Here is a 53,504-nt window from a genome sequence, read left to right on the forward strand (position 1 = left end):
TGACAGTAATGGTGATACAAAAATACAAGAGATAACACATTTCAGTGCATATTCAACCCACCTTTATCCTCTTCAATCAATCCTGTGATGGTTCACTCAATTCATCCCAGAGTATAAGATCAGAGAAAAATTACTGTATAAGTCTCTCTTATCACTGGTCACTTCTTTGTAACTATACCTTTAGTCGAAGTTTCATTTCTCTCCTGAGTTGCATAAAGCTGCTTCTGTTTTTACCATACCTCCTGATTTGGGCATTCAAAATGAAAGCACTCAAGCAAATGAACAACTAAGGAAATTTATGGACTTAAGACGATTGAGTCATGAGTTAAAACACAATTAAACAGTTGTTTAAGCCATCTGATGAATCACAGCAGTGCTGGGCTAAAGGCAAAGCTGGTCAGTTTTGTGCAGTACATATTAAGCCTTGGGCAGGCCAACAGAGACGCTTTGCAAAGTGAGAACACTCACTACATTGCAGTTATAACAGACTTTAAACTTGGAAAGAACTCCCATTTTACCTGTACAACAGCACAAGTGGTTGATTTTTGATTAGCTACCTTGAAGTTCGTATTGCTAGAATGAAAAATACTGATGACAGGACTCAGGCTGAGCTGTTATTTTTTCAGTGTTGTTGCCATTCATGGTGAAAGGAAGGGGTTAAATATGTGCCCTGGTGGATCCTCCTCAAAGAGGAATCTAATCAAGCCAGTCTCTAACCTGAAGTGGTGCTCTGCTGCCAAACAGAGAACAGCTAAAGCCTTGTAGAGAGATGTTGACCTTAGATCTGATGCATCATGAGTCACTAGAGCAGCAGAGAGGAGACCGAAATCTGTTTTCCTTTTTCTGTGCAACACATCTTTTTTACTGATTTACTTAGAAATGTTACAGTGCATCCACATCTACAAAAGAACAGCTTTACCAGAAGGAGACAAAGTTTTGGACTTTTCCAGGCCTGAATCCTACTGAAAATCTGTCAGGTGATGAATGCCTTCATTATCTGACAGATTTTGGGCACTTTTGAGAGAAAAAGTGGGCAAATTTGAGAGGGGTCTGGTGGCAGAATATACAGTAGATCTCAGGTGGCCACTTTGCAGACTGAGACGCTGCATCTGTCAGAACGGATATACACACTTAAACTTTCAGAATAAATCAGATTATACTTTCAGTTAGGTGAGGGTAAGGGTTATAGGGGACATATTTTATTCTTTTAGGACAAGTTTATATTGGTCTCAGAGGTCCCCAAAACCTGCCTGTGAAGTTTGTTGCTGAAAAAAAAAACACTCTAGTATTGGATTTTTGCATGTCAAAAACCCTCCCAGTTTCAGCCCTGCTCAGAATGAGCTGTTTCTGTGTCTGTGGCTTTTAATGGTAATTAGCTATCTGTCTCCACCCCTGACCACACCCATCTTGAGAAATGGATGTGGCACTCCTGATGTAACAATGTTACAGACACTTTTATCCAAAGTTAAGGACCTAAGTGGGATTCAAACCATCAATCTTCCAGACCAAAGTCAGCAGGGCAACCCACTGAGCTATCCAGCATGTCAGCTGGCAGCTGAGAGGATGATCAGGAGAGAAGGGCGGAACGTTCATCCAAGCAGGGAAGGCCAACCGAACCTGGGGGCGGTGCCAACTCCCTATGTGACATCATGAGGGTAAAATCTGAGAACGGCTTGTTTCAGCACACATTTTCTGAAAGGTGGAGAAAGGGGTGGTGGAAGGGAATGGATTTTTCTGGTATTTGAGGGAATTGTGGACAAGCCAGGGGCACATAATTTTGGTAGAAAAGCCTGAAAAAGTGATTTTGCATAATATGTCCCCTTAAAAATAACGGATAGGAAACTTAAAGTTAAAAACCTGACCGGCAAAACCTGAATATGCAACATTTTATAAACTCGAGTAAACAGTCTGTTTACGGAAAGAAGGCTTATCCTCCATGAAACATCTTAGTGTAGCAAATATAGCTTATGCAGTTCTGTTAGCTACGTAGATATGGAGCTATATAAGTTACGCAGCTGAAATGGCTAAAGCTTACAAAGCTCATGGATATATATATATTAGCAAAGATAGAAAGCTAACACCAGCTACATTGCTATATTATGTACATAGCTCATGTAGCTATGTTTAATGTAGCTACATTTGCTAAAGATCACGTTGATGAAGTTCACATTGCCAAAGCACAGGTTGATAAAGCTTACTTGGGTACATTTTCTTACCTAGCATATTAACTGTAGCTAGTGTAGCTATGTTAACTTTAACTAAAGCTAGCTAAAGCTAACAAAGCTAAAGCAAGCCACTCTTAAGGTATCTATCTCAAAAAAACAGGTCTATTAATTTGTATGATTTTTAATGTTTGCAGTGTAGTTATTTCATGAATGGAACTACCTGACTTTCTTTGTTTATGAGTAAAGTTGAATTTAAAAAAAAAAAAAAAAAGGAAATACAAAGTATGTCAAGTTGTACCAGCAAATTATGGCACTTCCTTTCTGACAGAGGCAGGATCTTAGACTAACTGAAATCCCAGCCATTTTTCTCCCATTGCAAAAATGTGGAACTATACCAGGTGTACATTGTAGAGCCACTGTGCGTACAGAAAAGGGATGTAAAACTTGTAGAGCCTGATAAGATTGATGATGCATGATTGTTTTTTTCTAGTTCATGACAGCATAAATAAATGTAATGTCTTTGTCTTTAAGAGGCCAGAGACCCAGAGCTCAAGATTGTTCTGATTGGGAAGACTAAAGTTGGAAAGAGTGCAACAGGTAACACCATCCTGGGTAAGAAGGCTTTCAGATCTCTCATCTGTGACTCCTCTGTGACTCAGGAATGTCAGATGGAAAAAGGAGAGCTGGATGGGCAGAACCTGGCTGTTGTTGATACTCCTGGTCTGTTTGGAAGCACAGATACCTTTGATGAAGAAATCTCAGATGAGGTTTTAGAGGAGATCAAGTTGCTGCTTGCTTCACCCGGCCCTGTTGTGTTCCTGGTTGTGCTCCAGCTCGGAACATTCACAGAGATTGAGCAGAAAATTGTGAAAATAATCCAGAGGAGCTTCGGCAAAGAAGCAGAACATTACACTATGGCTTTGTTCACAAGAGGAGATGATCTGGAGAAAGAAGGAAGATCCATTGAGGAACTCATCGGAGCAAATCCAGCCCTGCGGGATTTCATCAGGGAGTGTCGTGGGGGCTATCATGTTTTTGACAACGGAGACGCAGATGTACATCAAGTTACTGAGCTGCTGCAGAAGATTGACAGGGTTGTGCAGAGAAATGGCAAAGGTGATGATAAAGTGCCTCAAGGAGATGAAGGAGTAACTCTTGAAAGAAAAGCAAGAAAAGTAGCTGGAAGAGGAAACTCGTTTGTTAGGGACTGCCTTGAAGGTGCTTTTGGGGGAGCATGCAGCGGAGCTGTAATTTTTATAATCTCAGGATACTGGACTAAAAAACCAGAGCCAATTTTTGACCTTGTAGTGGGAGGTATATCTGGAAGTGTGATCGGTGCAGCTGCAGGTGCAACACGTCATGCAATCTGTAGACTGATCTGGAGAAATTAAAAGATGTGAACAAGATACTCTCAATCAAAGTGAGAGACAAGGCATGATTGAGATTGAGTTTCTGGGACCCTACCCTTAGCTATGCAGCTTTTATCGTTTCCAATGATGCATGAAAAGTGATCTGGATTTTAGACTGTGCTTGGAGTGTGTAGAAACCACATTTAGACACTGAATCTTTTAGTTTAACTCAACAACTTATGATCCAAAGAACACTTTTTTTTTTGGGTGGATGGTGGTAGTGGGTGGGGGGTAAATATGCCAGAAAATATTTAACCTGTAATCCACAGAGTGGGTTACACTTTTCGGAGTAAAATTTACACATTTGATAATGAAAATGCTAAGAGATCTCATTACTAGAAAGTATAAAAAATCCCATGTTATATTAGTATTAAAAGGTATTTTTTTTCCTTCTCCTTAATAAACTTAATCTGTTTCATATAATGTGTAAGGAAGAGTAGTTGTTACTTCGGTAGTGACTCATGGGGATCCAAATAAGTAGATAAAAAATAAAATGTTTCAAGTGTATTTGTACTCTCTCTTCAGTAAAGAAAAACACTTGCAGTGTCCAACAGAGGGTTGTAAGGGTTGCAAGTAAGAGTTAAATAAATACTGTAGACATTTCCATTTTGGGCAAATGTTTTATCTGTTCTTTTTAATTGTATTTGTTTTATCTTTAGGTTTATTTCATAAAGTTTCACTGAAATGTTCAGGGATTTTCATGGAGTTTAAAAAAAAAACTTCTCATAGAAATTTTTGGTCATGTTTTGGAAATGTTACAGAATCTTGTGATTTGGAAATCTGTAACCATTTAAAAGGAAAATTTCCAAGACCTCAGGAAGAAAAAAACTTTTCTTTCAAACTAACCTCCTTAAATTAAAGAGATAGTTGTTTTGTAATGTGCAGTAAGATAGGCCTATTGTCCTCATATGAAGACATGATATTTTGGTGAAAACTACTTTCTGTTAGAAAAACAAAACCTAGGCTTTACACTTATTGAGATCCCATTTTTCACAAATACGTAGGGAGACCTAAAAGGCATCCCAAACAAAAGCTCAGGCCTCAGGAGGATCAGTATGGCTTAAACTTATGCAATAGATGGTAATTTTAATAAAATAGAGTTGATCTCAGTTTCTAATTGCAATTCAATCAGCCCGTATCTCCCAAATTGGGGTTTAAAGTTCTGTGTAATTTGCAGACATGTAATTTAAAGCTTGATTTATCACCAAAAAAATTAAAATTATCAAAAGTACACCTTTTAGTACCATCAGTACTTTTCATGTTGACACCTGCCTTATAGATCTGAATGTGATTTAAAGAATGTTTTCTGCGTGGTCAACTGGGCTAAAAAAGCACAGTACTTCCAAGCATGTCCTGAATTTATCATTATCATAAATAAATGGGACACACCAAAAAAAAAAAAACAGTCAATTTTAGACAAAAACACCAAAATCTTTAATGAAAGTCACATTTATCATCCATGACAGCGTGGTGGAAACACTCATGGTACAGAGGGTTGAGAGTGGAGCGAGCAGACAGCTGGTAGTCACAGGAGCAATCTGGTGAATACCGGAAACACCCGAGCACTCAGCAGAGCAACACGTAACCTTAACAGCTAAACCAGCAATACCCGTCTGCTACACAACTGCGCCTAGTGCACAAAGAAATACAATACAAGCAGGATTAGGATAAAAAAATATAGAGAAGGAAAAATAAAAACAATACCCAAAGTTGAATTATCTTGTAACATTAAATGACATGAGACGATTCTGTAAAATCTGTCATGATCAATAATTTCTTTAAAGCCTTCTGCAGTCAGTTCCCACTGTAAAGCATTTAGAGTTAACACTCATCACAAAAACAAAATAATCTACAGTCCTGGCAAACAAAAGACACCCTGAGCAACAGAAACTGAAGAAAGTAGACAGAGCAGGTGAGTTTTTAAAGGGATTTATTCAGCCTGGTGATCTGAATATACCAGTTTGGACTCTTTTTAAATCTTGTGTTAAAAAAAAAATACAAGTAACTGAAGTCAAAAACTCATTTATCACACCCGTTTCACTAAGAAAGATTACTGTCACATCTGGTGAACCTTTGGCTAATTCAAGTTGAACAAAGTTGGACTCAATCACCCTACACTGAGCTTATATTGAACCATTTTCACTCATTATGTTTGCATGCACAATCATGTCGAGCTATGTTTATAACTGGATCAGGCCATTTAACCAGACCCTGTTTGTATACAAGCTCAAAGGTGATATGTCCCCTTTAAGATCATTACTACTGAGCTTTTTCAAGTTGAGCTTTCTATAAATTAGCAAGAGTAATTTGATCCACCACAACAAAATCTAAGTGTGTGAACTCTACAAATTTGACTTGGTACAATTCCTGTTGAAATAACATGTTTACCAGCCTTTAAAACACCAGTTTTAGTCTGACAACATTTATTGAACTGCATGTAAACATACCGAGTAAAATGTTTCGCCTAAATGCATGTGAAAAACAACAGAGAAGCAAAGATTTTACATCGGGAAATAAATGTGCATCCTAGTTTTACAGGATGGAAAAGCATGTAAATTTAGCATGGTTTTTGAGGGCTACATTTCTAACCCAAAGAATCAAAATTATGTACCACTGAGTTGTAAAAGCCTTACATTAGCCCCTTTCACACATGCACTTCACTCCTGAAAATTTCCCCAACACTGTCTGATTTGGGTGCATAAGATTACAAACAGCTGAATCAATTCCCCCTGACTTTAGGAGGACTTTACCCTGTGAGACCTAGAGTCACATGTCAGTGGTGAATTCCCTGCTTTATGATCTTTACTGCTGTTTATTATAAACCTGTTTGTATGGTGGTACATTTAAACTTGTAAGAGAAACTTCCCTCTTTAGGAAAGATGATGACACCTTCTGCTGCTCTCCTGCCCTTACTTGCCTGAATGCTGAGCAGTTTTTTGAGACAGAAAATCTCCCCCTGTGAGGAGCATGTGTGAAAGAAAGGTCCAGATAATTTCAGGGCCTGAATGTCTCTAAATGATCAAAAACTTCTTGTGTAAAGGACTTCTGATTGGATTCTCCTGACATCCCTAGGTTGTATCAGAAATGGTCCATATGAAAGAAGGAAGTACAGGACAAATATAGGACACACAAAGCGTTGTTAAAGTCAGAGACAAATATTCTGACATTGGAGCGAGCCCACCTCTTTACGCAAACATTACTACAAGAGCCAGTGACTACATATATGCTGCTGTTATTACATGATCAATGTGATGTTTAACAGAAGCCCTGAAGCTCGACTACACTCTCGCTTCATGGTACAGGCCATAAAGAGAACTTAACAGTAAAGCTGAGACTTCTATCCCTGGTACAAACTTAAAAACATGCACGTTTTCCTCTTAGTATGAAAAGCAGGTCACAACCGAAACTCCCCTCCACATTGTGCAAGACTTGTAAAATCATAAGCATGTTCTGACAAAGCATTACATTGATGAATACAAAAAAAACTTTCTGTGGTTACATGAAAAAGCAAACCAAAGCATGGAAGACTAAATAAAAACCTTTTACAGCAGGTCACTGATGCTTGTGCTGGATTCTGGTCTGGGACTTCTGTAGTTTTCACCTGAAATATGGCAAAACAGAAAAAGGTAAGAACTATATTGTTTTAGATCAACACTTATCAGCTAGTTTCAGATGCTTTTAGGGCCTTTTTTGCCTCGCTTCAGTGGGCAGTAGAAAAAGACAGGATACATGGGGGTGTATGCAGCCAAAGTCAGGAGCAGGAGAGGACAATCGCCTCTGCATTCGGGACACGTGATTTAGCTGCTAACTTAACTGGTGCTATATCAGCGGTTTACATGAAATAATGTGTCAGAAGTAGTCAACCTAGATATACAGTAACTCTAAAAAGCCAACACAACCCTGTTAAAATGCAACATTTTTATGGTGTGAAAAATGAGGCAGGGATATACCAATTCAGAATTATTTCCATATTTAATGTAACTTTTAACAAATGCAGAATTGTTTCCATATTTAATGTAACCTTTAAAAAATGCTATCCAACTGAAAAAGAATCCCCCCTGGACTAATACATTGTTGTTTTGGTTTTATTACAATATCAAGGGTTAATCCCCATTCCCTTGGTTTTGCATGTTCACATCAGGTGAAGGGGTGTCCCAATTCTCTTTTGAACTGAGGGCTAAGAGCCAAGAGCCACACCAAGATTTTTCAGGACCATACTTGAAACCAAGGAATATGATGAACCTCCCACCATGCACAGCATTCACGTGCAAAACTTGGCACACTGCACAATGAAGGAGGCATGTAAACGCAAATATATCCGCATTTATAAATGATTATAGAAAATACAACAATTGTGACAAAGGGTTGGACAATGGGGAAGAGTTAAGGGGTAGAAATGGGATTGGCCCTAAATCTGACTGGGTAGGACTCCATCAGTGCAACTGATCTCAACTTGGCAAAATTTGCCCATTCTTGCTTTCAAAAGTGCTTAAACTCTTATCTCCCGTGCTCAGCCCTCCTTAGGTCAGATTTTCAGCAGGATCCAGGTCTGTATTCTCTGCCTGTGCCAATCTAGGGCTGGGTGTTACGCCGTCAGCGGGCAATTGTCTCTGGAGTTTCACTTCTCCCACAGTCTCCTAAATACCTCTCTCACAGCAGACAGCACGCTACCTCAACCATCCCAAAAACTCTCCTCAGCTCATTTCTGTATCAGATGGAGAGGGAGGGAAAGCATGAGAGAGTAGTAAGTGTAAACACAACGCCATGGTGAGTTAGGGGTGTTAAAATACAGAAATTTGTGATGGAGACTGACCATTTTGTCCTGTGGGAAACAGCACTGAACCTGTCATCTGGCTGTGGTTCCAATTTTAAAAGGAAGACATCGAACAAAAAGCAGTGATCTGTAAAATATGCCACGAGATTACAGCAGCAGTAATGCAACACATCACCAGAAATGTGACTCCAGTAAGTGTTGTTCAAAAGCCAGGATTTCAAAATCTCAGTAAGACACTCGACCCAAAGTATGATTTGCAATGACGCATTTTATCTTTAACTGAAAACTCCCTGCCAAAGCTGTACATGTTAGTAAGAGAAACTGTGGCCTATGGACCTATGATCCAGCAGGCCCTGTGAGCCTTATCTCAGCCTAACAGTTCATAACATCAACAACTAAAAGTTAAAAAATTTGTGCCTCCAAAATAGCTTTTTTCTTAATGATGATCACTCAGGAAAGCTCCTTGATCATCGTCTGAATGATGCTCTCATGTCATGAAACCGGTCAGTAATCAAAGCTGTGAGCATGAATGGGTGGACTAGACTGCAGTGTTTTGGCCATCAGCTGCATCTTGTGAGTGCTGAGGTTTTGTCTAGGTTTGCCTCAACCCAAAAGAGGAAAATGATCATCTTTTTTTAAATCAACAATGGCAAACATACGACAAAAGGCCTTTAATAAATTCCTGTACACCTTAAAAGACTGGGAATACATTATGATTTGTTTTATAGCGTAAGGCCAGTAATGGCATTCTTTATTTTTCTTTGTAAAATTGTGTGAATCAACTCTTCTTTAAAATATACAAGTGTGCTAAATTTAACTTGATGTTGATTTTACCCTTTCTGTATACAAATGTGTGAAAATCCACACATCCACACAAATCCAGATGGATGTGTTTCACACATCCATCTGTGTTTCACACATCCATCTGGGAAAGCTTCAATAGGAAACGTTTGAGAAAAGGCAGAGGCTCTGAAAAATCCTCGGAGTATGATTGGGTGAATGTTCTGTGTGTCACATCTCTACGGGCCAACTTTTAACAAAGAAATGTCGTCAAGTTCTGATAAAACTGGGGCTTTTAGCAGCATCCACGCTAATCTCTTCCTCTATAACTGCACCAGCTCTTGTTGCTGCTTGTTTACGTCGTGACTCTGCTGCGCCTGAAAGTACTGCCCCTCGTAGCTGATTGGTCCTGTCACTTTCTAACCGGGCCCAAACGGTTCAGATGGGAGCTTTGCAAGATCGATTTACCAGTGAAAAACAAGGAAACGGGCGTATCCATCTGCTTTGCAAGGTTAATAGTTTAGAGGAGATTTCAAAATATCGGCCAAACCGCCTAGCCCTAGGCCAGTCGAAAAGGTATATCTCTTTCTTCTGACGCCAGTCTTTTGTGGATTTGGATGGATCCTTTGGGAAAGTGTTGCACTGAAAGGTGAAAATTGGCCCTCAACTTCTGATTTCTAGCAGATGCATGAAGGCTTTTTGCCAAAATTGACTGGTATCAAAACCGTTTATAATTTCTTCCACAACTAAAGCTCCAGTTCCGTGGCTGCTAAAAAAAATAAAGAAATAAATAAAGCCTGATGCTGCACCCACTTTGCTTCTTATAATTGTGTGTTGTGAGAACAGATGTTGACAAACAGTGGAACTGTGCTAACATGCGACTAACACGGGAGGAAAGTTGGGCCAACCTCTGAGCCTCTCCAGCATTAGTTTATTTGTCCGGTGGTGGACAGAAAGACGTACCTCAACACCAAACCCCAACACTGACAGGCTCCCCCTGCTGAACAGAGACCCTCACCATCAGCAGCAGGCAGCCACTGAGCAGCTCACCACACACCTGCTAACTGCTCATACTGCCTCAGCTCAGCTCAAACTCCTCTTTTGCAAACAGGACGCTGCAGCTTTGGAAGGAGAAAATTCCAGAGTGGAATTACTGTTAGAATTCTTCTGAAATTATTAAGTCTGCATATGTAACCTTTATTTTTGAGAGTTTACTAATCTAGATATAAATATTCTTCCACTGCTGTTGGAGGAACTTTTTAAAATGGCTACTAAAGGGATTTTTATACAGTTTTTAAAGAGGGAACTTGAATAAGATTCAAAACATAAAATCTCTTTTCCGTACAACACCAATCATCAGACCCTCACCTGTCGCTGGCATATCGAGATCTACGGGGATTCTCCTCCATTCTCTGCAGCAGACTTGGGCTGGCTTTGAGACCTTGACCTGGATCCTCTTTTGGAGGGCGGGGTGCGGCTTCTGGACCTGGATGGGGATCTGGACTTAGATCTGGATCGAGAATTGGACTTGGCCTTGGTCTTCTTGGTCTTGGGAGAGTGGGACTTGGATCGGGAGTAGGACCGGGACCTGGATTTGCTGTAGCGGGATCGGCTCCTGCTGCGAGAGCGGCTCCTGCTGCGGGATCTGCTGCGTCTTCTACGTCTCGGGCTGTAGGAAGAACAGAACACTGTCAGTATCACAGAGAGAAAGACAACAGTTGCTATTGCACGTTTTCATAATAGACTGTATAAAAATGAGTGAAGCCAAAAGATCTAGAGCAAAGCCTCCTGACTGTCTGCAGTTGAATTCATCACCCTCATGTCCTCCATATTAACAGACGGTACAAACCAAAAAGATAGTGAACAAATTTTCCTCAAACCTGGAGTTTGCCCTGATAATTAGTTATTGTTAAGCTTAATTGTGCCCAGGTGTACATTCTTATCAAGTTATTTGATGAAAAAAGATCAGATATGAAGTCAAAATCAACAACTCTGATGACAAATGCAGCTCCATGCAGCCTTTTTATTCCGATTAGTACAGTAGAGGAGGAGAGGTATGAATTCTGTTACTGTGTACCTCTGCTCTAAACTATAATAAAATATTAAATCTAAATGCATATGCTGATGTTACAACTTATTTTGATTTAGAGCCTCCTGTTGGCAGAATTTTAAATATTGTGTTTAGTATGTGTTCATTGTGATTCTGTAGAAGTGGAGAGGCTAACCCTACCAAACTGGACCTGAAGTACGGGTGTGGTTTACTAAGTTCTTCTGGTTTAACCAGAATTAAAACAGTTAAAAATAAAATTATAATTATTAGCAGGGAAATTGTAGTTAATGCAGTTGCATTACAATAATTGCTCAAAGCTCCTGTGAGGGTTTTATAGTTGGCCATGAAAAGACTGAAAATAACACTGGTGGCTCTGTGTGACCTGTAAATGCAAACGGCACCATCAGCAAGGCAGACTGATCATTACTGTGAGGCTATTTTTAATAGTTGTAACCACTGCCACTACGCATGTCCCACAGTTGAAGCAGGTTGTCAAAACAGCCTTTGTTTACACTTGGCAGGGCAATAATTTATGATGAATGATTTGACTGTTAAAAGAAGAAGACACAGCACTTTGATCATGAAACACTCCTAAGTGTGTAGGAGTAATCAGCAAAAAGAACGTGGGTTTCCCTTTGTACAAAGGAGGCACCAAAAACATCGATCTAAAAGCTCCTCAAAGGAACTTTAATCCTTTAGCAAAACAAGGCCACCCATAAGGGGCTCTGTCACATTTAGGGGCCAATGAAGGTTGGCAAAAACAGGGTCCATAAATAATACTCAACAATACTGAACTAAAATACTCAAAATTTCTTATTATAGCAACAAAAATGCATTTTTTCTTTATTTCTTAAAAAAAATATGTTTCTAAATATAATCCTCCTTAAATCATACTTTGTACAGTCATGCCAGGACCTGAATAAAAGCGGGACTCTGGGACAGAAAGGGAAGTGCATTTGACCCTAAATATGACCTGTTAGCAAACCTTTTCCAGTCGGTGTCAAAATTGTTATAAGCCCATCTCTGGAGGCAAATTCAAGCCAGGAGGCTTGCGTCAGCATTTCATATTTCTAGCTACTTTAATATATTTTCACCACTTGTACCCATTTTAGTTTATGTTTTTTTTGGGGGGGGTATCAGGGACAGTGTAAAAACAGAATTAGTCTCAAAAAAAGAAGATACTTTGTACCAGATTTAACCTGCTAGCTAATTTCCATCTGATGCCATTATACTTCAATGTTTGATTTCACCCTTTTGTATCCACTTTAACCCCTTTCATCATCTTTTACTACTCGTGACCCATTTTAAACACTTTTAAACCAATTTTAACACATTTTTGCCCTTTTTTGATACTATACCCCATTTTGCCACTTCTAAACCCTTTCTGAAAATTATTTTAACATCTTTTTTACCACTTTTCACATATTTGAGACTCAACATATTTTTGCCAATTTTGTTCATTTTTAAACCCATTTTTAACCACTTTGCACTGCCAATTTTTGGCCCATTTTCACCACTTTTAACTATTTTTTGCCGCTTTCAACAAATTCTTGCTTCTTTTAACCTGTTTCACACGTTGACTCTAAACATATTTTTGCCACTTTAAACCTCCTTTAGCAACTTTTGAGACTTCTAATCCATTTCCAATATATTTGTCACCACTGTTGACACATTTTCACCACTTGTTGCCCATCCATATTGTTATCATTATCTACAAAAAGGTAATTAATTTTTAGGAAAGTGGTTTATATGTTGTAAAAGTACATTGTACTACAGCATCTATAAGTAAAATTAATTGTTGTGGCTCAGATAAGTGATTATTACTTAAAAAAACGTCACAGCTTGACTTCATAATGGATTATGATTTTGTGGTCCTCCTTGGCCCCTATTTGCCAGGGCCCCAGAAGCCCCGCCCCCCAATGGGTGGCCTTGGTCCTGCATAAAAATCCAAAAACCTAGTTGTGCATCCAGCCAATATATCAGTTGTAGAAAGCATCAGCATTTTCATCTCTGCTTATGCCGAAGACCTGCTGATAATGATGTGAATACCGATGCGTTGATATTATTACCTCAGATCCAATGAGGGCCCTTTAACTGAGTTTACAAGGGCCCCAGTGATTTCTGTGAACGGGCCTCTAGGCAAAATAACTTGCTTTTAAGTCTGACACGGCAAAATTGTTCTGCAAAAAGGGATAATTTTCTTGATTACACTTCTTTAAGTAATCTTGTTGAAGCAAAGGCCCTCTTTACTGAGAAAGTCCATTATAGTGAGAGAGGTAACGGGGTTCACTTAACTGAAAGGGGACAGTTTACACTGGTTCTTACCTCCTGCTCCGGCGTCCATAGCCGCTGTTCCTCCTGGGTGGCCCCCCTCTCCTTCCTCCACCATAGTGGGAATCTGGGGGTCTTCCGTACCTGGCCATCTGGACCCGCAGCTCCCTTCCATCCAAAAGCGCGCCGTCCATGGCGTCCATTGCATCCTCTGCGTCGCGTTTGTCGTGAAACCGCACGAAGGCAAACCCGCGACTTTCTTTCGTGTATCTGTCACGGGGGATATAAACGTCCCCTACCCGGCCGTAATCCTCGAAAACTCTCCGGAGGGTCTCGGGAGTTGTTCGGTAGGTTAAGTTGTCCACTTTGAGGGAAGTCATGCCATCAACGTCTGGCGGAGGCTTACCGTAACTCATGGTGATTAGCTTGTTAGGCCCGAGAGCCTTTCTCTAAACAGTTAAAGTCTTTGCAAAAACAGAGCCAATGTATTCGTAAAACTCACCATAGACACTTAGCTGCAAATGGAAACGACTTCCCAAGTGTTTTTCAAGCTATGCCGCTATAAATTAATCGACTTCTTCATTTAAAACTTCGTCCACGTCGTTCACAACTTCCCGAAGCCAGCTAACCCAACGAGGAAGATTCTTCTTCCTCGAAAATATGGCGTACTACTGCAATATCCTGACTGTAATGGCGCCCTCTTGTGGAATGATTGTTGCTGACTTTTACGGTAAAAAAAAAGAAAACGTTAAGCACACACACACAAAAATACTAAAAACAACGTGCACCAAGTAAGTGATTGACTTTTTTCTGAGCAGCATTTTAGTATTTCATTTTATACTCGAATTAGAGTTGTAACTACTAGGCTAATTGTTTACCCTAACCGGAAGTAGTTTGACTTGTCTGTTGGTTGCTAACGTTAGCATAAATAAAGCTACTGTAATCAGTCGATTCAAACAAAGCACACTTTGGGGTATTGATACAGTTTTTTTTTCCCAAAAGTAACCGTGTTTGATTAAACTATCCCCACCTTTGCATTAAAGAGAAAAGAAAACGAACAATACCCAAACTTCTGGTTTCGATATACCAAAACAATCAACGACTGGATAGGTATATGTACATTGAAAGGTAGCGAGTTTCCTCCGTGCCGAGCATTTATAAATCGGCGATTTATTCCTACAAGCGTAGTCACAGCCCTACAGTCAGCTGATTGCATTCACATGACACCCCTTTCCACTCCGGAGCAAGTTCTGCTGCTCACCGGTGCTGAGAAAGTATTCGCATTTACAGGACGGAAACTTTCATGTCAAGAAACCATACGAAGAATATGAATTTGTAAGGATATCGGACGTGCCACAAGGAGCTAGCTATGTCACCAACAACAGACTGAGCCTGTATACAAAGGAGAGCAGCCAAAGGGTTAGCTTAATAGCTTCAGCGTGTTTGGTAAGTTATCTGCTGTGCCATGCCTCACCTTAAATTGTATATTAAACACACAAAAATACACTTTTCTCGTGTAATTTCGCGAACATGTATTTAAAATCTACACAAACCTGTCAGGAATTTCTCATCCGCACATTGTTTTCTGTACTTAAAAACACACCATTGTTATTTCAGAGTGTAATTTCTCAATAGACAGCACTTCTTTTAAGGCAGTTTTGTAAGTTGCTAATAAAACTCTGATTGTTGGTGTGACGGTTCAACGTGTGACCGTGTTCGCTGGTGACTTCTGTCCAAATGCTTCTGTTGTTGCTGATGTAACGGATGTTAAAAATGGAAAGTGTCCTCGTGAATAACCTTGTGTGGTTTTCACTGAAGAGATATCTGCTATGAATGAATAGTATGTATTATAATATGGTCCCTTGTTAAACTGAAACGTCAGTGTTAAATGCGGTTCTTAAAGCTCCTGAGTGCATTTTTGGGTTGTGGTGATTTTGGCGCCACCTGTGGAAAAAGCTGTGCATTTCATCTTTATGCTTGGTTTATCCTGTATGTCAAGATTATTATAAGTTGTCTCTGATCCTGCATGTTCCTTGGGGGTGGACAGCCATTAGGGAATAATTGTGAACAAAGGAAAGTTAGTACCCTAAAGCTCAAATTGGACATTTACACTGAATTTATCATGAGAAAATTTGCATGGAGTACATTTGCAAAAAAGGGATTTTTGTCCCCTCAGTTTAATTGATTTACCTGACAATCAACATTGTACATTTTTCAGTGCTACAGACCTTAGCGTCTAGCATTGTCTAGCCAGATGAAGGAAGATAAGAGTCTTGGAGTCTTGTACTGAGCTAAGAGGCAAGCTGGGCCCATTTAACATATAAAATATGCTAATTTTGCCACAAACATGTTTTTAATTGAAACACTAATACGCTATTAACTGGGTAAACCTTGGAGGGTGAACACCCGAGTAACGATGAGCCATCCATGAACAAGCCCGTGCTACAAAACGGCTCTTTAATGCGAGCCACATGTCCATCCAACCCTGAGCTGTGTAAAATGGACTAATGCCTTTAGCCCCTTCATCCCTAGCTATCTGGGGCTAGCTCTCCTCTGAGGAAAACCTTTGAAAGGCAAGGCAAGTCCATTGACAGAGTCCTGTCACACAATGTTTGAAGCCCACAGATAATGGCATACTAATCAACTTCAGTACTTTTGGGCGCGGCGAAGTCATGATGTAGGCAAGCAGCAACAAGAGGCTGGTACAATTATGGCGGAAGATATTAGCGTGGATGCTGCTAAAGCGCCAGTTTTATCAGAACTTAAAGAAGAACAAAGACCAGCATAGAGTTGCTTTCTTTTCAGAAATGACAAAAGTCGAGTCCTGTCGTGTGCAGTTGCCATGGTTCTCGTTATGCAGTACTCTATGGAGTTTACTCCTTTGGTAGGGGCGCAGCTTGGTCACGCTACATGTTTTGTTGCTCTGATTGGCCCGTGACAGACAGAACGCTCATCCAATCACCCTCTGAGTTTTTTTTTTTTTTTTCAAAGGATCTGCCCTTTCCTAAACGCTGTCTATGAGTGGTTTACCAGATGGATGTGTGAAACAAATCCATCAGGCATGCCAGGTTAGCTTCCCCTGGGGTCTGTTTTGAAAAAGTAAGGCATCTTGTTCCATGTATAAGCCGGTGATACACAGCTTTATATTTGTCCTTAAAAATTGAAGTCTTTAACCCTCTGGGCTGACTTTTAAACTGTCTCGAACAGCCTGGATGGCTTTGTAAGCTCAGTAGGAGCAAGACTGAGGTAACTGGTTTTGGACCCCATGGAGGCTACACCAAAGCCAGCATGGACGTTTCCCCTCTTGAACCCTGTCTTAAACCCTCTCAAAAATCTGGGGGTGATAATGGATAATGATTTTAAATGGATCAGCAGATAAATTCAGTTACTAAGGCCAGATTTTTCCATGTCTGGCTCTTATCCGAGATTAAGCCCCTTTGACTGATCTTGCATGCTTTTATCGCCACGAGTCTTCCTTATTTTAATGCACTTCCATTTTGGTGCTTACTATACTTCTGTTAATCGTTGACAGCTTGTTCAGACTGCTTTTAACTGATACACATAGATAAGACCACATTACACTTATTTAGCTTCTCTTCACCAGCTCCTTGTGCATTTCAAGATGATTTATACAATTTACTACTTACTACTTTTATCACAAACACCCAGTTCCACCACTCACTTGCCTCTGACTGTCCTAAGTCCTGAGCTGTAGCTCGAAACCTTCTCAGTAACAGCGCTGCAGCTTTAAACGCTCTGCCTCCACATGTTCAGCTGCCCCCCGTGATGCCTGTTTATAAATTGAACCTAAAAATACGCTTCTTTTAATTTTGTTGTGGTTTAAATGTGCTTTGTGAATAGACTTTGTTGGATTGGAAAGGCGCCAGGAGCTTTAAAGAACACATCTGGTGGCATATCGATGATGTTTTTTAGATCTATGATGCCTATATACACGTGCACTGTCAAATCAGTAATGTCAAGTTGTATGACATACATTAATAAATATTTCAAAGAAGTTTGGTTGAAAAAGGGAATTATTTTTAAGTGTTACAGTGAGTGAATATTTGTGGTTTTATCGTCACGTGCTACTCCTTTTTGTACTTGTCTTAATCTAAGTCGGGCTTTTAACTCTAAATTTGTTTTCTTCCTCAAGGATTTTACAAGCATCCTTCAAAATGAGTCCAGAGGGGAAGAAGCTGTTGAACATCATTATCCTGGGCTTCGGCTTTATGTTTATGTTTACCGCTTTTCAAACATGTGGTAATATAGAGGTAGGGTTGACTTCCTGATGCACATTCCACATCGATCATGCACAACTTCAGATAATCAGTCGTTAAAGTGATGCGGTTCTTTTGATTACAGCAAACGGTCATCAAGAGCTTCAACAGCACTGAGTTCCATGGGAGTGGATATACAAGGTAAAGCACTCTAATAGTCTCAGCTCAACAACATTTAGATTAATTGATAACTAAGATGACTAAATCTTAAGCTATGCATTTTACAGTTTTCTCTAAATTCTCTAAAAGGCTGTAAAATAGATCTCTTTAAACCCACCAGACCTCACTTGACCAATTTGCAGCATAAATTGACCATTCTGCCATGTGTCCCTTGCAGCATGGCCATCATCTATGGAGTTTTCTCTGCATCCAACCTGATCGCTCCATCAGTGGTGACTGTCATTGGGCCCCAGCTGTCGATGTTTTTTAGCGGGCTTTTGTACAGGTAAGGTCTTGCTGACTGTGTCACCTTCTGCCTTACATTATTCATGCAAACCAACATGTGTTTTCAATGTTTTTACAGTGGCTACATTGCTATGTTCATTTACCCATACACCTGGAGCTTCTATACCGCGTCTGTGCTTGTTGGAATAGGAGCAGCAGGTAAAACATCATGCAGTGACCATTTACGTAAAGTCATCTTTATGTTTGCGTGTCTGATCTTTGTCTGCTCTGTCTTTTAGTTTTGTGGACTGCTCAGGGAAATGTGCTTGCAATAAACTCTACTGATATAACCATTGGTAGAAATAGTGGCATATTTTGGGCATTGCTGCAGTTCAGGTGGGTCTTTTTTACCTTTTCATGTGCATGAATATAAATAAGATACCCACAGCACTGAGCGCTATGAGTTTTGAACTCCAACATTATTTCTCTGCAGCTTATTCTTTGGAAATCTGTACATATACTGTGCCTGGCATGGACACGTCCACATAACAGGTACAAAGCACGCTACGTTTAACAGAATCTCTGCCTCACATGTTTATTTCTATCGTACAGTTCATTCCTCTTCTCATAAAAAGTTTAATTTTAAGCATGTGACTCACGTTGTGTGTCCCAGACAAGGACAGGCAGACTGTGTTCATCTCTCTGACCGTTATCAGTCTGGTGGGGTGCTTCCTCTTCTTCCTAATTCGGAAACCAGACCCTGATCCTGCTCCTTCTGAGGCATCGGAGTCGCTGCTGCAGGCTGAATTTGTAGAGAGCAACGCATCAGCTAGGTGAGCTTTAATGGGAATTTTCACCGTGTAATTAACAAGCCTCGAAAGAGTCCCAGAAGATAAGACATTTAATGAAGCATTACTGCACGAGATGATTAATAGAAGGGTTTTTAAATGTGGAATGAAATTGTTATTGTGCTTCTGCATGAGTTAATGCATCTGTGGTTGAAAGCATGCACCCTGGTGCTCATCAGATGGAATCAAAATATTTCTAATAATGTGCAGAAATAGAAGACAAAGCAGAAGGTTAAATGGCTAATGTAAAAGTAAATATCTAACTTATATCAGGGATGGGTATAATCTTTAAATAAACTTAATATCCCAACAAAAATGGTCCTGATTTATTCCAAATGCATTAGATCCATAAACATCCCCAGATTGGGTCTCAACTGGTTGAGTCCTGGGACCCACCATCAACTCCTCAAGGACAATTGGGACCCACATTTTGGGGATTTTTTGGTCAATCACATGTATTTAATAAAAGATAGTAGAGCTTGGGCCTAAGGCAGTACTAAAGGTGTAACAAAAACAATGGGAAAAAACTAAATATGCATGTTTTATAGAGTCTCATAGACAATTTGGCAGTTTTTTGGCAGGCACACATCCGCGACCCACTGAAAAGGGTGACCCACTTTTGGGTCCTGACCCACTAGTTGAGAACCACTGATCTAGTGGGGCTCTGGAAGTAGGCAACTGAATCTAGGTGCAGCTGCATTTAGCAGTGAAAGTGCCTAAACAAGGAGCATGCATTATAACTTTTAATAAATGTTCTAAATTACTGATGCCATACAGTCTTGGTTAGAAAATGACGTGAACAAAAGTGAAGTTTTTGATTATTCAAAAAAAAAAGTAATGCCCGTAATAAATTGTTAAAAAGTTAACAGGTGTGTCCCCAGGTCTGGATAAATACTTTACGGTACCAAAGAAAATTCAAGACTTGGACTCGGGTCTTAAAGTTCCACACAAGTATGACTGGAGACTTCACTTGCTCAATCTTTTTGTTTTTCATTTGTCATCATGCCGTGCATATGAAATTAAAATATGAAGAACTTCCCCTCTCTCTTCCTCTTCACGATGTTCACTCTCTACATCTCACGTATGCACACGCTTACCATGTGCTGCGACACGATTGCATCAGGAGAGATGACGAGGTGTTTAGATAAGAGAAGAACTCTGTTAAGAAAACAGAGAACAGAAAGCCAGCCTTGTAACTTGTGTTTAAAGGTTGATATATAACAGAGCATTCATTCCTACTAAATTGAATTGGCTATTTGCATTTAACCCACTGCTTTACTATTTGTTCGACACACAGATAAACAGCAGCATGACTGAGAGAAAAAAAAGTAGGGACAGAAAATGATAAGACTGCATAAAAAACTATTAGATTTTGAAGGTCATAGGTGAAGGTTAAAAAAAATACCTCACCCCTTTAATTTGATCCACCACTGTAAATTTATATAATCACCAGACATTTGCTCTACAGTCCCGATTCCAAAAAAGTTGGGACTCCGTGTAAAATGTAAATAAAAACAGAATGCATTGATTTGTAAATCTCATAAAATCATATCTTATTCACAACATAGCAGATATTGAAACTGAGACATTTTACCATTTTATGAAAAATACTGGCACATATTGAGTTTGACGGCAACAACACATCTAAAAAGAATTGGGACAATTTCCATTAGTACCACTTACTTCTCCGGATGTTTTTTGCCCCATCCTTACCTTTTTGAGACGTGTTGCTGCCAACAAATTCAAAATGAGCTCATATTTTTCATGAAATGGTAAAAAGTCTCAGTTTTAACACCTACAATGTTACTTATGTTCTGTTGTGAATAAGATATGGGCTTATGAGAAATGCAAACCATTGCATTCTGTTTTTATTTCCATTTCACACAGCACCCCAACTTTCTTGGACATAGGATTCTAGTTTCTAAATAGAGTTAGGGGCTTTTTAGATAGTGATTTAACCTATTTCATTCCCCCTACTAAAACAACAACCAGAGAAGCCAATAAAAACTACTCTCTGAGCGTGTAAGTGACAAAGATAAGCCCTTTTGTAGCTTTAAACTTGTGTTTTGCAAATTTATCTCAAGCGTTATGTATTATAGCAATATTTTCCTACTTTGAATTCCTTTAAACCCAAAATGTAAAAGTGAGGGTTTGAAGTGCAGGAATTACTCTTCAGGGGACACAATAACCAGGCTCAGTGTTCATCTTCAGCTCCACTGGAGGCTGTTATGTGTTCAGATTTATTCAACTTGAAGTAATGTTTGAGTAAAATGAGCTGCATGGGGTGAGCAATTTGTCCTGTTAATGATGCTCTTGTGGTTGATAAATCGATGTGTTTTATTCTTGGTGGCATCCAGGGTTACAGGAAAAATGTAGACTGGCAGAGATGTGAATAATTAACCACATATTGACCCTGGAAATGGCAAATTAAGGATATTTATAAGGAAATTTATTCCTCATGCTGTTGTTAAAGGAGCCAAAATGATGAGAAGCATCCCTTGAATAGGCTCCCTCATATTCAGTTACAGTAGTTTGGCACTATTTAACTTCCACATAGATTACTGGACGCTCCTTGGAAATGTCCTGGAAAATGTTTTTCTAAAGATAGATGGGAACCTCGGTCATCCCACCTCAGAGTAGGAAAAGAACGGTGCTGAGCGAGACAGATGACCTTTTACTGTAAATGCTATCCTTTGTTGTCTTTTCTACATTTCTCTTTGTAACTGCTGAGATACAGTTACCATGGTAACCACATTCACTTCAGGGATTTAGGTGAAGATAAAATATAAGCCTGTGTAAGACAAGGTACAGATTGCTTTAAGACAAAAGTTGCATCATCATGTTTTTCTAAACTCTCATCCTTCTCCTCACAGCTCACCACAAGCAAGCCTCTGTTCACAAGCTCTGGATGCATTTGGTAAGTTGTCTCTGTAACATTTTCTTTTAGTGGACCCTAATTACCTCACAATTATATAATCATAAGTGCAATTATTGCTCAGAACGGTGAAAATTACCTTGCAATAAGTTGGAATTTTAACAAAGTAATACCTCGGAAATATGACATAATAAGGAAGTATTTGCCACGTGATAATGTATGAATTTTCTAGTCATTCCTTGTAATATTATAGCAGTTCTCTGGTTATTACATGGTATCTTGCCTTAAACCTAACCTTAACCCTAAGAATTATCAAGTAGCTTATATACAAAATTATCATTGTATTTCATAGAAATTAGAGTAACATACAAGCTAATTACCAGAGGATTCCCACATTATTACTAGGGTCAAGGTATGGGTAAGGATTAGGGTAAGGGGGTTAGGGGTTAGAGTAAGATACCACCTAATATTCATATATAATAGCCACAATATTATGAGGTCTGCAGTTAGAGGGTTAGTGTAAAATACAAACTGATTACCACAAAATAGCCATAACATTACTAAGGAAGCTTTAAGGCTTAGGATTAGAGGTTTAGGGTAAAATACCACCTAATTACCAGAGAATTGGCACACTATTACAAGTTCTAGTGTTAGAGGGTTAGGGTCAAATACCATCTAATAAGTAGAAAATGTCTATGGTATTAAGAGTTCTAGGGTTAGGATTAGGGTTAGAGGGTAAGGGCTAACTACCACCTAATTATTAGATAACTGCCACAATCCTATGAGGTCTAGGGTTAGTCTTAGAGTGAAACGCCATGTAATTACTGGAGAATTGTCTCAATATTATGAGGAATTACTTAAAAATAAATACATTATTACTAGGTATACACTTCCTTAATATGAATGAGTTATTACTTCAGAAAGAGTCACCTTATTGCACTTTTTCTTACTAGATAATTATGCTTATTACTTTGAAAAGCACTAGGTAATTAGAGACCACTAAATAAAGTGCTAACATTGTCTAATCATTTTTCTTTATGAGCTTCTCAAGGCTGTGAATTGGGAATTTTTAAGTCAAGTAATATTTTCACAGCTTTGAGGTAGAAGTATTAAAATCACTTACATAGATTTCTTAAACCAGCAGCTACTAAACAAGCAGTAATGGTGATGAATAAAAAATCCATGTTGTCTTTTTTCTCTTGCAGTCAAAGCATGTAAAATGTTTGTCACCAAAGAGATGCTGCTGCTGAGCATCTCAATAGGATACACAGGTGGGTTAATGATGATGTCTGAAAGTGGATGTAAAATGAAAGTGATGGAAGTTGCTAATGGGTGTCTCTGCTGTTTTAGGACTGGAACTCACTTTTTACAGCGGGGTCTACGGGACCTGCATAGGAGCCATGAATCAGTTCGGCAAAGACGCTAAGAGTTTGATCGGCATCTCTGGCATTTTCATCGGCATTGGCGAGATTTTGGGTGGGTCATCTTTACTGTGTCTGTTTTTCATCTTACTTATGATGCCTGTCTTCTAAAAGCACTCGAGAGGGAAAGAGAAAATACCCCACCAGCTGCATTATTTAATCTCTTTCTCATCTGTCTGCCCAGGAGGGGGCGTGTTTGGGATGCTTAACAAGTGCAACCGGTATGGGAGGAACCCTGTGGTGCTGCTCGGGCTCATCACACACTTTGTTGCCTTTTACCTGATTTTTCTCAACATCGCCAGTGATGCTCCTTTGGCTCCAGAGGCAGGAACAGATCTGCAGGCCTACGTCACACCCAGGTAAAAGACTATAGTGACCATATTAAAGCATACAGTAAAAAACAGAGGGCTTCCATCTGTACCTGATAGACATTGATCACAGATTAAACCACTTGGTCTTTGTTTTTACAAACAACAGTTCTAAAAGAGTTGGGACATTGTTTAAAATGTGAATAAAACCTGAATACGGTGATTTATATATCTTAACAACCACTTGAATACAGCACAAAGGCAAGATTTTTTTTTGCTTGAACTGATAAACTTAATTATTTTTTGGAAATGCCTGCAGTGCATTCCACAAAAGTTGGGACAGAAGCATGTTTACAGCTGTGTTACGACACCTATTCTGACAACAACCTGTCATTTTAATTACTCAACAGTGCAGGGTTTCTGTTGTCATACTCTGTGCTTCATAACGGGTCATACATTTGGGAGAAAAGTCTGACGCCAGTCTAGTACCCATGCTCTTTTACTGTGAAGCCATGCTGTTGTAACTCGTTCAGAATGTGGCTTGGCTGAAATGAGCAGGGACATCCCACAAAAGATGCACCTGGATGGATGCATATGTTGCTCCAAAACCTCTATGTACCTCTCAGTATTAATGGCACAGATGTTAAATCACTATTAAAGTCTGACAAATTGACTGTACTCCTATAGTCAAAACACTAAGTTACTGCCAGTGCAGTCATTGATGTTTTTTTCCCAGCAGTAGTATAAAAACTGATTTTTTTATCAGAGCTGCCACATCTTAGATTTACAGGAAATTTTAAGGACATCAGTCTGATTCAGCAACCAAACATTGTTGTGTCTTTCCATTTCATGCAGCTATTTTTAAACCAGAAGAATATGGCTGAAACAAACAAAAATAGTTTACAGTGTTTCCTTTAAACCAGTGGTTCTCAGCTAGTCTAGCCTCAGTACTCACCACAAGCTATTTCAACTATTTGCAGCCCAAATTCCCCAAAAATGTCAACAGCTCTTATTTATTTAATGAAAAATGTCACAGTTTGGATCTTGGACTGAGCAAAATATATTACTTATTAAAGAAACAGAACAAAACAAGCACAATTTATAAACCATTATCATGTGATAATGCATACATTTTTTAAATTTCCCAGGGTCTTGAGGAATATCATCATTATTTTGTGAGAAGCAGCTGTTACACCAAGAAAAGGAGCTAAGGGAGCTGAGAAAACATTGAAAGTTGCCCATTATCGCAATTAAACACAAATTAAATGGGGGCTTCAGTAGCCTATTTCATAGCCTTGAGCCAGGGACACATTGGCAACCCACTGCAAACAGCTCAGCAACCTACTTTTTGGTGCTGACTCACCTGTTGAGAACCATTGCTTTATACCAATAATCAAAGTAGTTTAACTTCAGCTTATATTAAGATGCAGTGATGCCAAAACAGTAAGATATTTATCTGCTGACTTGAAGCAGTACAAGTCATTAATGCTGCCCCCTCCATATTAACAGGTGGGACATGGGTTGAAATCTCGAGTTAAAATATACAACAAAAAATGTTTAACACAATCCCAGACTCTGCTGTGATAGCTTCTATAACCCTTGATTTATGTTTGTTTCAATTACTTAGTGTTGCCCTAAAAGGGGGCTATTTTGGCTTCACATTTGTACAAGAGAAGGAGAGGCAGATGTGTTGTCCATTGGTGTTTGACTTCTGATTTTGTGTTGCTGCTCAGTGTGGCCGTGGCAATGCTCTGCAGCTTCCTGCTTGGTTTGGGCGACAGCTGCTTCAATACTCAGCTGCTGAGCATCATCGGCTTCTTGTTCCGCGACAACAGCGCCCCTGCATTTGCTGTCTTCAAGTTCATACAGGTGAGTCTGAGACCAGACACCCTGGTGGAGTTTGGATTGGTAGCTGGTATTTTACAGCTATGGAGATTTAATGGCTCTGTCAGTTTCTCTTTCAATCTCAGTCTTTCAGTTTCAAGTTCATCTCAAAATATCATTGTTTTTCTCTCCAGTCCATCATGGCTGCTCTGGCCTTCTTCTACAGCAACTACCTGCTGCTTCACTGGCAGCTGCTCATCCTGGTCGTGATGGGTTTCCTGGGCTCTATGACTTTCTTTATGGCTGAGGCTCTGGCTGAATCTACAAGGCGAGAAACGGACTATGAAAGCATCTGATGTGAGACTGGTGAGGAGGAGGATGAGGAGGGCACAGCTGGAGGAGTTTAGCCTTCCACAGCTGGAAATATATCCCAGGGATAGTGATAATGAAGATACCACAGCTTGACAGTGTGGTATGATTCCTGAAGTAGCCTGGTACCATTTATCTTTGTAATTATATGACATACTGTATATTAAAAAGGTTTGTCCAGTGGGGGTCCAGTGTGCACTAAAGTTATCCTTACTTTGGTTCATTCTGGTCATGTTGTAATTATGTAGTGCACAAACATATCAGAAATTGGAAAAAAATGGTGTAATATATACCTCAAAAAGACTCGGCTGAGACATCAATAATAGAAATCTTGATTTGGACATAAAGCACTTCTGATTCAAGGTCTGTTATTGAAAATGTACATGGGTGGGTAATGAGATCCCACTGCTAGTGCCTGTATGAAAAGAACCTAAAGAAATATACTCATTTTGTTATGAAGCAGCTTTACATAAAACGAACATCTTTGTCTCTGAGTGCTGCTGCTCAGGGTGCATGCAACAACTTATATCAAGAATTTCAGTATTTTGAAACCCGGATAAAAAGTTTGAAATTGCCCATTGTAGATCACTTTTAGAAACAGGCATACACATGGCTGTACTGGCTGCAATGTACTCCTTTAGGGTTGAGAGGCCATTATCTAAGCAGTTCTATCAAAAACAGCTGATGTTGTCGGCAACAGGCTCAGCATGTTGTTTTAAATGGCACCAAACTTGATTGATAAAAGACTAGGTTAAACTCTCTAAACAGGAGTTGCTGATCTGCCTCTGCATTGGTCTATAAGCCTGTTTATATAATCGTAGGATTTGTGCATTTAAAATTGTAAGTTCAAGCCCAACAATATTAAACGCACAATAACAAACTCTGATAAGGATAGAAGAAGTATAGCAACTCCTGTATTCTTAGGTAACATTGATGCTTTTGCCAGTAGAGTCCTGTTGGTTTAAGAAGAGATGTAACTTTTTATTCTGTTTAAAAAGTAACCAAATCTTATACAGAAAAACCCCACTCGTGGACTGAGAATGTTATTTAAAATAAAAATGTATTTCATTAACAAAAATTGGAGCTCTGCCTCACTGACTACAGGAGTTGCTGCTCTACCTCTGCTTTGATGAGTGAGCCTGTTTATATAATTTTGGGATGAGGGTATTTAAGCGGTTTGTTCAATTCCACAATATTTATGAAACGCACAATGCCACCTGATGAAGGCAGAGGAAGCATAGCAACTCCCATATTCTTCAAAGTAACACTGGTTCTTTTACCAATAGAGCCCTGTAGTCTAAAAAAGAAACATGGAACTGCCTGTTCTGGTCTAAAAGGAACCCAGTCATATACAGAAAAACCCCACTCATTGGCTAAGATTGTTATTCTAAATAAACAAAGATTCCACTGACAAAAATTGGAGCTGTACCTCATCAAACATGGGAATTTGTGGTCTACCTCTGCTTTGGTGGGTGAGCCTGTTTGTATAATTTTGGGATGAGGGTGTTTAAAATAGTTAGTTCAAGCCCAACACTATAAAACACAAAATGGTAAACTAATGAAGGCAGAGTAAGAACAACAACTCTTGTATTCTTTGAGGTAAAATTGGTGCTTTTGCCAGTAGAGTCCTGTGGACTTAAGAAGAAACATGTAACTGCTTATTCTGTTTTAAAAGGTGCCGATTCATATTCAGAAAAATCCACTGATGGGCTAAGAATGTTATTCTAAACAAAAAAAGGATTCTATTAAAAAAAATTGAGCTCTACCTCACCAAACAAAGGAGTTGCTGATCAACCCCTGCATTGATCTACAAGCCTGTTTTTATAATTGTAGGATGTGGGCATTTTAAATGGTTACTTCAAGCCCAACACTATTTGTTAAATTCACAATGACAAACTGATGAAGGCAGTGGTAGCACAACAACTCCTTTTTTTTTCTTTCAGGTAAAATTGGTATTTTTGACAGTACAGTAGAGTCCTATGGCCTTAGATAAAAACAGATTACATTAACAAAAATTGTAACTTTACCTCACTAGAGATGGGAGTTGCTGATCTACCTCTGCTTAAACGGATAAGCATGTTTATATAATTGTGAGATATGGGTGTTTTAGATAGTAATCACACATTCAACACAGTAGTGATAGCGCACACAATAACACAAGCTAATCATGGCCTAAAAACTTGAGCAACTACTACATTCTATGAGGTGAAATTTTTATTTTTTGTTACTGGAGTCAGTGGCTTCATGGATGAAAATCTGCCATTTCCTCTTCAAAAACAATCTTAATATTGAAGAAATAGGGCCATTTACAGGCTCTGAATATTTTTCTAAATGGTACAAGACTCTTATTAACAAAAGAATGCCTTTTACCTTGCTAAATGTGGGAGTTGCTGATCTACCCACACTTTGATCTGTAAGCCTGCTTGAATAATGTGGAATGTAGGGGTTTTAAGTTCAGTTTCAACACAACAGTAATGATATGTTTAAAAACACAAGCTTATCGGGGCAGAGGAAGCTCAGCACCTCTCGTGCTCTTGGAGCTAGAGTTGGTGTTTTTTTCAAGAGAGTTAAGTAGCTTTAGAAAGAGAATGTTACTGCCATATCTGCTGTAAAAGAGGAGCTTACTCATTCACAAAAAGGCTGATGGCTGTCTCAGAATGCGGTTCAAAACAATTCCAATAACAAAAAAAGGAGTTTTACAACACAAAATATGGGGGTTGCTTGTCTACTCATCCTTCCATCTGTAGGCCTGATTGATACTTTTGGGTGTTTTTGAATACTTAGTTTAATTCCAACACAATATTTATGAAACACACATTAGCACAAGCTCATCAAGGCAGAAGAAGCTCAGCAGCTCATGTTTTCTTGGAAGTAGAGTTGGTGTTTTGTCAGTGGAAACATGGGAGTTGCTGATCTACCCCTACCTTGATCTATAAAGCTGTACAGACTGTATAATCATGAACAATATATTTATGGGGTAAGGGTGTTTTAACTGTTCATCAAAGTCCAACACTATGTCTATGAAACACACTACAAGGAAGGCAGCAGAGGCCAAGCACCTTCTGTGTTTTTTTAAGGTAAATTTGGTGTCTTTGTCAGTGGAGTCCAGCTGCTTTTAGAGCATCTATTTTATTGCAGTTTCTGGTGGTATCTCTAGAAATCTGTTCTGTATTATTGATGCCAAGAATTACAATTTAAGCCAGTCAGTGGCAAAAACAAACATGTTCTGCAGATTTTCACCATGTTTAAGTTGCAGCCATTACAGCTTGTATTGCACCTGGCATATGAAATTATTTATACCTACTAGCATGAGTCATTCAGACCCTGAATTAAACTTCATTAGGTATACCTATCCAACTGTTTATTAACGCAAATATCTAATCAGCCAATCACATGCCAGCAACCAAAGTGTTAATGCATGTAGGCATGGTCAAGATGATGTGCTGAAGTTCAAACTGAACATTAGAATTAGAAAGACAGGTGATTAAAATCGCCTTTACCATTCTGATGCTTGACCATGTTAACATGCCTAAATACACTGATTGCTGCCTTATGATTGGCTGATAAGATACTTGTGTTAATGAGCAATCAAACTGGCATACCTAATGAAATGATCAGTGAGTGTATGTCTCAATGGGTAGGTTTAAAAATACTGGAATTCCCCTTTGAAATGACCATTTAACATGCCTTGCACTCATAGCAACATATCATGCACAAAATCAACCATGATTATAATGCATTACTGAAAAAAACACCCATCTGTGAAAATACAGTTCATCAAACTGGCTTTGTAAGAGATGCTGTCAAAAACAATTATACACTGAAGCAATTGTGTTGTCTGTCCACTGCTGTACTTCACAGTTTATCAGACATGTTAAGCTGCAGTCACAAGCGATTCACAGCCTGCAATGAACTGTAAAGACAAATATTTATCAGTCAGTTCTCTTCTGGTTATGTGTTTGATTTAAAGACATTACAGCAGTTAGGGAGCAAACAGTTTAAAGGGAAACACTGTCAATATTTGTGTGTGCTAACTTCATTTCTAATCTTATTTTTATATGTTCTCTTTCTTTTCTCAGTCTTTCATTATACCCTTAATGCTGTGTAGCTGGTTTATCTGTAATAAGATCCACATTGGCTGGATTACCCGTGACTCTGCATTCCAGTGAACTTATTGTTATTGACAGCGGGTGACTTCATTTAGCTAAAACAAACAGAAAATTAAATACCAGTCCTTTTTTTTCTTCCTTTGAAACTTTCTTTTAACTTCGAATATGGAGTAAAAAAAGATTTCAACTGAAAAAGAAGGCCAGTTAGAGCAGAAAGCCAAAGATTAGTCTTGTTTTTTTTTTTTTTTTCTGTCACCTGTGTTGTTGCACCCTGAATGAAATAATTTTGATATTGTCTCTCAGTTTAAGCTGATCTGATGCCAAACCATCACAGTGCTAAAAAAGGCCTTAGGACTCGTCCTTTACAAATAGATTTATGTTTTATTTTAAGTGGAAAAGGGTGTTGAGGAACTGTACCACACATGCTGTAGTTTTTTTCTCATGTTAAAGTGTCAGAATTTGAATTACAGTAAATTATTCTGGTTAATTTATTGCTGAAGGAAACATCAGGGGATGGGTTTGCTCAGTTTTTTTGGTGTTGCAATCAATCTCAAGGATATTAAGGGAAATGCATGTGTACTATAAGAAATGTGATTTTATACTTGAATGTAGTAATGAATGGCGCCCAAACTTTTGCTTGCTTGTTTTTATTATCAATAAAATCTTATTTTGAACAGAGAGTGTGTTTGATCAGGATTGACCAAAGATTTTACATTATTATTTTATGGGTAAAGCAGGGGTGAACTACAGAAGCCTAAAGAGGACATACATGTATAAATTTCTTTTACACTTTTTTGGGTGAATGTTGGTGATTTCCTCTTGTTTTCTGGAGATCTTATTTCATGTTATGTTTTTTAAAGTAATGGCAGGTTGATTTTTAAAGATTTACAGAAAATGAAATTAAGTCATACAAGGGAAAACTGAGTTGTGATTCAGAGTTAACTAGAAAGCACTCGGAGAGCGCAGACCAGAGAGCCCTATCTCCCAGTAGTAAAGAATCCTTTAAAAAATTCCTGGATCCAGACAGTGATCCGGATCAGTCCCAAAATCTAATCAGTTCCTCTTTTTGCCATTTCCTGAAAATTTCATCAAAATCCATCTAGAACTTTTTGAGTTATTTTTCTAACAAACAAAAAAAAACCTTGCCAATCACATAACCTCCTTGGCGGAGGTGATTAGATGAATATGTTGAGAGCTAGAAAAAAAAAAAGAAATTTACACTATATTGTAAGAAAAAGCAGCAAAATAAATAATGGATATGATATGATATATATGTTTGCATGGCTTATAATGGTCAGCAGGTCTTTAACAAACTGAAATATTAAAGCTCCTGTGAATATATTGTGGTTTTTCATTTTTGGCACCCCCCTGTGGACAACTTAGTCCCGTTATCGACATGATAACTATCCTATGAATGCATAAGTTGTGTTTTCCGGGGAAAAAAATGCTTTTATTTAACTATTTGTCACTCATTTTGAATGTTTGCAGAAAATTTTACAGAAGGTTTCATAGGATGCTTTAACCCTTGTGACACCTACCCTTGGCAGTTTAACAGGCTTTAATAATCATACTGTATAAACAAGCTGTTTCAAAGTGGTCTAGTTTGCTTTTGTAAGTGATAAACTGTCCACCATATCATTTCAGTATTTTCCTCAGCTACCTGAAAAGTCTGTACAGGAGCTTTAAAATCCTATTTTTTTTTTTTTTTTTTTTTAATGTTAAAAGTCACAAAGTGTATTGAATTCACCAAGAGACAACCCAATATTGGATTTCCTTCTAAAAATGTGTTTGTGGAAAAATGTAAGGTGTTTAGGTGTGTTTGAACGTCACTGGTCCAGCTGAAGTTGCTATTTGTCTTTCGAAGATGATTACATCCTAACGTCAACAACCTCCGAGGTAACGGTCGCTTGTTGGATCCGGGACAGGATTACACGCGTTGGAGAGCGACCAACGTGATTTCTTAAATATTTGTTTGACTGTGTTACATGTACTTTTCGATTGTTTCTGAAGACTGGAGTCGTCAGAAACAAACTGTTGTCGACAAAGTTGAAAACCCGGTGGTGAGAATTTAACTTTAACGAGCAAGCTAACATTAGCTCAACTTCAAATTGATTCACGGTTGTGTCCTCGCGCACGAGCCAAGATGTCGAAGGAGAACATCAACCTGTATGACTTGTTAAACTTATCCATCCGGCCACCTCAGAAAAGTGAGGTCGACTTCTCTAAACTACATGCACTGCTCAAAGCCGTTCTCAGGCAGCTCGAAGCCCTGGAGGAGAAGACTAGATGCCCCGGTACTCTGGAGCAGGAGGATGGCAGCGGTGCCGACCAGGAGCAGCACACGGAGGAGGAGCGCCTCATCCAGGGGAGAACCTCCGAGGGGAGCGGCATGCAGGTTGGTGAGGACGGTGTGTCCGAAGAAGAAACATCCGAGGTCAGCACTTCACTCATTGGAATAACTGTTTATTGATTTTTTTCCCCCACTGACTTGCTTAAATTTAGATTTGTATTGTTATAACCACATTCACTGAAAGAAATATTCATTTTATTTTGCAGCACTTCTTCTTTGCAAAAGCCAGTGATCTTAGAACTAGCAATAAACTTTAGTTTCAGTCAGTACTAAGTTGAAATCAGAAAGTTTGAGGCCAATAATAAAGAAGAAAATAGAAGTAACCTGGCTGCCAAAAAGCTCAGTGAGATCTACAATATGAAAAAGGAAGATGCAGTCATCATTCCTAAATGCAAGCGAAAAAAAAACACTAGAAAATCCTATCAAAACAGGACCCATATCAGTTATTTATGACATTTTTCCTTGTTGTGTTGAAATACTTGATTTAATTTTGTTGAAAGGGGCTGTTTGTAAGAACTTGTAGCCAAATGTGGTTGTATCCTTACATCCCAAGTCCCTGCATATATGAGGAAATTTAACTGAGGCTTTCCTAGAACACATACATATTTTCTGCTATTATAATTTTTACATGGTTGTCTAGTATGTCCATTGAAGTTTAAGTAATTTGCTTGAAATGTTGGAAGAATTTACTGTGACATTTTCAGGAAGTTATATGGACATTTTGGGGAACTTGGGGATATTTTTGTAATCTTTGGGAGAATTTCATTGGAAGTTTTGGAGACAGATTGCTTTGAAATTGGAATATTCATGGAATTTTCAGAAATTTGTTTGGATGTTTCGGGGGATTTTTTTTCCCCATTTTCATGGATTTTTGGGGACTGCATTTTTACATTTTTGGGACTTTTTAAAGAAATGTTGCAGTTTATTTGCTTGTAATTTTCTTTTAAATTTTCGTGGAATTTGTGAGGAATTATTATTAGAATATTAAGGCTCTAAGCTTAAGTTTCACAGAACTATTTTAGGAATATTTGAAAATATCTTAGGGTATTTTTATGGGATACTTTTAAAATATGTTTAAGAATTTTCACAGAAATCTTTAGCTACTTTCTTGGAGATTTTAGGGATTTTTTGTGGACTTTGGAAGGGAACATTTCTAAGAAATTCAGAACTTATAGTGGAAATTTTGCTCTTGCTTGGTGTTGACAAAACCTTTTTTTATCATCAAACAAAAAGAAAAGAAAAGAAAAATGACTACCATACCTCTCTTAATGACTGGCACTATTTCTTACTGACTGAAGACCCCAACAACTGACCACCTGGCCTACACACAGCCAAAACCCCTCCTCAAAAACCTGTATTTTCTGCAGAAACAGGACCCTTGGGGGCTTTGCGAACATCAATCTTGGTATTACAAAAAATAAAAAAAGCTGAGCTTTTAAGCTTATTAGGTCTTTCAGATCCCAATTAAGTGGGATAAACTGAAAATGCATTCCAAACAAAAGCTCAGTTACTAGAAGGTTAGAAGTCTTTTTTTGCTTGCGATGAACAGTCCCCCAGAAATCCAGGAGATCCTGGCTGCAGACATCCATAAACGCATATGCACTTGGATGTCTCAGCTGTTAATCGGTAAATCAAGAGGACTTGCCGGTGAAAGCGTTTCTCTTTAGTGTTGTTTTCACAAGTTTGAAGAGTTGATAGATTTTAAGTTTAAAATTATGGACTGCAACGTTGATGATCAATTTAGATATTTAAAAATGAAAAATAGCAGTTATAACATATCTCAGAAAAAGGCTGATTTTGAGTCAAACATTTTACCAAACATCTAATATCAAGATTTTCCTCCTTCTTGGAACCAACAAACTTCTACTTTTTGACATCGTCTCCATTCTAATGCTAACTTGTTTGTTGGCGCCAGTGTCGCATTATTGTTGCCATTTCTTCCTGCATTCCTATTGGTTTCATTGTCGGTTGTAGCAGCAGTCACATTGTGAGATGGTCATCCTAAATTTCTGACAGTCAGAATTTTATCCCAGGCTTTTTTTGGTTGCAAGACCACGAAAACGGCTGTCTGACAGACTATCTCGCAGTGCGATTTCGGACCACTGACCACCATAAATATCGCCACGATTAGTCATCTTTCATCTGGGACAGCCCAAAATCCTACAGCTATACCAGGCTTAAGACAGGGGTTCCCAATCATTTTTTTCTTTGAATCCCTGCTTGTATCGAAGAGAAGCTGATCAAAGAAAATAGCTCTAAACATGTTTTTCTTACCAAAAGAAGTCTCTTACCATGATATTACATGGTAAAACTCTGAGGGTCCCGGACCCCAGCTTGGGAGCCACTGCTCTCAGAGACCTTGAACCTCCTGCCAAACAGAAAAGTTTGGGAATCTTGCTATAGGATGGGAATTTGGTCCATCTCAATTTTGCATGCATAGCTAATAACAGACTATTCCTAAAGCACAAGCTTGATGTATTGACTGGCAATTCAGTTCTATAATTTCAAAAACCTCACCAGCCAATCATTTGTACCCAAGTGATTTGATTTATGCAACTTTACAGGACCTATGAGAATCATAGCAGTATCTATCTCTAGCATTATTTGTGTTCACTTGCTTTTCCTCCATCTTACTGTCTGTTTGTGTTAAAGACACGTCTCTTGAGTCTGGGCCAGCAGTGCACTCCCCTTCTTCTCTTGCATGCAGAAGCAGACATTTCAGCATAGCATTAAGCTGTTGATGACAGAGCAAAGGATAATAGGGGATGGGTGCCACCCTGTCATCTCAAATGACCTTTGCGTGTCTCTCTTCAGGTTTCTGCTTCTATAAGAGGGGTGAAAAGAGGTGAAGATCATCGCAATTACTCAAAAGAGGGTGAAATAGATTGCAAAGGAGGATGTTCATCAGAGCTGATGGTTTTACAGGACGAAATCACCTTAATTCTGTATTCCTCCTGATGTTATCATCCCTCCACCTCCCTCCCTCCCTTTTCTGTCTGTGTGATAGGGGGTAATTAGTCCCCCGCAGCGATGACTCTGGTTGTCAGGGGAAGAATAGATCTCAAGTGAAAAGCAGGACGTCAGGCAGGTGCAGGCGATGATGCGTCTGAATCATTCATGTCCTCTCTGGGCATCATTCAGGTCACCCGCTGTATCCGCTGACTCAACTATGATGAGGTGACCTGGCATGCCCTCTTTCCCCCCATGTCTTTCCTCTGAATGCCACACAGCATGGTCGTATAGCCCTGTTGTGTCTGAAGCAGTGTGTACCACACGTCACGGGGTCAGAAGGTTTGCCATAAAAGCTCTGTTAAACAGTCAGTAAATTGTTGTAGTGTGATTTTGGTGTTTTAAAAGGCCATTCTGAGCGCACAAGAAACAAGAAATGTAACAATTTAAGACGACACTGGATGAATAACTCCCTGTTTTTGCAAATTAATTTCTAAGCCTGAAATTATTGAAATATAAAATTTAACTCAAGCAGTACCAGTATATCGTCATTGTATTGTTGTGCTGCACATCAGTATGGTGACAAGAAAGATTATTTACATATAGAAATACAGCTTCATGAGTTTGAGTCTGGTGGCTTTAAAAAGTATAGTATCTGCTTTGGATAAAAGTTGAAACAGTTGGAGTTGGAGGGGAAAGTTTGAAGCAAATCTCACAATATCTCACGCAGTCTTGAGGTTTTGTATTCACAAGAATGGCCCAGATGGACAGACCGCCTCAACACATTTTGCCTCCAGCCTTGGCTATCGTCAACCTGGAGGCATAAAAATAGCCCTTGCAGCCAGTGAGAGGCCATATTGAGTGTAATCATGTCATGTTCCTGAACTCTTTAACCAGCTGTTAATCATTCTGTCTGTAAGTGAAGCTCCGTGGGGCCTCTGCATCATTTCCTGTCCTGGCACGTTTGACCCAGTTAAACACCAACTCACCTGCAGGCTTAGGAATGTCCATCCACACAGACACACATGCCTATAGTTTACAGAGAGCAAATTAATTTAGATAGTTTACTTGGCCAACAAACTGTGGCTGGGTCAAAGGAATCGTAAACATCCTGCTTAAGAAAGGGTTTATCAGCCCGGAACAGAAAATGTCTGAAAACTTGTGAAACAGCTGGATTCGTCCCATCTGTAGATCCTGGACTTTTCTGTCAGCTTTTGTCCTCTTGTTTACTTTCAGGAGGGTAAAAGATCAGATGCAATAGATTTTCCTAAAACACGTTATTGATAACACAAAGGCTGTGCTCTACATCTAGATTTAAAGATGTATGAATATATTTTAAAATAGGAAAGACTCTGTAAGACAGTATGAGATGATGTTATTGATATAGCTTAAGTTGTTTTTTTAAAGATATGCATGGCCTAATACTACTCAGTAAAAAGATTGTTTACAGTTACAGTCATCAACAGTCACATGCTTATTGACCACATGATAATCTATTTGATTTTTTTGTCTAAATAGGGAACTACTACTTTAATATATTATATTTCATTCAGGATTATTCAGATAATTTTTAAAAATAATTGATGATACTAACAGGAAACAAAAATACATATCATAGACACCTAAAATTTGTCATTGTTATTGATCATAAATTCCAGCATTTCCATAAAATGCACAAAAAGGTTGCCAGCATTTGGGAAAGTTGGTGGAAACACGATGTTATTAGACTGATATTCACAGATATTGGCTTAAAAAGGCAATTATCTGTATTGGCAGATATCAAAATTTCTGCCGATATTTACAACCAATATTTGACTGAAATGTTTTGTCATCTGTACTAATAGGTTTGTAATGTTTAAGGCTGAACCAACAGACCTATGTCCTTTTCCTTTGTTCATTCTCAATCTTAAACATTTAAAGTGTGTTACAAGTACTCAAGTAAAGTTTGTTTCTTTGTTCATCCTTATACTTTAAAATGTGTTCAAAAAATGGAAGTTTTACAAAATCAATCTGTAAATATCAGCATATCAGCAGAAAATACAATATCATGCATCCCCAGGAAATATGCATTCTGTATTGCCATTCAGCCAAAAAAAATATTATCAAGATATGACTTTTGGTATTTATCACCTGGCCCTAGTTAAAGCTGCTGGAGATAATTAAAGTTTCATAGTTTTCTTAGTTTTCTATTCAGTGTTCTCCAAACTGAGTCATTTGACTTGATCAAACTTTATGTACCAACATTTTCATGAAGTAGCATAAGCTGTATAGCCAGTTATTGACATTTAGCATCTTGCCTATTGCTGTTATAGGCCGCAAAGCTTATCCAAGAGCTCAACAAGCGAGGGATGACCTGAGGGAGGAGATGAAGGAGTTCTGCCAACAACAGAAGGTGGGTGGCCTGTATTGTTTGCAACCTGAGAGACAAAATTTAGGACAAAACAGCTGTTTCTTGTTATTAAGCCTAATGCTTCCAGCCATGGTAATAACATCTCAAGAATTTCAGTGCACTTAGGATATCATGGAGATGTGTGTTAAATATCAGATATATAAATGCTATAGAAAGAGGGACCTGGGGTACAAAGATTTAAAAAGTAATGGAGGACAGGTTAAATTCTGTCTGGATTTTAATGACTATTTGCCATGCCAGTTTTGATATGATTGTCGCTGTGTCCAGGCTGTCATTGCTCAAACAGAGACCATCGACACTGTGGAGAAATGCTGCCATCGTGTGGATGCCCTGGAGCAAACTTTGGTGAGTGCTTGGAGGAGAGAATCAACTTTACACTTCTTTCTTAATACTGCTAGCTGCTAACCAATACATGACAGCTTTTTAATTAAGTGCTGCATTTTTGAAGAGTAAAAATCCAGCTTGAGTCTCACTTTGTTCTGCCTGTGACAGAGATCATTGAGAGACACATGTAAGAAGACCCCGGAGCTTGCAGAGCTGTTTAAGAGTGTGACCTGGAGCTTCATGCAACCTGCTTCTCTCACTGACAGTAAAGACATTCAGGAGGTAGGATAACAAAGGGAAGGACTTTATTAAGGGAACAATTTGTATGCATTAGAATTATTTCTCAGACCCCAACAGTGCATCAATGCATCCCCTTACAATGCAGTAACAGGGATTCCTGTCCAGTTTGGGTTTTCACATGATGCTTACTGAAAACAGACTGATATCCAAAAGCTCAGACTGCATACAGAGGACGTTTGGGATGTCTCTATTGGGATTGGATTAGTTGTGTAGACACAGTGTGTACTGGCATATGTTCAAGACCACTCTTTCAACATGTAGCAAAACTACATTTTCTGTCTTACTTTAATGCTGATTCTATGCTATGCTGCTGTCTACTCAAACAAGCCGTCATCAACATGTCAACCAGCCACCGAGACCCCTTCACCTCCTCCAGAACCCCAACAAAAGAGTCCTCCTAAACCAAGCCAAACATCCCCAGACATAGCAGAGGTCATGAGGAACATGAGCAAGCTGGCAGAGAAGTACAACAAACTGGAAGCTCTTGTAGCAGCTCTGAAGGACAGAAAAGCAGACATCTCACAGCTGACGCAACTTAGAGAGCTCGTCAACAACAAAGGTAACTTTGACACAAGTCAGTTCGATGTATCACTGGATTGACATACAGCATGTAGTGCTAAAGTAACACCAGTTTTGCCTGCAGAATTCAGAGTTCTTTAGTTTGCTTACAGTCCAGTCACTCTGTATCTTTGCATACACATTAAGTTGACTTATAGGGATATGCCTCTTTTCAGGAAGTTATACAAACCCTCTTCCTGTTGGCTTTTCTAACAAGATAGTAAACATTTGACTGGTTGAATGCAGTGGTTCCCAACTTTTCTCCCTTGGAGCCCCCCTATCTGTATAACAGATGCCATAAAGTCAAGTCAAAATCAATCAGCATGAATGGTTTCATCAACAAAAAACAAACACCGTTAATAAAACTGTATATTCTATGATGAATTTAGTTGTGCCTGGTTGTCTGTCTCTGTATGTCAGACCTGTGATTGACTGCCGGCCAGTCCAGGGTGTACCCCTCTCTCGCCAATGACAGCTGGGATAGGCTCCAGCCCACTGCAACCCCAATCAGAATAAGGAGTATAGAAAATGGATGGATGGATGGCTTTAGTTCATGTCAAATCTAATTTTGACAACTTCTGAGCAGACAGAGCCTCATGCCTCCCCTGAGACCTTTGGCACCTCCCCAGGAGGTCCCAAACCCCAGCTGGAAACCAAGGTGTTAGCACAGTAGATTACATTTTGGCTTCTGTTCATCCATCCAGTCATTCAGTCATTGTGCTGATTAAAGTTGATTTATAACAGTAAACTTGCATTAAAAAAATGAAGTTTAGCTTTCCTAGACTATAATCTGTTATGGATGTAAACTATTGAATTTTTGCCAATATCTGTTACCACAAATTCATTTTAGCCGATACAAATATTTATATTTACATGTAGTTCAGCCCTAAAAGTTCAGTCCTGAAAACACAATTTAAAGTTTTAGTCCTTAAAAAACACTTTTAACATGTAAGGAATGATGATAAATAAGAAAAAGACTACAGCTGTCTCTCAGTCCAGGCTTAAACTCCACTAAAATTTATTTTTACAGCTTAGTTACAGTTACAGCTGATAAAGGCAGATATTTAAAGTCAAAATATTGTTGTAAATATCACAGAGATTTTCATACCTGCCAATACAGATAATTTACTTTTTAAGCTAATAGCTGCTAACACTGATATCATGCAGATGATATTGTGCATCCCCATTATTTATCTTTGAATATATCTTTTAAAATCTATTTTTGTTAAATATAGCCTCAGTCTTGAATATTGAAGGACAGTGCTTCCTTAAGTGTGGACTGGGGCCCCACAGGTACTATAGGGGGGCCATTAGAGGCCATGTACAATAACTAAAACTCATATAAATAAAAAAAAAATGAAATCCCATTTTAAACTATCATAAAATTCTTGATTAAATGGACTATTTTAAGTCTGAGAAGTAATAAAACACAGAAGTTTTGAACTTTGTCACCTCTTTATCATTTATTTTCCAACTGTGTCATGGTTTTACTGGTGTTGGATTAACTGATGACACACTGTTAAACTATGCTTCTTGTGTCTTCAGAGGCATTAATGCTACTTGGGAAGAGTTTGCTAGACTGCCAAATATGTTAACAGAGATAAATAATACAAAAGAAATTTAAGTGTCTCTGCAGATGCCTGATTAAAACATAATTACTGTCAGTGGCCCTTTAATTGTCATTTGTGATACCACAAAGATTATCCAAGTAATGCTAATGTCCCTAAAAGCCAAGCACTCACATTCAAAATGCTCTGTTTCCAAATCAAATATGATAAATAAAGGTTAATGTTTGAGTCTCATGGTTTTACAAGTGGGTTTTTGGTTGCCCCCAGAAGATTTGTAGGTCTTTAATTGGACCGTAGCATACTAAAGTTTGGGAAAGACTGCTTTAGGATGTTTCAGGCTTCAGGCTACAGATTTAAATAAGGGTTTTCACAAAAATGCCAAAGTATTAAAGGGTATGCCAAAATGTCAACAGTCCTCTAATGACTACGTTTTGTGGGAGATAGACTGTTTTTCATGAATTAATGGATTGATGGCATATTTTACATGTAGGTTCCATGGATGCAACAAAGAACCTGACGGATCAGCTGAACCAGCATAGAGCTTTGATAGACAGCCTGATGAGCGACCGAGAAAAGGTGAGTAAAAAATAAAATCATGTAAGAGGCGGAAAATTCAGTCCAGAAGTAAGTCATCAGTAGCAGCACAAACCTCACAGTTTGGTAGCTGGTCCCTGTTCTTATAATACTGTGTGTCAGTCCAAAGCTGGACACTTTAGAGGACATGGTCATGAACCCAGCAAGCTCAGAGGAAGCTTCAGGGGGTGTGGATCCAGACAGCAAAGCCTATCATGAACTCAGACAGCAAATATCCTACATCACGTAAATAGAGTCAGGTTAAAAGAGAGAGTAACTTGTAGAAGAAGCAGTCAAGTTCAGCTGCACCATCATCATTTTTCCAGAGTATAAAACCTGAACTTTAATACTTTCCTGTAAGTTTAAGATGTTGATCTTAATTATTTAACAATGGCATCTCAATGCCATTTATTCATCCAAAATTAATTTCTGTAACATTTCTTTTAGCTTGTGGTGAGCATAAAATAATTCCAGATGCACGTGTTATATTAATATTTATGGTGTGAAGGAAGTCTGTGCAGAAACTGGAGGTGGACATGAAGCAGCTGAAGGCCAAACAGGCTTTAACTGAGGACACACGAACATCTGCAAGATCAGGTCAGACAGGGACACGTTACCAAGGCTCAGCTGGCAAAGTAGGACACACAGGAATCATTAAAGAGAGACAGCACTTAGGTTTTGTTTTCAGGGCTTTAAATGACTGTTATACTGTTACTGTTATACCTTAAAGGCAAAACTTTTCATTGCAAAGAAATAAATTCACAACAGGGTTAAAAAATGTATATATATATTTTTTTATAATGATTCCCTTAACAATCTGAGATTTAATACTTTAATTTTATCTTGTGGAAAGATGAGACAACATTTAGTTTTTCACATAACTCATGCTTAATTAATATTGCTGGGAAACAAACCTATTTCTTCTCTTAACTTTATTTATTCAAGTTTCTCACCCAAATCATATTTTTCTCCATGTTACATTTAAACATGTCATGATGATGTTTTATTTACATTCACCTTATAGTCGTTTTACCAAACCGACCTTGGACATAAAATAATGCAACCATGTCATCTCAATTACGGAGCTGAATATCTTTCATCCTGCTGGCTTTAACAGAGATTATGACATTAAATTCATATTTCTAGTTACACAGCTAGTTAGTGCAGGAATAAGGAGGGTGACTGTCCAGTAGCTAATGTTAAAAATAATAATACTAAATTTTGTCTAAAATGCACTTAACATTTGAAGCAAATCTCAAAGTACTACTATTATGAAACAAGATCAAAGATATTAAAAACATGTGAGAAATATGAGGAAATTATTTAGAACAACAATCTAACAATTAAATCAGGCACACAAATTAATCCACAGTCCTAGAAATAAATATTACATCTGGAGCTACTGATTCATCCTCCCTAACAGCTCATACTTTCTGTTATGTTGCTTTGGACAGGAACACTTTCAGATGTGCATGCATGCTCCTTCTGCTCTCTTGCCTCACCTCTGCTTGTATTCTGACAGAGATTATACCCGCAATGAATGTATGTCATGGATTTTAAATGTTCAACTGCCCAGGACTATTATTTTAGTCTTGTCTAGTCTCCTTGATGAAAAACAAAATGGATTTCTGTTTCATTTTTTATTACCAAAGATCTTCATTTACCCCATCTTTGTCATTAAAAAGAGTTAGTGGCAAACATTTTTGTGATATTTTTCACAGATGAAATTGAAGCCCAATTTGGACCTAAGATTACCAACAAGACAAGTTTAGAATTGAAATTGCTTGTGAGGGGCTGCACTGCAGCATTCTAATAGCCTGTTAGTTTAAACCAATGCAACTAGAGGAGATGATGAACTGTTCAGATAGCAACAACTTTCACTAACACTCATTTAAGGGATTGTGTCCATAGCTGGCATTTTTTAGTGTTGGCAATACAGATAACCTCATTTTCAGATGGCCTGTTACTAGTTTTTGCGTTACAAAAAAAACCAAATTGGCTTTCCCTGTAGAATCGTAACATTATTTTGAAATATCTGTATGTGCGTCATACATCTGTATTTCAAAGAAGTATCACACAGAGGAATGCAGACAATGCCAAGGAATCCTGTCCTGGCACAGACAGCTGCAGACCTGAATACTACCCTCAAAAAAAGAGACAAAGATGAGTTTCTCTTCCACTGTTGTGAGAAGTCCCACCCCTTTTTGATTTTGATTGGCAAGTGAGGAGGAAGTGACATTGATGAGTAGAGCGCTGTTCCATAAATTGGAACAGGGTTTATCAAGAGCGCTTTGAGCACAGCATTTTTTCTGCCCAGGGTGCTGAGCGCTCTCAACGCTGGACAACCATGGTTTTGAACTGAAAATAAGCACTGCAAGTGCTAAAAAAGACAGCTATGGACACGCCCTTAAAGTCAATTACTTCTTACTGTTACTGCACAATAAATTTGTCTCTACAAGGACTACTTCAAGTTAACTTTTTTTCTGCATCTTCATCATCTTGACAATTTGTAACATCAGGCTATATGATTCCTGCATGTTACTAATTCCTTTGTCATCACCATCACAGCGCGGCAGCAAAAATTCCCAGCACATATGAACAAAAAATACTAATTAGCTCAGTCTTAAGATGTATGCTGTAAATTATTTATTTTTTTATTTAGCTACAACAGTGTTGGTCGGGCTGACATTTCTGTATGAGATTTAAAAAATGGATGTAATCATTTACAAAAATTTCGGCATGATTTTATCCAACAAATTTTACTACTTTGAACAAATTTTTTTTTTGCCGTTTGTAACCTATAAAAACAAGATTCCCGTTTCCTATTTACAGTTATCTGCTCACATCATCCTGAAACCAAGGGTTGACCAATATTGGTTTTTTAGGGCCGATATAGATACTGATTATTAGTAGCACATGTGACCGATTACCAATTTCAGAACCAATATCCATTTGTTATGACAAACAAAAACTAACTTCTCCAAATAATGTAACAAGATCATTTACGTTTGCATAATATAGTTGAATTGGTCTGATCCTGTGCAGAATTTGTAGCTTATTAGGTTGTTTTTAGCAAATTTCCACTATTTAAAAAGAGCAGAGGATCAGTTTCATCTTTGACCTTTTTCCCACACTCTTGCCTCAGCTGGACTTCCTGCGGTGCAGAATGGAGGACCTGATTCTGTCTTTGACCTCTCAGTATGCCGTCAACCCCAAGGATGACAGTGATGACCGCACTCAGGGTAGAGAGAGATCTGCAGGCAGAGCAGGGACACTGCAGGACGACAAGGCAAGCCAGTTTAGGCTCAGCAGAGGCAGATGGTTGATTGATCAGGGTAGATCGCATTCAGTCTGGAATATTCAGCTGAACAAAGAAACATGCTACCTACATGGAAAGCTTATTTCTCCATATTTGCCTTAGCCTTTTGATTTTAAAAGTGAAGCTGAAAAGGGAGTAGCTGCATTTTCTCTTTTTGCCAACAGGGGGAGACTCTACTGGTTGTCAAGAGGTTGAAATTGAAGCATCCATACATTTAAAATCCAAACTTGTGATATGATGAAGGTAGATAAGGTTGAACATGGCAAGCTACCATTGAGAAGTAGCTACTACGGCAACTTGTCATTTAGATCAGAGGTGTAGCAATCCAGAGCTAGAATATTTAAAGCACATAAAGGTGCCTACTGCCATATCTCTTGAAAATTCCCGTAACACTACCCTTCATGTTTCTGAACACTGATGTAAAACATGACCCACTTTCAGTACACAATCATGCGTTAAAGCCATTTTATCTTCTTGTTTGTGTTTGTGAATATCCAGAATGCAGAGCTGGTGAACAGCCTGCAGAAGGAGATTCTTCAGCTTCAAACCGAGTGTGAAAAACTGCAGGAGACCACGAGGTGTCTGCAAGAGGACAACATACAGAAACAGAGCTACATCGAGGTCCAAACACAAACCAACAGCATGTCCTCCTGTTTTTCCTTTTCCCACTTTCTTCATATCTGTGCTTTCTCTGTTTTTTTCATAATTCTTGCATGACTATATAGTTAGGCTGTAAGCCTTGACTCCTATTTTCACCTTTTCTTATTTTGTTTAAAGCATTTCTAGCTTGCAAACAGAACACATTTTGAGATATCTCTTTCAGTACCTTTACTTACTTACTGATTTCTACAAATTGTGCATATCAGTTGTTTTATATCTTATATGATACAAAAAAGAAGCTCAGGTTTGTCTAACCTCCTTTCCTGTCGCTGAATATCTTTATTTTCACAGGAACTGTGCAAAGCAACAGAGGAGCTTGAGGTGAAGAAGGCTGACAGGCTGATGGTGGAGAGTGCAATTGTAAGTGAATATAGTTATTGATAAATCTCTTTGTGCTTGGTACTACTATCACTTAAAGAAAACCTAACTCACATTTGTCTCTCCACACCTGCAGAGAAATGATAAGTCTGCTCTGGACAGCAAAGTTAGCCGTGTACAGTTTGACTCCGTGACGGAGCAGCTTAATGCGCTGTTTAATGAGCTGCTGAACAAGGTGACGGGCCAGGAGCAGGACTGGCATAAAGTTGTCAGCAGACTCTCCACTGAGATGGAGTGTAAGGTAAAAACTGTTCACACCGGAGCGTCTGATCTGCAATCACCTGTAACGTCTAATGTGTAACTCTTGATCTGACTCCAGCTGAACCGGATGGAGTTTGAACCTGTGAAGAAAGAACTGGAAGATCGCTGGAAGACAATCTACGGGAAGCTGCAGGCTCAGGAAGGTCCAGACCTCAATAACGCTGCTGCTGTGAAGAAGTGGGTATCAACCTCTCGCTCACTCATTCAATTTAAAGCTTGTGGAGTAAAATTGGTGTCAGTAGATGACAAAAGTAAAAGAAAATTTAATCAGTCAGCTGTGAGGAGAAGTGATGCTTCTTTGCATTTATATGCAGACAACTTGTGGACAGATTTCACTGCCTCACCTGTGACCAACCTGTCGTTGCAAACTTCTTCGCACCGTGAGTCAACACTGGAAAAAATAAACATGCTTCTCTTAATGAAATCTTCCCTGTCCCTTAAATCACCCACTGCCGGGTATTGTGTTGTCTCCTTTGGTCTTTAAAGGACTTTAGTTGAGCTGCCGTCTGCTACCTGTACTTCCTCACGCAAAGTCATCTGGCCATTCGGAGTTAACCCTCGGGAAAAGTTTCAACCGCACAACAGAAGGTGAGATCAGTAGAGAGGGAGATCTCTCCCTTTATTAGCCTTTTCACCAGCAGGGGGCACAAGGCAGCTTGAGGAAAGCCACTTAGAGTCCAAACAAAAAGGAGCATGCACTTAGAGTGGAAATGATAATGTCACTGATGTTGTCAGGCTTTGTTAGTATCTGACCTGGAGCTCCAGAGTTAGGCTGCTTTCACACCTAACATGTTTGGTCTGTTAATATTGGTCACTATATTGATTTAGTATTAGAATTTAGTCAATTCAAAGTTTTTAATCAAAACATTTATTCTCCTTTAAATGAACTAATTAGCCAAGCATAGATTTAACTGTAAACTCTTATATAGATACCCTTTCTACTTTTATTATTATTATTATTATATCTATTTTTAGCAAATCTTAGTCTTCTTCCTCGTGGAAAATAGATTTCAACTACCATATTTACTTACACTTTTGGTTGGTAAAATTAACACTACTAGACTACTTGAAACGGTTTGTCTTGGTTGACTTTTATTTCAGACTGAACTAACCTTCCTCAACCTAACTGTTGAAAGCATGTCACTTTTGAGGTTTCCACACACAGACTTTACGATGGCATCAATCCCATTTGTATTAACGCTCAATATATTGACTCATTTCAAATTTTCCTTTCCAAAATCCATAAAAATCCCTTATACATTCCTCACATTTTCAAGTCAATCCCCACAAATTACAACGTAAATTTCCCCTAATTTTTTTTCCCAAATTCCCAAAAGTTAAAAATACTTTTTTTTCTAAATTTCCATGAAAATGTGAAAAAGTTTAAAAGCAGATATCCCCCAAAACTTCCAATGAAACTTACAAAGTATCCTAAAATATCCCGACGTTTTCTTGAAAATACTTAAAAATTTCCAAGCAAATTCTCTCAACATTTTAAGCAAATTACCTAAATTCTATGGAAATGCTGTTTGATTATCTTAAATATTCTAATAACAGAAATCAAAACTATGTTTAAGAAAGCTTAAAATAGGAGGTTAAATAAGAAAGTGTGCAGCAGAAGGACTTCAATATCTACAGTAAATGAAATTGTGTTTGGTATTTGCAGGAACAACCATGTAAACTAGTTTTTCCCACAAGAAATTTTGACCAGTTTGAGAGAATTTCCCTTGCACATCACACATTTTGGTCCGCTAATTAAACTTGAGGTAATTCTGTAGCAAATGAGTCTCTGAGTCAAACCAGAGCAAACAAGGTTTAGGTGTGAAAACGCCCTCAGGGAGATGAAGAGCTTTGAAACAGGCCGTTAAATGACAGCAGAATTTCAGTCCCATGTCTACTGCTATGTTGATCTGTCCTTTTTCCTCATGTGGATATATTCCTCTGGCAGACATTTCTCAGACATGAGAGACTACAGTTACCTGGCCATGTCAAGGAGCTGCGGCGGGAGAGGCACAATCATAAGCCGCACTGCGCTGTTCGGTAACCTGAAGAAAGCGAGAGATGGAACCGCCATGTTACGAAAAAGTCTTCCTGCACAGGTTTTTGCTTCACTGTGTTCAAAACACCAAAAGCAAATAAATGTCCTGGGATATATAAACATTTGATTTAGGGAAGTTCTGCAGCACTCAGTGTATCTCTGTACAGCAAGAATATATGAGAGTAGTTGTGAGTTTTCATTTATACTGCACAGAGTTTAAAGGTAGGGCTCCAGAGTGTCATGAACTGTCTCCTCTGTGATTGTGTGTGTAGTCGGAGCAGGGGGACATCGTCAGTTACAGAGGTCATCTGAACGAACCCGCCTGCATAACTACCAGACCTACAAGCTCCAGCAAAGAAGGTGAGTTTGTGACCCATGGATTCCTGTGTGCCATAAAAACCGTTAAAGCATAATAGTATTTATACTTTGTAAAATTGTCTGTATTTATTTTACCTCACTTGTAAAACACCTATTTACAAAACCTGAAAGTTGCCATATAAATAAAATTAACATTATTTTAAGGTGGAAAGTTACATGACGTTGCTTTCAACAACAAAAACAAACCTTTGAGTCTGATTTGAATCAGGACGTCCAACCTGGAGCTGATGCCCACTGCCCTTTATCGTGACTGATGAGAACAAATGTTCACTGTATTTTTGAAATGTCAGAGTGGGGTCTGTGCTGCTCATTGCTAACCTTTGTGATAACACGCTTTTCTATTTAATGTCGTAGACGAAGCCAGGTGCTCTCCAGGCCTCCTGCCCTCATCTTTCCCAGAGACTGCACATGGCTCTCCTCTCCATAACGCACACAACGGACAGGCTGGACGCTCAGGACACTCCTGACTCTGTCGGGCTTTAGTCCACGTTGAGCTCTGTGGAAGGGATTAGTCAAATAAAGACAATCAAGCAACATCATGTTTTTCTGTTTTTTTTTAGCTGCTTTTGATTACAACAGAATGTTAAACTTTGATACAATACCACAGAAAATCAAACATCATCAATGCCTGATTAGATGCCAAAGCAGCAAATTCAGAGGTTTTCACATTATTTCTTTGTTTAATTAACAGGAAATGAAAGCAAATTCCAGGACACTCCAAATACAGCAAACACATTGCTCACTTTCTTTATGCAAGAGCCAGAATGTCACTTTGGTGCCTAGAGGACTTAGAAAATGTCAGAATAAGCCAACAGGTGAATCTGAGCCACTGTTATTGCCCTTAGTTGAAATATGACTTTAAATTTCAAATTTATTAAAGCTTTACTAATTTTACATACGATAAATCTTTATAGTAATCTTTGAATGTATCTTTCTAAACTTGTGGCATCAAAATGTGTCTTTTTAGCGAGATGTACGGTCTCCACAGTTCAGAGAAAAAACTGCCTGCTTTACAGACAAGAGGAAACATCCAGGGAGAAGCTGTGACACAAACGCCACAAAGATAATTCATCTATTTAGGCCACTGATCATCAAATGGCAGCCTGACGGCCATATCAGCCCGCCCAGAGCTTCCTATCTGACCCCCAAAAGATCATTAGAAATCCTCTTGTCAGCCATTATATGTAAATTTATGAAAAAATATATATATATACAGTGCTTAACAAATTTATTAGACCACCACCCAAAGTAAGGTTTATGCAGAAGCTGCCCTCAATTAACAGCAAAGGTAATTACCAAAATCATTTTTTATGTTTCTGCAATGTTTAATACACCAATATGTAGAAGCTCTTTAACCCAAATGATATTTTTAATTCTAAAATATAATTATTATTGTTATCCATGAATTTTCAAATTTACTGGTTTACAAAAAACTAAAAAAAAAAAAAATAGTAAAGCACATTAATACTTATTGATTTATATGTCAAATTATAGTTATTTACTTGCATTCCTGAAGAGAAAAATTAGTTTTAGTGGTTGAATGTTATGCTTGATTGATTTCTGACTTCTCAGTGAAGCCCAGTGAGCCGGCTCAAATTTGGGTATAAAAAGGTGAATTCAGTTTGAAATTCTTCATTCCTGTTCAAAATGGTAAAACATGGAGGGCTCACTGAAAATTAAAGAGTCCGCACTAAAGCACTTCATGATGCTGGATGGTCTCTGAGACAAATATGACAGGTGGTCTGATAAATTTGTTAAGTACTGTATAAATATATAAAAAAGTTTGGCAGAATTTTTGGCCTGATAAAGTGGTGAAAAGGGGGTTAGAGAGTGGCAAAAATGGGTGATGATTGTCATAACTGGTTGTAGAGTGGCACAAAGGGACAAAGAAATTGCAGGAAAAGTGGTGAAATTAGGTTAAAAAGTGGCACAAGTATAAAAAATTAGTTAAAAGTGGCAAAAATGTCTGGGTACAGTAGTGAAAAGTAGTTAAAGAGTGGCAAAAAGGAAGCCAAGTTATCAAATACGGGTTGTGGAGTGGCACAAAGAGACAAGAATTGGCATGAAAAGTGCTGAAAATAGGTGAAAAAGTGGCAAAAGTGGGTGATAAGTGTCAAAATTGGTGGTGGAGTGGCCCAAAGGGACAAAAAATAGGTTAAAAAGTGGCGAAATTAGGTTAAAAAGTGGCAAAAATAGGTGAAGGTGGCAAAAAGTATCATAAAGGGGTTAAAAGTGGCAAAAATGACTGGGTAAAGTAGTGAAAAGTGGTTATAGAGTGGCAAAAATGGTTAAAAAAGAGGCAAAAGTTATTAAAAATGGGTTAAGAATGGTAGAAATGTTGCCGAAATGCCCATATAAAATAGTGAAAAGTTGTTTAAAAGTATCAAAAAATGGGCTAGTTAATGCTAAATCACAATTGGGGAGGGCTCATTCTAAGGTTTTTTTCAGGGGCCCTGTCACCTCTGTGGGCAGACCTGCCTCCGTGTACCCTGCTGCATCATAGGTAAGAGGGATAGATCTCACTGCTAACACCTAAAAATTGTGTGCATTTTGAAAGAAAATACTAATGCAATAGTTAGTTAATCAGATCCAATAACTTAAAAGTTTCTGCACAACATAACTCTAACCTAACCAGCACATGTCAGCATCCACCAGGAGGGGATTTTGGTTTCACTTTTGTACAACAGAAGGAGATGGAGATTTGTTGTCAGTTTTAATATACAATCAATGAGTGCAGGTGTGGTGTAAATGTTCCTAGCTCTAGGCTAACCCTTACTGTTGTATAATTTGAGAAAGGGAATTTTATTAGAGAACATGGGGACTACTTTTAGTGGCGGATTAATCCATGTGTTTAATGAGTATTTGGGCAGCAGAACAGTGTACATGTGACGAAAAAACACTTCACTGAGTACAACAGTGAGGCTCATTCATGTGGTTTTTTTTTGTTTGTTTGTTTGTTTTTTTGTTTTTTTGTTTTTTTTTACTTCTTTTTAACAGCACTCTGACAGAGGAAACGTTTGAGGTGGTGATGCACATTTTCTTTTTTGTGCTTATTGATCTTATCTCTCACCATTAAAAGCCTCATAAAAGCAATAAACTACAGAAAAATTCCCCTAAGTAAACACAAAGGCAGCTGAAGTGTGTTGTTTCCTTCTTCTGTCCTCATTGTGGATCAGATCTTTGAGGGTTGCATCATGACAGGAAACGTAAGACTACGACAAGCACAAGTGAACATCCTGTTCACAGAAGCATCAAGACTGAGAGCAGGAAGGGCACTCTGATGAGTAAAGATGAAAGTAGAATCACAGAAGGTGGTGAACTTACTCTTGACATGTGGTCACAACTTGCTTCATTATTTCCTGACATTGAAGAATTTGGTTTTATGATGAGTGATGTACTCATGTGGAGCAAACGTGGGTGGAAGAGGACTACGCCATTCTCATGCCTTATTTTGAAAATGTCAGGCTCTGTCAGAGCGGATATAAGAAGCAATCTATCTGGAGCTGAAGCAGGTCTAAAGCCTCCTGACAAACAGCCTCAGTGTGCTTGTTGGGCTGCAGTCACATCTGACCTTTATCCTTACTGAAGCCAAAGTTGACAAGTTATTTAAAAAAAAGTACCTCCTGTACAATGTGTGCCTATAAAGAAAGGAACTATTCTGAGCAAAATGTTTTGTGGTCTAGTAGGTCTACAAGTTGATCTTCTTGGTCTACCAGGCTATAAACATGTTTATTTCCACTGTTTCCACTGAGTGTGTGACTTCTGGTTCTTCAGAAGCCAGCCTCAAGTGAGAGATTTCTCTGTCAAGATCAGAAAGATTGATGCATTCAACAGCGTGAGAAAACTCTGAGGAATGTCATTCATGTTGTGTTGCCATTTTGTTTCTGTGCAGCCATGTTCAAAGCCATTCAGGAGATATGGTGTAATATTTTCTTTTTATTTTGTGGTACAGCCTCATTTAGGTATTTGATAAAGTTGTATGAGGGCCATTCTACCAAACTGTTGCAATATGTAGTCCAAAAACAAAAAGGTGTCAGATTTGTTTAATCTTGCAAATTTAGCAATGTTTAGCTATTATTTTACAAAACACAAAAATATATTTCAGATAAATTATCATTTTGAGGGTAATTTGTATTGCGAGGTGGGGGTACCAAACCTAAACCTCCAAATTTAATTTCATTTAAAATAGTACCATCACAATTTTTGCAAATTTATTTGTTGCATTTTTTAAAGATAACTAGGGCTGTCAAAAGATTAATTTTTTAATCAAAAATTTAATTTAAATTTCTGTAGTTAATCATAATTAATTGCACCCTTTTTATAGTAGTTAAGAGTGGTACTATTGGTACGTTCACACTGCTGTTAAAAGTGAACTGAACCTGATTTTTTTTTGCTCATGTGTGACTTATATCTTTTTTCTGACAGTGTGAACAGCACAAGTCACACTGAATCTGACCTTTTCAAATCAGATTCAGACCACTTTCATATGTGGTTCTAGATCAGATGTGCATGTTTTGGAATTCGCCTGCAGTGTGAACAGCCAAACAAAAAATTCAGAATTGAGCATTAAGGCCGTGTTTTTTTTTTTTTTGTTTGTTTGTTTGTTTGTTTGTTTTTGCATTTTAAACTGTCTTTGTCTAATTTTTTTTCTCATTTTCTTAAAATAAGGGTGATTGACTTTCTGTTTGGATACAGACCTGCTCTCAGACTTAGTTTGAAGTTTGTAACATGAACTTAATGACAGAAAAGAAACTTGTTATGGACTGAAAATGAAAGAAGAGAACACTCAAAAGGTTCAGATGCATTCTGACTGGTCCACTGAGATGTCTGTAAAGGTTTAAAGTGAAATAAGACATTACGGAGCAGTGGCAGACTTATTTTACATCACTGTGGCTGCAGGGCGATGCTGACGGGCCTTAACCAAAGAGTATTGAAAGGGATAACAAAGCATGCGATTAATCACAACTGAAAAAAATGTGCACTAGTAGTGTACCTTAGTTAATCGCGAATAACTCGATTAATCTTAACAGCCCTAAAAAAAACTCTCGGATACATACAGTATACTGTATATAAAGATGAGAAAGAAAAAAGATATTATGTATATATTATGTATATACAGTACTGTGCAGAAGATTTAGTTATGTTTGGGCCAAAATTTGAGGCTGAAGTAAGGTCACTTTACAACTTTCTTCAAATTTTCTAAAAAAGTCCACTCTGACTGAGGGTTAGTTTAAAGCGCTCACAGCTCAAAGGGGAAGTTCACTTGTCCTCATTTTCATCCCTGCTTGTGAACTGGATATCTCAAGGACACTTTGAGGGATTTCAACATTTTTTTCTCAAAAACAAACAGGTCTTCAGTATTTTTAATCGAATCACTTATACACTGCTGTACACATCTAATTTTGACTACTTCAGAGCAGACAGGGCCCTGTGCCTCCAATGAGATCTTTGGCCCACCCGCTAGGTGTGCCTAGATCTTGGAACCAATACTCTAGATAAATGTTAACATAAGCCATACAACAATAGTAAGCAATGCTGCAAAAGCATATAAACACCTTTCAACTTCTCATCTTG

The 53,504-nt window shown here is 38.5% G+C and overlaps 3 protein-coding genes across 5 annotated transcripts; 2 read left to right on the forward strand and 1 right to left on the reverse strand.

Annotated features, from left to right (window-relative positions):
* Window positions 1–4,984: 4,984 nt before the first annotated feature.
* On the reverse strand, window positions 4,985–14,115 carry srsf2b (serine and arginine rich splicing factor 2b). 2 transcript variants are annotated; one of them, XR_005991387.1, is made up of 4 exons: window positions 13,504–14,115; window positions 10,497–10,797; window positions 7,114–7,175; window positions 4,985–5,204 (listed from the first exon to the last, which is right to left on the reverse strand). XR_005991387.1 is itself a non-coding variant. In XM_041778294.1 (3 exons), the coding sequence occupies exons 1-2, from the start codon at window positions 13,863–13,865 to the stop codon at window positions 10,518–10,520; spliced, it is 642 nt and encodes a 213-aa protein (XP_041634228.1). In that variant the 5' UTR covers window positions 13,866–14,114; the 3' UTR covers window positions 4,985–7,175; window positions 10,497–10,517. The 2 variants fall into 2 exon arrangements, 1 of the variants encoding a protein (XP_041634228.1); XM_041778294.1 differs by having other exon boundaries at window positions 4,985–7,175; window positions 13,504–14,114.
* A 561-nt stretch (window positions 14,116–14,676) lies between these two features.
* On the forward strand, window positions 14,677–30,538 carry mfsd11 (major facilitator superfamily domain containing 11). The gene is made up of 14 exons (XM_041778293.1): window positions 14,677–14,895; window positions 17,603–17,720; window positions 17,812–17,867; window positions 18,064–18,171; window positions 18,250–18,329; window positions 18,410–18,506; window positions 18,604–18,662; window positions 18,784–18,943; window positions 21,832–21,875; window positions 23,039–23,104; window positions 23,184–23,309; window positions 23,439–23,613; window positions 25,296–25,431; window positions 25,581–30,538. Exons 2-14 carry the CDS (start codon window positions 17,625–17,627, stop codon window positions 25,740–25,742), a joined length of 1,365 nt encoding a protein of 454 aa, XP_041634227.1. The 5' UTR covers window positions 14,677–14,895; window positions 17,603–17,624; the 3' UTR covers window positions 25,743–30,538.
* A 1,627-nt stretch (window positions 30,539–32,165) lies between these two features.
* Window positions 32,166–48,458, forward strand: LOC121503488 (glutamine-rich protein 2). Of its 2 annotated transcripts, XM_041777938.1 has the most exons (16): window positions 32,166–32,298; window positions 37,476–37,555; window positions 37,841–37,918; window positions 38,066–38,179; window positions 38,525–38,756; window positions 40,814–40,899; window positions 44,042–44,185; window positions 44,714–44,836; window positions 45,167–45,235; window positions 45,330–45,494; window positions 45,573–45,691; window positions 45,829–45,894; window positions 46,001–46,102; window positions 47,463–47,613; window positions 47,825–47,912; window positions 48,285–48,458. In XM_041777938.1, the coding sequence occupies exons 2-16, from the start codon at window positions 37,529–37,531 to the stop codon at window positions 48,395–48,397; spliced, it is 1,677 nt and encodes a 558-aa protein (XP_041633872.1). In that variant the 5' UTR covers window positions 32,166–32,298; window positions 37,476–37,528; the 3' UTR covers window positions 48,398–48,458. The 2 variants fall into 2 exon arrangements, with proteins under 2 accessions (XP_041633872.1, XP_041633873.1); XM_041777939.1 differs by lacking the exon at window positions 44,042–44,185.
* Window positions 48,459–53,504: the final 5,046 nt, after the last annotated feature.

Source organism: Cheilinus undulatus, linkage group 21 (assembly GCF_018320785.1).
Source record: "Cheilinus undulatus linkage group 21, ASM1832078v1, whole genome shotgun sequence".
Classification (NCBI taxonomy): domain Eukaryota; kingdom Metazoa; phylum Chordata; class Actinopteri; order Labriformes; family Labridae; genus Cheilinus; species Cheilinus undulatus.

What these genes read in the sequence shown, in the direction of transcription:
- srsf2b (XM_041778294.1), bottom strand. Translation starts at nt 13,865, where the DNA reads ATGAGTTACGGTAAGCCTCCGCCAGACGTTGATGGCATGACTTCCCTC. An exon ending in TATGGACGCCGGAGCAGGAG is followed by an intron (nt 10,798 to 13,503) that starts GTAAGAACCAGT and finishes TTCTTCCTACAG; the next exon opens with CCCGAGACGTAGAAGACGCA.
- mfsd11 (XM_041778293.1), top strand. Translation starts at nt 17,625, where the DNA reads ATGAGTCCAGAGGGGAAGAAGCTGTTGAACATCATTATCCTGGGCTTC. An exon ending in CATGGGAGTGGATATACAAG is followed by an intron (nt 17,868 to 18,063) that starts GTAAAGCACTCT and finishes TGTCCCTTGCAG; the next exon opens with CATGGCCATCATCTATGGAG. An exon ending in ACAAGCTCTGGATGCATTTG is followed by an intron (nt 21,876 to 23,038) that starts GTAAGTTGTCTC and finishes TTTCTCTTGCAG; the next exon opens with TCAAAGCATGTAAAATGTTT.
- LOC121503488 (XM_041777938.1), top strand. Translation starts at nt 37,529, where the DNA reads ATGAAGGAGTTCTGCCAACAACAGAAG. An exon ending in AGAGCTCGTCAACAACAAAG is followed by an intron (nt 38,757 to 40,813) that starts GTAACTTTGACA and finishes TTTTACATGTAG; the next exon opens with GTTCCATGGATGCAACAAAG. An exon ending in AACGCTGCTGCTGTGAAGAA is followed by an intron (nt 45,692 to 45,828) that starts GTGGGTATCAAC and finishes ATTTATATGCAG; the next exon opens with ACAACTTGTGGACAGATTTC.